Source organism: Eptatretus burgeri, chromosome 3, assembly GCF_056783735.1.
Source record: "Eptatretus burgeri isolate ZD-2024b chromosome 3, Ebu_testis_v1, whole genome shotgun sequence".
NCBI lineage: Eukaryota > Metazoa > Chordata > Myxini > Myxiniformes > Myxinidae > Eptatretus > Eptatretus burgeri.
The window spans coordinates 87,517,524-87,589,612 of NC_140963.1; the positions used below are offsets into that span (position 1 = coordinate 87,517,524).

At 47.2% G+C, this 72,089-nt stretch overlaps 1 protein-coding gene and 1 long non-coding RNA gene across 3 annotated transcripts in view; one reads left to right on the plus strand and one right to left on the minus strand.

The window, feature by feature from the left end:
* Positions 1–785: 785 nt before the first annotated feature.
* Positions 786–19,927, minus strand: LOC147030390 (uncharacterized). Its single transcript, XM_085874384.1, has 3 exons — positions 19,674–19,927; positions 15,864–16,024; positions 786–1,851 (listed from the first exon to the last, which is right to left on the minus strand). The coding sequence occupies exons 1-3, from the start codon at positions 19,682–19,684 to the stop codon at positions 1,373–1,375; spliced, it is 651 nt and encodes a 216-aa protein (XP_085730510.1). The 5' UTR covers positions 19,685–19,927; the 3' UTR covers positions 786–1,372.
* Positions 19,928–33,013: 13,086 nt separating this feature from the next.
* The window catches only part of LOC147030391 (uncharacterized), a 98,485-nt gene continuing 59,409 nt past the window's right edge, over positions 33,014–72,089 (plus strand). Inside the window, exons 1-2 of one of the 2 annotated variants that reach the window (XR_015056332.1) lie at positions 33,014–33,375; positions 50,387–50,491. This is a non-coding gene — a long non-coding RNA (uncharacterized LOC147030391). Of the gene's footprint in view, positions 33,376–50,386; positions 50,492–71,036; positions 71,151–72,089 lie in introns of those variants that run through there. The other variant, XR_015056335.1, reaches the window with a different exon arrangement.

Sequence of the window (72,089 nt, forward strand, 5' to 3'; positions counted from 1 at the left end):
GCTTTGGCTCTTCTGCATGAAGCTGTGAGCTTTCATGTGTATGGTTGGACATTTGGTAACAATCTCCATCTGGTGACACCTGTCGGTCTGCAATGGCATCTTCACGGTGGTATTTTGCCATCTTCCTGGATGGCGATTTTCTGGGCGTAGTTAACTCTGGGGGCTGGCAGGATAACCTAGAGGTATGCACGCTCCTCTCTGAGCTGTCTAACCTGGCTTCAAATCCTGACCCCGCTATAAACTGTCATCCTGGTGTTTCATATCAATGTGTTTTCCGTATCTCGGATGGACGTTAAACTGGGCATCCCATCTCCAAGCATTAGTCAGTGGATAAAGATCCAATGATGTCCTTTGTGAAGAGTATATGAACTATCACCGGCACCCTGAACAAATACCAAATTCCTGCCATGACTATCATTGGGAAGGCAACGACAAACCACCCAGTGTAATCCTTGTCGTGATGCTGCTTTGGCAGTACTGAGTTAACTCTGGAGGTCACAGGTCCTGTCATACAGTGAGTGCTCATTAATGTGCAATCAACCTCGCCAAAGCACTTGGCACCCATCATAACCACCGGTGCTGGGCTGGGGTGCATCAGCCTGTCAAGTGGAGGATTTATATAACTACAGGTGTAAAGTTGGCTATTACCCAACAACTTTATTTGTGATCTCCACTGCTAACTCTCCATACCAACCGACTGTGCTCTCTATTTTGGCAAGAGCTGGCAAATGCAGAGCTGTGCCTCAAGTCTTTCACCACCTCCAATGAACACTCCACTCATCATACCTGGATTTGCATTTTAATTGATTACTGGCTCCATCAGAGATTGAAAACAGGACCATATGTAGTGGCAAGCATGCTGCAGGCAGAATTATCCCGCGATGTTGACAAACCTCCCCGATCAATACTTACGGCAGCTATATCAGTTGAAGCTTTCCATTATAAACATGGCAAATAAACACACCAAGTACAAATGCTCAATATTTTCCTTGAAACAATTCTGACAGTTGATGGAACAATCAGATACAAGCGCTGCAAACCAAAATAAGTGGGAACCATACCATGAAAGCAACACATTGGGCTAAAGTATTATGTGATATACAAAATCATTAAATAATGTTTAATGATCTGAAAGCATTAAATAAATGTGTCATGGGAGGAAATCGTTATTCATATTTTTCCCCTCACACAGTATGGATCAAGAAGGTGAAAGGTTCCAACTAGAGACTCGTGACTAATAAACACAAACTGTAGCTTTCCTTTTCATCACAATTCATTTTGAAAACCTTCACACTGACTTCGCTCCCTCTCTATATAATAGAGCCCCCTTTTGTTCTATCAGCATCAATCAATGTAATTACTGCTATAAAGCTCAAGTGCCAACCAGAGCCTGCAGTAAACACTGTCTTGCACCTGCTAAATCTTTTTCAAGCTTTGATGCCTGCTCCCTCAGCTGAGCATTCTTTTTCTCCAACGCATCTGCTTCAGCTTGCATTGCCTGCTGCAGCTGTTTGTAACGTAGTTTGACTCGACTCTTCGCTCTTCTTGTCGTCAGAGCATCGGTTTGCAGGAATGCATTGCTGGGGTCACACTTGGGTGACACGGCAGGTATGAGCGTGGACTCCGATGAGGGATCTGGAGGTATTACCAATGAGTGTGGGCAGCACTGGCCATCATCTTGACGCTGCACCTTCTCAGGAGTGCTACAGTGGCAATAGGTAGAAACACTGTCTGAGTAAACGTCAGCGTTTTCCCCAAAAGAACACGACTTGACAATTTCAAAAACCTGCTCCATCATCCATTCCACGTCAGCAGAATCAAGCTTGGCTTCTTGTGCCATCGAGTACAACTCTGTGTGCACAAAAAAAAAAGATAATGCTGCATTTGGATTATGATCACTCGAGATCAGAATAATAATTTCAATCAACCTCGTAAAATAATCAAACAAATCAAGGCAAAAATGAGTTTTAAAAGATAGTCCAACAGTAAAATACATGTATTTGTGAAATGTGCTGCTGATTGAAGCAAGTATTTGTTATATTAGCAGGTATTAACTACAAATAATATTAATGTTGTTGTTTCATATGCAGGCTATGGCTGCTGGTTGCATCATTTCTGGAAGTGTGGCTGTGCTGCTGATACAGTGCCCCTATTACCAGTAAGCTGGTACTCATTTTGCTGACCGCAGAAGGATGACAGGGTGAGTGAACCCAACTGGTGTTATTTCAACGGCCCACCAGGGGCTCAAACTCAAGACCCTAAAATCTTAAGCCCACCATCATGACTGTTAAACCAACACCAGGCTTGATAACATCAATAATGAAGGCCCATACTCGCGATGTGTTGGCAGGATAACCTCGAGAAATGTACACTCGCCTCTGAGCTGTCCAGCCTGGGTTTGAATCTCGGCCCAGCGAGAAACTGTCATCCTGGTGTTTTGCAGGCAGGGCGAGGTGTCAATGTGCATGCCATTCCTCAGATATCCTGTCTAACAGCATTAGTCATTGGACGCTCAAGATCCCAGTGTCCTTCATAGAGAGTGAGCGAGCTGGCACCGACACCCGGGTCAAATTCCAAATTCTTGCACACACACACAGTCGAGTATCCTGCATCAGAGTGGTGTCCCGTTTAAGATTGTAACACTAAGCCAAGAAAATGCTTTGGCAGAAGCGATGCTCTGTATGAAACATGATGGACAGACAGACAGAGATGGCCGACAAAGGCTTTTGTCCATAACTCAAGGGAATATTGCTCTTCCCCAACAGGTAGTTCCTCTGCTTTACACTTCTCATTCCCAGATGCTGTGGAATCAAAAGTTCTCAGGATTAAGGGTATCACCCCAAAAGTGGGAGAGTCGCAGAGCCTGTTTGTCTCATCGCATACAAACCTATCGGCCTGTTTCTATTGCATTATTTGTGGTCTTACTTCATCTTCTCCTTGAACCCCGACAGGATGTATGCTTTCTTTATAAAAGCTGGCTTTTTCAGATATAAAGTAAAACTGTATCCTTGCTAACTTTCCATAATCCAGGAATACTGTTCACCTCCGTTATAGCTTGTGGAATTGCTTCCCAAATTCCACACAATTGCAATCTTCCCTCCAGGAATTCAAGATGACAGCTCATCACAATCTCATGTGATGTACCCTTCCATTCTGTACCCCTTTTGTTGCAGACATGATCGAAGCTTGTGGACGAATGAGAGCAGAATGGAAGGAAACATAATGGAAAGGGGGAAACATCAGCAACAGAGTAGAAGTGAGAGTGAGATCACGGGGAGGGAGAGAAGGACACATGGTGTGAACAAGCTGCATACAAACTCAATGAAACACAGTAATGACGAGAAGGGCACTCGGTAGAGTGCAAACCTCTGCCACGCAATGCCTGATCCACAAGAACATTTCAGGCCCAATACATTTTTGAAATATTGTGATATACAGTAGACTAGGCGTAAGTCGGCAGCGTGTAACTCGTCACTTCGCCGAAGTCGGCAGCGAAAAAAATTCCCGAATTTATCTCATGTTAAATCGAGTTACAAACTTTGAATAAAGTCTGTAAGTCGTCATCGCTAAGTCGTCACTTCGTCTAAGTCGTCAGATGTTGTCCGTTCCCGTGTAATGCAAACTCAAGTAAATTACCACGCCTAACTCATCACACGGAACTGCTGCCTCGTGAGAAGCCCGATTTCATGGAATCGTGATGCGCGGGTTATTTATAACTGCGCTGCGTTCAGCTCAGTCAGCGCGCCGTCCCACATGCATCTGAAGAGGTATACAGGCTGCGCAATGCAGTCTCTGGCGAAGGAGTAAAGGATCGATCGATCTTAGTGTTGAAGTCCGATCATGGTTTGATATTGGCTTGTTTTGTACATCACCCCACACACTTTCACATAGGTATTGAGTGGTAATCATCACAATGACTGTGTGTCATGTAATTTGTCGATAGTATACGAGTTTTCATTCCATAAGAAAACTCATTCTACATTCATTTCAATGAATGAATTCTAACAGCCATTCATTCCACATTTGTCGATGGTGATATACCATTACCGATGGTTTCCGAGTAGTCTTACAGTTGTTCATTATCTTTACTTTTGAGAAAGTGATTCATGAATTCCATCTTCGCTTGATCACTTTCCAACTCACCAATGAACCCCCACCTATGCCCCGAGGATTGTGTTTCCCTTTTGGTACAATAGCCGGCTTCGAGATTGTTGCGGCACGTACGTGTCATAATATGATAGGCCTCTCACATACGTGTCCAGGCCACGCGCGACTTCATCCTTTACCCCACAGTCATCATGAATGTTCGCATACGCGCAAGTCGTCACTTTTTTCTCGGTCCCGATGGTGACGACTTACGCCTAGTCTACTGTATATGTATATATGTATATATGTATATATGTATATATATATATATATATATATATATATATATATATATATATATATATATATATATATATATATATATATATATATATATATATATATTGTTGCGGTCTTCGCGCCCGCCGGCGTGCTGACGGCCACGTAACTCGAATCGCGGCACGTCGCCCACCGGACGGACAATCCAGTCGTGACCCTCTCGGACTAACGCCGGGAACCAGTCACGGGTGGACCTTTCGGTCTCACCGCGATCGAGCCAATCAGCCCCCGCGTGGGATAGGGTTGCTCGCCAAATTCGACCTACCTAAGTACCCACGCGGAGGGTAGACCGGGCGATCGCACCTCGCCGCAGGTCGACCTCGGACACGGGCCACTTAAGCGACCCGTTCCGTACTATCAGAGTAACCGAGCGGTGTTATCGTCGACCTCGACGGTTCGATTAATTATCGGGCGTATTCAGCCCACTACCAACCCTTTACGTGAAGCAAGATGAGGATTCAATGAAGGAAAAGACGAAGCGAAGCGGGAAACAGTTCAACACAAAGCACATTTATTCGCGACGAACGGAAAGCACACATTCAATTCCACCAAAAGCACACAGAAAAAACACAATTCCATTTACACAAAAAGCAAATATAAAAGCGAAAACACAATGCAGAGCTAATACCGACTACCGAGCACACGGCAACACATACAATTTTACTTCACAGACGGCGCCGACAACACATACCCAAAACCAAGGAAAAGAAATACCCTCAAGGATGAGGCGGGCCTGAGGCCGAGACCGGGTCGCGCCTACCCGTCTGGTAATGAGACGCGGAGCGGCGATGGCGCCGCAACCCGCGGGCCTCGTGGACGGTGTCTGGTAGGGGGTGGGAAAGGGGGCCCCCTTGGTCGCACTATCTCAGCGCGGGGGGAAACAGGAGGGGGTTGCTGATGCTCGGGGTATAGAGGATCTTTATTATCCCTGGTGTGCGTCTCCACGTCGCCCAGGTCGCGCGGCCGGCCTTCCTCGGGCGTGCACCTCGCGGCACCGCCGCGAGCACCCCCTCGTCTGCCTTCGCCGCTGCCGCCTCTCCGCCTCTGGACTCTCCACCCTGGACTCTTCTTTGGGCTCTCCTCGTTCGACTCTCTTCAGCTTCTCCAGCTACTGCAGGCTTCGGGCTCCAGACTTCCACACTCTTCCCCTCCGTTCCGACTCCTTCTCGTTCTGCTGACTGACGAACACCGTCCTTTTATCCCCCCGTAGCTTCGCCTTTGACCCCCTCCCTTTGACCTTTCATCTCGCTCCCCATTGGCCCGAGAAAAAGTGGGCGTGAAGGCTTTTTGATCCACAAATTTGCATATATCGATCGTTCTGGAGGCGGGGCCAAATCGCCCCTCGCTCACCGATTGGACGGCAAAAAGTGGGCGTGTGTCGTTTTTGATCCGTTTTTGAAGCACAAAATCCGTGATTTTGTACACGCTGTTCAACGTGCGCCCTGCACGAGTCCAACACCGGTACCCACAGCGGGGCAAGAACGGTGGCGATGCTACGGTTGCGAGGTGTGACGTGAAGGTCGTGGCGGTTGTGGTGAAGCGGCGTTGTGGTTGGTGGTTGATGTTGTGGTTGTGGTGGTAATCATGGCGGTTGGTCCAAAATAAAGATAGTAAAAGAAAAACGGCTATCCTGAAGAGTCGCAGCTCGCATAAATGACATGTATTCCCACTAGACAACGGGTTTGGACCTAACTACACATGTACTTACCGAGATACCTCACCTAAGGGACCTGAATGGTGGTTTGCGAATTTGGTAACCACAACAATATATATATATATATATATATATATATATATATATATATATATATATATATATATATATTGCTTTGGGCCCTATCTCTCAATGTTGAAGAATCACTTTTTTTGTCGAGGCATTGTCGAGGCTCGTATGAGAGCCAACACACAACGCACAACAAGGGGGGCAGAAGACAAAAGGGGCGGGAGAGGGAAGGACAAAACAGTGTGGAAGAGACATGAGGAGATAGGGAAGGGTACACAGGGTATACAAGATGGACACCACAGGGACTTTCAGGACCTTACACAGCAGGGAACTTTTGGGAGGGAAGGCAGGGAATTTGAAGGAGGGAGGTTTGGGGTGGATTAACGGGGGTAGAAAAGATCGAGGATTTGGATGGGGGATGATAAGAGGTGGTGGTGAACAGCTGTTTTGAAGGCCTGTAAGGAAGAATGGGATTGAACAGAGTGAGGGAGTTTATTCCAAACGCAGAAAAATAAAAGAGGAATGAAAGAGTGAAGGTGAGCAGTGGTTCATGATTTTGGTGGTTTTACCAGAAGGGAGTTGCTGAAGGGAGTTGCTGAACCGCACTAGAAATCGAAGTGTCAACATCAACGTCATACCGAAGAAAAAAAATAAAATAAAAAAAGCCAGGGAGTCTTTAACACTGATGCTAACCATTACTTTGACGTGTTTCGACTTATGAGTAACTTACAAGTAACGTGTGTCGACGTATGTCAACGATCGCGTAACGTGCCTACAACTTATGGCCAGCGTTATGCGGCATGTGTGTCATACGCTGGCATACGTCGGAAAATTTCAAGCATGGAAAATTTGTCTAACACCTCGGCGCACGACGTATGCCAGCATCCTCTTGACGTATACAAACTTACCCATAACGTATTCGACGTGTGCCAACGTTTTAGCCAAATTTTGCATACATCAGGCATATGCTGGCTAAATCGTCAAGGTGTGACAGGGCCTTTAACATGGGAGGGCAGCATGCAGTTCCTGCCAGTCAGCTTAAGTAAACTACCAGACTTTACAGTACTGAGGCAGCTCTCTCACAATAACCAGTGATGCTGAATCTCATAAGCACATGATTATATGAACCAATTTGGATGAAAATTCTTCATTACCAAGTCGAGAAGGGAGGACATGCCATTGGGAGAAACCAGGGTTGGAAAGTTCACTGATTGGGTGAGGCCTGTGGAAGTGTACTACACAGACAGTGGGAAATGGGGTTCTTGAAATGAAACTGCAACTCCGCCGCTGGATCAGGCATATTGAACCACAAAGCCAACACCCAGGGAGAGACACTGAAGAATAGGATTCTGTCCGGCAAAATGATGTCAGGTTTAAGAGTGGTCGCTTGGACTCGGACATCTGTTAAATTGGAGTGAAGACCTTGGATGTTCGAGGTTTTTTTTTTTTTTTTTTTTTTTTTTTTTTTTTTTTGTATACCTTGGTCGAGGCTCGTATGAGAGCTAACACACAACTCACAGCAAGGAGGCATGAGACAAGAGGGGTGGGAGTGGAAGGGACAAAACATTGGGGAACAGACACAGGTGAACTGTGGAAGGGAGAGGGATGGGGATGGGACGGGGAACATGGCGAGGAGAAGATGGACATTACAGGGACTTTCAGGAAGGAAAGCAGGAGAATTGGAAGGAAGTGGGCTTGGGTGGATTATCGGGGGTAGAAAAGATCGAGGATTTGGATGGGGGAAGATAAGAGGTGGTGGTGAACAGCTGTTTTGAAAGCCTGGAGGGAAGAATGGGAAAGAATAGAGTGAGGAAGTTTATTCCAAAGGCGGGAAAAAGAGGAAATGAAAGAGTGAAGATGAGCAGTGATTCGTGATTTTGGTAGTTTTACCAGAAGGGGGTTGTTGGCGGACCTTGAGCGCCCTGTGGAAATGTGGTTGGGACAAATCGCAGAGAGAGCAGGGGCAAGGCTGAGAGGAGTCGGTAGAAGACAGAAAGACCACCGACCAACCTGCGGTGATTGAGTGAGAGGCCCAAAGACTCAGCTTCATTGCGGGAGATGCCAATGATCTTAAAAGCCCTGGTTTCGACAGCGTGGAAGTCGAGAAAGGTGGGAGGCAGGAGCACCAGCCCAGAGGGAGAGCAGTACTCCATCAGGCTACGGACAAAAAGCTTTGTAAGTAGTCAGGAGCTCAAGAGGGCCGAGGAAGGACTTTGCACGACGGAGGATTCCCAGTCGGCGACTGGCTTTTGAGGCAAGGTTGGAAATGTGACTTTCCCAGGAAAGGTCATGGCAGATAGTGAGACCCAGAAGCTTGAAAGAAAAGACTTCTTCCAGAGGATTGTTGAGAAAGTGGATGGGGGGGTTTTGTAAACAGTCCTTTCGAAGAGACATAGTGAGAGTGTGAGATTTGTCTGGATTGAAAGACATGTTCCACGTGTTGGACCAGTTTGTGATTTTATCCAGATCTGCAGTGAGCCAAGAAGCTGCTGCTTGCCGGTCTGAGGGATGACAGATGGTACGGCAGAGGGTGGAGTCGTCGGCAAAGAGAAATAGAGGATTTTCCAGAGAGTCCGAGAGATCATTGATGAAAACCAGAAAAAGAACAGGGCCCAGAACGCTACCTTGAGGAACTCCAGCCTGCACAGGAAGAGGGGATGAAAGAACTCTGTTTAGGGCCACACGTTGACTGCGACAGGAGAGGAAGTCTGCGAGCCATGAGTGGAGATGGCCTTGAATACCATGGGAAGAGAGTTTGGTGAGTAGGGCAGGGTGCCAGACTTTGTCAAAAGCACGTGATATGTCCAGGGATACGGCTCGGATTTCCTGTCTGGCATTGAGGACCTCCATCCATTGATGGGAGAGCAGTAGCAGCATATCCAGGGTAGAGTGACCTGGTCTGAAACCAAATTGATGATTGGAAATCAAGCCATTGGAGAAGAGGAAGGATTTCATATCTGAAGCGATGATGGATTCCATAACCTTGCTGATGATTGGGAGAAGGCTGATTGGTCTGTAGTTACAGGGATCTGTTTTTGCACCTTTTTTATGCAGGGCAGTGATGTTAGCAGATTTCCAAGCAGATGGCAGATGACCTTGGGAAAATGAGAGGGTGAATAGAACAGAGAGAGGGTGAGCAAGAGCAGAAGAGCAGGCTTTGAGGACACGTGGGCTGATGCCTGCCTGGACCGGTTGCAGAATCTGACTCGAGGTTTGAAAGCAAGCTCTCCACCTTGTCAGGAGAAAAGGATACAGAGTCCAGGGACAGTTGGGTGCGACTGGGTAAAGTGGGTAGAGATAGTGATGGGTTTGGGACACAAGATTTAGCTGCAAACACCGAGTTTAGACATTCAGCTTTATCACGTGTGGAATCAGCAGTGCGGCCATTTGAGGTAAGGGAGGGGATGGAGGGGGAACATACACCAGAAACAGATTTGATTAAACGCCACCAGGATTTTGAGGAGGGAGAGAGGTTTGAGAGTTCAGACTTGAGATGAGAAAGATGTTGTTTTCTGGCTCTCCTGAGAGTAGATACACACTTGTTCCGAGCTTTGTGGAAAGAACTGAGATTGCCCTCAGTTGGGTTTGCTTTCCATGAGGCAAAGGCAAGTTGTTTCAGGACAACTGCCTCACCACAAGCTTCAGTAAACCAAGGGCGGGAGGAAGGGTAAGACAACTGAACACGAGAGGGGATAAATCTGTGCATGAGGGAGAGCAAGTTTCTTTGAAAGAATTCCCAGGATGAGTTGATGTTTGAGAAAGTAGTGATAGGAGACCAGTCTGTAAGTTTGATGGTTGCTCGGAGACCCTGCCAGTCGGCTTGAGTGAAATGCCAGACTCGACGGCGGTGAGGTGGTTCTCTGATAACAGCCAGAGAGATGTCCACTTTAACAAGGACGTGGTCAGAAGAACCAATTGGAGCGAAGGAAGAGCAGCAGATATTGTCAGGGAAATTTGTCAAAATCAGATCCAGAAGAGATGGAGTACCATTGGATGAGATCCGGGTCGGGAAGTTGACCGATTGAGTCAGTCCCAATGAGTCACAGAAAGCTTTTGCTGATGTCCCATGGCAGGTGAGAGAGGTACCCACACCTAGCCAACTGGCGTGATGACAATTGAAGTCGCCACATAAGAGGAAGAGAGAGTTTGGATGAGAAGATAGAAGATGGTCCATGTTTTCGGAGAGTGAGGTGTAGATGGAGTCATCACTGTTCGGTGGACGGTACAGTACACATATAAACATGAGGTGGGAGGAGGGGAAGCCGGCCAGAGGTATTCCTGGGGTGTGGGGGAGTGAGAGCAGTGCAGGGAGAGTGAGGAATAGAGTCTTTGATGAAGAGAGCAACACCTCCACCAAGACGAGGCTCAGGTCTGTCATACCGTAAAAGGGAGTAACCAGGGAGTGATACTTCGGAGTCAGACACGCCTTGGGAGCTGAAAGTTTCTGTTATGCAGATAATGTCTGGTTTGTCAGTGGCAACCTGCATGGAAAGATCTGAAAGGTTTGAGCGAAGGCCCCGGATATTTGAGGTCCACACTTTTAATGAAGAGGTAGGGGAGGAGGCTTTGGTGCAGGAGGTGGAGGGGGCGGGGGAGGGTAGGACGAAGGACGAGGGGGAGGTAAGGAGGGTTGCTGAAGGAGTGTGGGGTATTGCAGAATAGCGAGGGAGGGGGCCGAATGAGGAGGAGAAAAGGCTCTGTGGTGCTGGGAGAGAGGGGGACAAGAGACAAGGAAGATGGCAGTTGAGGATTTGAGGAGGTGGAGTGAAGAGATGGAGGTGAAAGGGCAGTGGAGGGAGGCAGGTTGGTGGATGAGAGGGGGGGCAACTTAGAGAAGGAAGAGTGAGGGGGATGAAAGGTGGGAGAAAGGTGAGGGGGAATTTTTGAAAGAGGTGTGAGGGAGGCTTGGAGGAGAAGAGTGGGATGGTTGCTTTGAGGAGTGAGGGGGTGAGGGGGGTGAGTTGGCACTGAAGTTGGAAAAAAAGAATGGTTGATGGAAAGCGAGCATCCATGGCAAACTGTGGTTTTTAAAAAAACAGTTTTTAAAAACTGTTTTTTTAAAAGGTTGATAGATTGAGGGATTGGGGAGGAGGTGCTGTTGTCAGGGAGAGGAAGGGGGGGGGGGCAGAGGAGTGTGGAGATGGGGGAGGTGGGATGATATGGAATGTGAAATTGGTGAGTATGGAGGGAGCAAGATGCTGGGGAAGCCGAGAGGGGGTGGGGCGCGAGGGAAGCACGAAGGTGGGCGCGACGCTGGAGAAGCGGAAAGGGGCTGGGAAGAAGAGAGGGAATCATGGGGAGAAGACAGGTGCCGGGACGCGGGGGAGAAGACAGGTGCCGGGACGCGGGGGAGAAGACAGGTGCCGGGACGCGGGGGAGAAGACAGGTGCTGCCGGGGAGAAGACAGGTGCCGGGACGCGGGGAGAAGACAGGTGCCGGGACGCGGGGGGAGAAGACAGGTGCCGGGACGCGGGGGGGGAGAAGACAGGTGCCGGGACGCGGGGGAGAAGACAGGTGCCGGGACGCGGGGGGAGAAGACAGGTGCCGGGACGCGGGGGAGAAGACAGGTGCCGGGACGCGGGGGGAGAAGACAGGTGCCGGGACGCGGGGGAGAAGACAGGTGCCGGGACGCGGGGGAGAAGACAGGTGCCGGGACGCGGGGGAGAAGACAGGTGCCGGGACGCGGGGGAGAAGACAGGTGCCGGGACGCGGGGGGAGAAGACAGGTGCCGGGACGCGGGGGAGAAGACAGGTGCCGGGACGCGGGGGAGAAGACAGGTGCCGGGACGCGGGGGGAGAAGACAGGTGCCGGGACGCGGGGGAGAAGACAGGTGCCGGGACGCGGGGGAGAAGACAGGTGCCGGGACGCGGGGGAGAAGACAGGTGCCGGGACGCGGGGGGAGAAGACAGGTGCCGGGACGCGGGGGGAGAAGACAGGTGCCGGGACGCGGGGGGGGAGAAGACAGGTGCCGGGACGCGGGGGGGAGAAGACAGGTGCCGGGACGCGGGGGGGGGGAGAAGACAGGTGCCGGGACGCGGGGGGAGAAGACAGGTGCCGGGACGCGGGGGGGAGAAGACAGGTGCCGGGACGCGGGGGGGAGAAGACAGGTGCCGGGACGCGGGGGGGGAGAAGACAGGTGCCGGGACGCGGGGGGGGAGAAGACAGGTGCCGGGACGCGGGGGGAGAAGACAGGTGCCGGGACGCGGGGGGGGAGAAGACAGGTGCCGGGACGCGGGGGGGAGAAGACAGGTGCCGGGACGCGGGGGGGAGAAGACAGGTGCCGGGACGCGGGGGGAGAAGACAGGTGCCGGGACGCGGGGGGGGAGAAGACAGGTGCCGGGACGCGGGGGGAGAAGACAGGTGCCGGGACGCGGGGGGGGAGAAGACAGGTGCCGGGACGCGGGGGGGGGAGAAGACAGGTGCCGGGACGCGGGGGGAGAAGACAGGTGCCGGGACGCGGGGGGGAGAAGACAGGTGCCGGGACGCGGGGGGAGAAGACAGGTGCCGGGACGCGGGGGGAGAAGACAGGTGCCGGGACGCGGGGGAGAAGACAGGTGCCGGGACGCGGGGGGGAGAAGACAGGTGCCGGGACGCGGGGGGGGAGAAGACAGGTGCCGGGACGCGGGGGGAGAAGACAGGTGCCGGGACGCGGGGGGGGGGGAGAAGACAGGTGCCGGGACGCGGGGGGGGAGAAGACAGGTGCCGGGACGCGGGGGGGAGAAGACAGGTGCCGGGACGCGGGGGAGAAGACAGGTGCCGGGACGCGGGGGGAGAAGACAGGTGCCGGGACGCGGGGGGGGAGAAGACAGGTGCCGGGACGCGGGGGGAGAAGACAGGTGCCGGGACGCGGGGGGAGAAGACAGGTGCCGGGACGCGGGGGGGAGAAGACAGGTGCCGGGACGCGGGGGGGAGAAGACAGGTGCCGGGACGCGGGGGAGAAGACAGGTGCCGGGACGCGGGGGGGAGAAGACAGGTGCCGGGACGCGGGGGGAGAAGACAGGTGCCGGGACGCGGGGGGAGAAGACAGGTGCCGGGACGCGGGGGGAGAAGACAGGTGCCGGGACGCGGGGGGAGAAGACAGGTGCCGGGACGCGGGGGGAGAAGACAGGTGCCGGGACGCGGGGGGAGAAGACAGGTGCCGGGACGCGGGGGGGAGAAGACAGGTGCCGGGACGCGGGGGGAGAAGACAGGTGCCGGGACGCGGGGGGAGAAGACAGGTGCCGGGACGCGGGGGGGAGAAGACAGGTGCCGGGACGCGGGGGGAGAAGACAGGTGCCGGGACGCGGGGGGAGAAGACAGGTGCCGGGACGCGGGGGGAGAAGACAGGTGCCGGGACGCGGGGGGAGAAGACAGGTGCCGGGACGCGGGGGGAGAAGACAGGTGCCGGGACGCGGGGGGAGAAGACAGGTGCCGGGACGCGGGGGGAGAAGACAGGTGCCGGGACGCGGGGGGAGAAGACAGGTGCCGGGACGCGGGGGGAGAAGACAGGTGCCGGGACGCGGGGGGAGAAGACAGGTGCCGGGACGCGGGGGGAGAAGACAGGTGCCGGGACGCGGGGGAGAAGACAGGTGCCGGGACGCGGGGGGAGAAGACAGGTGCCGGGACGCGCGGGGGAGAAGACAGGTGCCGGGACGCGGGGGGAGAAGACAGGTGCCGGGACGCGGGGGGAGAAGACAGGTGCCGGGACGCGGGGGGGAGAAGACAGGTGCCGGGACGCGGGGGGAGAAGACAGGTGCCGGGACGCGGGGGGAGAAGACAGGTGCCGGGACGCGGGGGGGAGAAGACAGGTGCCGGGACGCGGGGGAGAAGACAGGTGCCGGGACGCGGGGGGAGAAGACAGGTGCCGGGACGCGGGGGGAGAAGACAGGTGCCGGGACGCGGGGGGAGAAGACAGGTGCCGGGACGCGGGGGGAGAAGACAGGTGCCGGGACGCGGGGGGAGAAGACAGGTGCCGGGACGCGGGGGGAGAAGACAGGTGCCGGGACGCGGGGGGAGAAGACAGGTGCCGGGACGCGGGGGGAGAAGACAGGTGCCGGGACGCGGGGGAGAAGACAGGTGCCGGGACGCGGGGGGAGAAGACAGGTGCCGGGACGCGGGGGAGAAGACAGGTGCCGGGACGCGGGGGGAGAAGACAGGTGCCGGGACGCGGGGGGAGAAGACAGGTGCCGGGACGCGGGGGGAGAAGACAGGTGCCGGGACGCGGGGGGAGAAGACAGGTGCCGGGACGCGGGGGGAGAAGACAGGTGCCGGGACGCGGGGGGAGAAGACAGGTGCCGGGACGCGGGGGGAGAAGACAGGTGCCGGGACGCGGGGGGAGAAGACAGGTGCCGGGACGCGGGGGGAGAAGACAGGTGCCGGGACGCGGGGGGGAGAAGACAGGTGCCGGGACGCGGGGGAGAAGACAGGTGCCGGGACGCGGGGGGGAGAAGACAGGTGCCGGGACGCGGGGGAGAAGACAGGTGCCGGGACGCGGGGGGAGAAGACAGGTGCCGGGACGCGGGGGGAGAAGACAGGTGCCGGGACGCGGGGGGAGAAGACAGGTGCCGGGACGCGGGGGGAGAAGACAGGTGCCGGGACGCGGGGGGAGAAGACAGGTGCCGGGACGCGGGGGGAGAAGACAGGTGCCGGGACGCGGGGGAGAAGACAGGTGCCGGGACGCGGGGGAGAAGACAGGTGCCGGGACGCGGGGGGAGAAGACAGGTGCCGGGACGCGGGGGGAGAAGACAGGTGCCGGGACGCGGGGGGAGAAGACAGGTGCCGGGACGCGGGGGGAGAAGACAGGTGCCGGGACGCGGGGGGAGAAGACAGGTGCCGGGACGCAGGTGGAGAAGAGAGGTGCCAGAATGCAAGGGAAGAAGAGGGGCCAGGAAGCAGGGACGCATGTGGAGAAAAGAGGGGGCAGGGGGAGAGGAAAGCAGCCGGGATATTGTGGAAGGAAAGAGAGGGTGGGGTGCAGGGGAAGCAAGCAGGATGTGGGGCGTGAAGGAAGCAAAGAGGGGGTGGGGAGTGAAGGAAGCAAGGAGAGTGTCGCGCTTGGAGGAAGCAAGGAAAGCCAGGGGCATGGGGTGGTTGAACATGTATTCGGGGGTTGCCGAGCAGGGGTTGGGTGGAGGTACCTGGAGTGGGTGGAGGGAAACCCGGGTGTGAAGATGTTGTGGGGGAGGGTACTGATGTGAGAAAATGTGCCACCATTGTCCCACCACACAAAACAAAAAGGGCTGGATTTAAGAATTCCAAGGGCGGAGAGATGAAGACGGACATCAGGATCTTGATGGTAATGGTGATTCTATGCACAGAGAGAGATAGTGTGCTATATGACATAGTGGTGAATGACGCACGGGTTTACGAGTCACCCAGAGATTTAACTGTATCCAACACCCCCCCCCCCTTGCTACCTTCTTTTATGCCTCCCCCCCCTCCCAATTTTGTTCAACCACCTGTTTCCTTGAGTCCCTTTGCTTCCCCACCATCCCGTGTCAATATATTTGTGTTTCTTCTCTCATATCAACTTGATTTTTCACAGACTGGGACTATCATTACCAACATTTTAAAATCAACAAATCTTTTCTGGCAGAAATGAAAAAAGGAACAATGTGGAATGGTGTTTTGGAAAGCAAGATAAAATCCCATAAGGAGGAGCACCAAAACCTGTGAATAATTACCTGGAGAAACACTATTATACTGGATATAAGGGAGAGAAAGGTAGAAAATTTACCATTTGATGGTGAAGTTGCAGGCCGTAGCCATGGAGTCTCATGCTGAGGGGAAAGTAACTCAGTCATCTTCCACTCACTGTTGCCACCCAAACCATCTGCTCCATCAGCTGCCTCTCTGCTTGTGTCTTCCTCCACAATACCCATACATTCGATTTCTTCCCTGTTTGTGCAAACATATGAGAAGATAAGGGCCAAAGCCAGACACCTGTGGTATTCTATTCAATAAGGCATTGATTCCCCTCAGGTATAGCACAATGGTTAACACATGACTACATCTTTCAAAGAACACTTTTGTATACCTGCCATTATCATACTAAAATATGCAATTTGGTGTCCATCTATATGTCTGCCTTTTTTTTGATCGTGATACATTTGGTCGTTACTAATCCAATCTCAACCAAACTTGACAGGAGGAATAAGGGTCACATTCTGGAGGTTGTGGTGACTTCATTTGCCCCCTCACCAAGGGGGCTTTCTGCCTTGGGAAAAATCCGTGTTAAGGTGTATATTCCTGTTAAGATAGATAATCATGGTGTTCTTCCAAGGCTGCTTGCAACAACAAAAGTAACTTGAAAGCATCTGAAAATGCGAAGCATTGTATTCGTACTTCTTATTCCATATGCTAAACGGTACCTTTGACCTTTTGACAATAATCTGAATTTGTCTTCTCCATATTCTCATAATAAAACTTTGTTGAAAATTTGATAACAAAAGCTCAAATGATAATTAAAATTTCAGGTCAATTGGATGAAAACTGACGATTTTGTGACCCTGACCTTTGACCTTTTGACTAAATTATTGATTTTTTTTTCTTCTCAATATTCTCATGATAAAGCTTTGTTTAAAATTTGATGACAAAACCTCAAATGGTAAAAAAAAGTTATGGCCCAGAGAGACGCACAGACACAGACCTTCTACTCAGTGTGACCACTCCTTGGCTTTTTTCACAAGATCTTGGCTATTCGTTGTTCACCTTGGCGTCTTGGTTTTCGAGGTTTTAATTGGCGTATAGGTTTTCCATTATCAGCGCTTTTCCGAAACCTTGTGAATTCTTGGCTTTTTTCATTGGCTCACCTTGGCATCTATCTATAATTCCAGCAATCTGTGTCTGTCTGTCTGTGACCGCCGGTCCGATCTCATTGAAACTTTCCAGGAATATTGCTGGGGACCAGCGGATGTGCCTTTTCGAGGTTTGATATCGATCGGTTCCCAAGTTACGGCCATTTTACTGCTTTTTCCGTGTTGAAAAGGTGTATATATGGCAGCTGAAAGTGTCGTTCCACCTTCTCACGCCAATTTTTTTCCCAAATTATTAATAACCAGACGACCACCGGTCCGATCGGATTGAAACTTGCCAGGAATATTGCTGGGGACCCGCGGATGTGCCTTTTCAAGGTTTGATATCGATCGGACGAGCGGTTCCCAAGTTATGGCCACTTATCAGTCGACCAATGATAGGACACGTTGCTATGACAAAGAATTAATGTTTATTTATTTATTTAAAAAAATTTTCCACGATTGACAGACCGATCTGATTGAAACTTGCCAGGAATATTGCTGGGGACCCGTGGATGTGCCTTTTCAAGGTTTGATATTTATTAATTGGAAAAGCAGTTCCCAAGTTACAGCCATTTATCTGTCGACCAATGACAAGACACGGTGCTATGACGTCACAATTAATGTTTATTTATGTATTTATTAGTTGTTTTTCTTTTTTTTGCACGATTGACGGTCCGATCTGATTGAAACTTGCCAGGAATATTGCTGGGGATCCGCGGATGTGCCTTTTCGAGGTTTGATATTAATCGGACGAGCGGTTTTCAAGTTAAGGCCATTTATCTGTCGACCAATATCTGCGAGAGAGGGGGGACGGGAGAGGGGGGGTGAGAGTGGGGGCGAGAGAGAGGGGTGAGGGAGAAGGGTGAGAGAGAGGGGCGAGAGAGGGGGGCGAGAGAGAGGGGCATCACAATTCTTCATTTGATATGACATCACAATTGACGCTGGAGACCTGAATATGTTTCCCAGGTGTTTCCCAAGTTATGGCCATTTATGATACGGTTGGTCCGATCTAATTGAAATAATGCCCCAATCCAGTCATTGTTTACGCCACTACGGGCCCGTACTAGTTTATGAAAATGAAGAGTGGTCACACTGCTTCTATGTGGGGATGGGCTAATAGCAACACTAATGATACTAGCATAATATTAATACAGTACTAATAATACCTCCTCTCCCCACTCAATAAATTGTCTCCAGGGGAGCAAGATGAGAAGCATCTGCACCAGCCCAGAGTGAGGACCCATTCTACTCGATGATATGTATATATATATATATATATATATATATATATATATATATATATATACACACACACACACATCTTCTTCTTTCGGCTGCTCCCGTTAGGGGTCGCCACAGCGGATCATCCGTATGATCCGCATCGTGATTTGGCACACGTTTTACGCCGGATGCCCTTCCTGACGCAACCCTGGTCGCCTCTTACGACACAGGGATATGGTACACCTATTTTAACCGGGGTATACACCGGCCCAGTACACTGGTACTCATTTCGCCGACCTCGGAAGGATGACAGGCTGAGTCAACCCCCTGGTGTATTAATTCAGTGGCCCAACGGGGCTTGAACTCAGGACCTTTTGGATCCCAAGCCGCTGCCCGAACCACTGCGCCAACACCAGGCTTAAATATATATATATATATATATAGCAGATGCAAGCGTTATAAAGTCCAATGAGCTCTGATTGGCTCAGGATGGACTTAGCTGTGCAGAGAATACACAAATATCCGGGGCTGCACACACTGTGCAGAAGGCATATCGGTGACTCAAACTGTGCTGCACGTACAAGCAGGTCCACATTCGGATCTCTGACCTGGCAGGCGACCTTTGGATCACACGTGACTCGAGCTCCAATTCACGAGTTAACGTATTTAAGGATTCAAATTCACGGAGAGCAGGTTTCGTGGACGGGGAAATCCCCGGATGACGCAGGTCGATCACGAGAGCGCGCGTGGGGGCAGAAAGTCATTTGGCGGGAAAAAAAAAAAATCCAGGGAAACCGGGAAGGGTTGGGAATGCGAAAACACGCGATGCATGGATGGATATGTCCGGATGCTGTCGTCCCTCGATCGCCCTTCTCATGGAGGAATCCCGTTGAAGAAGGAAACCGGCCTCGGACGTATTCATTTCACTCGAGAGATTCAACAACAACAACATTGAAATGTATGATGACGACATTTAAAGGTATTTGGGTTATTTACTTGTATTTTGAACAGTTTAAGCTTTGTTTGCGTAAAAAGGTCCACAGCAGGATCTTCGGATCTTCATGACGTCACAACGGAGCATCACCGTCGGATCTTGATGACGTCACATAACGGAAATTAATTATAGATTATAATAATTCCTCACAACGACAACTCTTATAAACCTGAAGGGCGAGACGTGATGAAAAGACATTACAAGGTAATCTCGACACAAGAGGTCGATCGGCCCACCATGCCCGTTCAACATCCACACCAACCCAAGTTACCCAAGCAACCTTCAGCGAGTTCCCAAAGCACGTTTTCCGCGACGTCACGTCCCTGTCCCTGTCCCTGTCCCTGTCCCTGGTCCCTGGTCCCTGGTCCCTGTCCCTGTCCCTGGTCCCTGTGATTTGGTCAAACACGACAACTCATTTCGAGGGGTCACGTGTACCGGTTAAATAACCGATCGTACAAAACTCATCACGAGCTCAATCCGCGAGAACAACGTCAACGAGCAGTAGCTGTGTGACGACGACGACGACGAGGCTCACCGTGAAAACATGATGGTTCAACACCGACTTCACAACGACGGCAAATCCTCTCATCGTCTTCACGGACAGCCGGATCCGGGGTTCAGGACACGCACGTCCAAGGAGCCTGGATAAGTACCTGCGGCGCCTCGGGCTCGTGACTCCCGCGTCTGACCAATGAGACGAGCGTATTCGGCGGAAGGGGGTTTCCCGACGACTGGAGACGTGCAGGCGATTCATTTATTTAATTATTTTCCCGCCCTCCGCTCGAGGATCTGATGTAACAACGAGCCGATGTTGCGGAAGAGTCGTCGCTTTTCCTGCGAGTGACTGTGTTGTTGTTGTTGTTGTTGTTGGTGGTGGTGGCCGTATGGCAGCTAAGCTGCCGGGGCAGCTATCATTTCTTGAGGCGCGACTGTGTCGCTGATGCAGTGCCCCTCTACCGGTACACACACACACACTAGATCTGGTACTAATTTTACATTTTGCTTATTACGCGGTCTGCTTCGCCCTCTAGCGGTCTTCTTGGGTCGGTGATCGATTTGCTGATGTGTGCGTTTATATTTATGGTTTCACATGAATTATTATAGAATGAGAGACTGCACTGAGATTCGACACTCGGCGGTGTTGGATCGCAGCGGATGATCCGACTAGAGTAGTACTGCAGCTGCAGTGGAGTGTGAGCAAGGAGTGTGGGTGCGGGCACGGAGACACGGTCCACACGGTCCACACGGTCCACACGGTCCATATATATATATATATATATATATATATATATATATATATATATATATATATATATATATATATATATATATATATATATATATATATATATACTGTTTTATCTTCGACTGAAGTGATCTTAGTAAGATGTGGTAGGTGTCCTACCGATATCATTTCATGCTTCATTACCTCTGCCACCAAAGGTGAGCAGAAGTTATGTTTTTCACACCTGTCTGTTGGGTGGTCGCTAGATTACCGTTATTCTCAGGTTTTCCGTCTGTCTGTTTGTTTGTATGTAATGGACAGCTCTGGAGGCCAGGGGAGTCAACCAATTTTGATGAAACTTGACTGGTAGTTTCATACCAGGATCGAGTTGTATGCTTTTGAGCACCGTTGCTATGGACGCCACCGTTGCCTGGCAACGGGACTTTGAAATTTTTGAAAAAAATCCGAAAAATATCTGTTTGTTTGTCTGTCTGTGAGCATGATATCTCAAAACGTTGCGAATGGATTCGGACGAAACTTGGTGGACGGGTTGGGTGTGTGTGTGTGTGTGTGTGTGTGTGTGTGTGTGTGTGTGTGTGTGTGTGTGTGTGTGTGTGTGTGTGTGTGTGTGTGTGTGACAATGACGAACTGATTTGATTTTGGTGAAGATCCGGATTCGGATCTGAGAATTTTTTTAAAAGTTTAAAAAAAGAGAATCTAAAACATTTGAGAGATGGGGTCAAAACGATGTATATCTAGTTCGATATCTCAAAAAGTTATTGAAGGATTATGACAAAACTTGGCGGATCAGTTGGATAGGTGGCAAGAACAAGGTGATTCGATTTTGGTTCAGGTCCAGATCCAGATCCGGCCCGTCAGTGGGATACAAGACGTAAACTGTTCACCTGGCGGAGGTGTGTGTGCTCGACCGGGTGTCCTTTTTTTTAAAATTCTGGGACATATGGACCCGTTGATGTTCAGGTCATAGACTAGTGGGGCTTGTATAAACATCACGTGCAGGACAAAGATTAACCTGGATTACCGATTATATTAGCACGAGCCATTGGTTAAAATGGGAACTGTGAACAGGCCAAACGATTTGCACCCAATTGGTTCATAATCAAAATTTCAACACAAGATTTACTATTTCCCATATTGTATTGTGGTCAGGGCACCCACTGTATACTATGGAAAGTGTTCCCAATCGATACTGTGCTCTGAAGCCTTCATAGTCATTCAATATACAATCTCGGGTGGATGCATCGCACACTCATATTAAGCTGGCTGTCACATCTGCATGAGTACGCTTTGAAAAACTTCTCTCTGACAGTGTTGCCATATTTAAATAATAAGCCTTCCTGGTCTATATCCGTCGTGGTGGATTCATTAGGATTCCTGAATAATAATAAACCTCTTACAAGGCGCGGTCTCGCAAACTCAGCATGACTTTGCAATTTGTAACGTCAGTCGGGGATGAACACGATGGAAGTTGGAGGGAAGAGGAGTGGTGGAGGGAGGTGCCAGGTGGGGTGTAGAGGATGGAGAGTAGATGGGATGGAGAGGATGGAGGGTAGATGGGGTGGAGAGGATGGAGCATAGGTGGGGTGGAGAGGATGGAGCATAGGTGGGGTGGAGAGGATGGAGGGTAGCTGCGGTGGAGAGGATGGAGGGTAGCTGTGGTGGAAAGGATGGAGGATAGATGGGGTGGAGAGGATAGAGGGTAGCTGAGGTGGAGACGATGGGGTGGAGAGGATGGAGGGTAGGTGGGGTGGGGAGGATGGAGGGTAGGTGGGGTGGGGAGGATGGAGGGTAGGTGGGGTGGGGAGGATGGAGGGTAGATGGGGGGATGGAGGGTAGGTGGGGTGGGGGGATGGAGGGTAGGTGGGGTGGAGAGGATGGAGGGTAGGTGGGGTGGAGAAGATGGAGGGTAGCTGGGGTGGAGAGGATGGAGGGTAGCTGAGGTGGAGAGGATGGAGCGTAGGTGGGGTGGAGAGGATGGAGTGTAGGTGGGCTGGAGAGGATGGAGTGTAGCTGGGCTGGAGAGGATGGAGGGTAGATTGGGTAGAGAGGATGGAGGTCAGTGAAGTGGAGAGTTTCCTAACTATGCATGCAAAGTTTGGGGCCGTGAGGTTTCATCGTGTTGGAGCTTTGGAGGACACTCACTGACATTTATTTGTCTAGACGAGCTGAAGTTCGCGGCGTTGCCCAGGGAAATTCAATGAAATATGTATTTAAATATTTCCTGCATGACAAATTGGGGAATGTTGGCCTTAAGGTTTTGTATGACTTACCAATCTTGGGCATTTGAAAATGTGCTTGGACTTGTATTGAAATGCTTTACATTCCAAGTATGTTCAACATGTTTCCCAGGAAGCTGCTTGTCTTACACATTGATCCTCAATCCAAGCCTGTCTGCTCTGTAGTTTCAGCTGACCTGGAGGCTGCTTGTCTTGCACGTTGATCCTCAAACTGAGCCTGTGTCTGCTCTGTAGTCAAGGCTGACCAAGAGGCTGCTTATCTTGCACGTTGATCCTCAATCTGTGCCTGTGTCTGCTTTGTAGTCTCAGATGACTTGGAGGCTGCTTGTCTTGCATGTTGATCCTCAAACCGAGCCTGCGTCTGCTCTTGAGTCTCAAATGACCTGTAGACCGCAATTCTCTTTGCATCTGATTTGTTTCTGCCCATCAGGGGTCTTTTTGTTGGTCACATTTGGCAGTATTTTTACGCAAGTAAGGTAATTCATATATTTCTTAACAGAAGTGTTCCTTGGGAGTTCCATTGAAAATTGACGAAGTCAGAATCAAAAATATCTTGGTAGTCCAGAGGCAGATCACTTACATGCAAAATTCGTTTTCATGACCTGGGAATGCAAAAATATAACTAGAAGGGCACTTGGTGGAGCGCATACCTCCACCGCATACCTCTACCGCATACCTCCACCGCATAATACCTGATCCAAGAGAACATATCTGGTCTCATACATTTTTGAAATACCATACCATATATCGTTTTTGGCCCTATCTCTCAATGGTGAAGAATCACTTAAAAAATTCTAGTAGTCAGATCAGGATCCAAATCTTCACCAAAATCTAATCAGTTCATCCTTGTCACTCACCAAACCTGCCCACCAAATTTAATTTGGATCCAACCACAACTTTTTGATACATCCTGCACACAAACACAGACAGACAGAGAGGGGTGAAAACATAACCTCCTTCACCTTCCGTGGCAGAGGTAATAAATAAAAATCGATGAATTAACATCAGTCATTGACGCCATGTAACTTCCGTGCAACATATGGGGAGGATTACAGAAGGGGCAGCATGAACACGGTGGTGTTGTAATAAATCTGGATGGGAAATACACTCTAAATGGTCCTTTCCAGAGTTATCTCTCTTAGTGCGAGTGAAGCCACCAAAAGTGCTCTGGTGGCCATCTTAGCATGCTGATCTTCTGGGGTAGATTAAAGTTAAAACAGCAACAGATGGATCATACTGAGATGGGGAGGATTAGAGGTAGGGGAGAAACGTACCAACCACCAAGGGAATACGTACACAGTTTCTATTATTAGAAATTTCTACAGATGACCTCAACATATGATATTCACAATATATATATATATATATATATATATATATATATATATATATATATATATATATATATATATATATATATATATATATATATATATATATATATATATATATATACACACACATGTCACTCGATCCCTCCCAGGAAAACCCCACACAGTGTGTAAGCAATATACTCACTTGAGGCCCGAGCGCAGAAGTGTGAAAGCAACCCTAAAAGCGCTGTCACACCTTGACGTTTAAGCCAGCAATGGCAACGTATAAAAATGTATGTAAAACGTTGGCGTACGCTAAAGTTTTGAGGTTTTCTTTTAAGTTTTGGTCGTATTCATAACGTGTTGGTCGTATGCAGAACATATTAGTAACGGGCACAGAACGTTTCGTTGTGTTATAGATAACTTATACCAACGAATGCTTAGCCCGTTGTCAGCGTTCACAACCTATGCCCAACGATAGTTAAACTTAGGCAGAGCGCGCTGCACGTATTTCCGACGATATCGTGGCGTAGCCTGTTAAAAACCTGCCGCACGCCGATTTAAATCATAACCGCCTGAAAATTGGAAGTGTCAACATCGCAGCCACACCTTGACGATTTAGCCAGCGTATGCCGACCTATGAAAAATGTGTGTAAAACGCTGACACACATCGAATACGGTATGGGTAAGTTGTGTATACGTTAGGAGCACGATGAAAAATGAGGAAGTATGCTGTCATATTCCGTGGTACGTCGAGTACGTCGTGAAATTTCAAGCATGCTGAAAATTTTACGACGTACGCGACGTATGGCTCACAAGTTCCGCATACACTGGCATAAGTTCTCTGCACGCTCCGCGATCGTTGACACACGTTGGACACACGTTACTTGTAAGTTACTCATAAGTCGAAACGCGTCGAGGGAATGTTTAGCATACCCGAAACTTAATTTTTAACCTGTGAGTAACGTGCTTTGAACCTATGAGTAGCGTGCTTTGAACCTATGTGTAACGTATCTCAAACGCACATTGTCGTCTGTAGACGAATTTGATTGACGTCTTCTGGACGACCATAGAACTGACTGAACGTGTTTCTTACTTACATCTACCATATAATGGCGTATGGCAGCGTTTATGGGAATTGGTATATACAAATGGGCTTCACAAGAGGAACCCGTCAGTGTTCCAGACTCCATGTTGAGTAGATATCAATATCAGTAATAGTAGTAGTAGTAGTAGTAGTATTGGTAGTAGTAGTAGGTGAGTGTGTCAGTAGTAGTCGTAATAGGTGAGTGTAGTAGTAGTCGTAGTAGTATTGGTAGTAGTAGGTGAGCGTGATGGGGAGGGTGTGGGTGATGATGGATCCTCATTGCGTCCATGAATAGGAGACGACTTTGAACCATTGTTCGATGTTCTTTTCGGCGAATTTTTTTTTTCTCATTCCCACGATGAACTATTTTTTTGTTTCAGTTTTAAAAGTATTCAAAACGACTTGGACAAATGCATAATGTACGAGTAATGAACACAGAACGCTTCGATAACTTATACATTAGTTATACCAAAGATTGATTCGCATGTTTTAGGCGTCCACAACCTATGCCCAACGATAGTCTAACGTATGCATAGCGTGGCAGCGTATCGTCGACGATTACGTGAGGTTTTCTATTCATAGGCTGCAACTTCACTTTAAATAAATGGCTGTCACTCGCCTATTGTTTTTGGACGCTGGTGCTCGGCAATTGAAATCGTTTCCATTGAACGAGTTAAATCGCTTCCACTCAACCATTGAAATGATTTAATAATAATGCTTGGTTATCCTTGGACCCACTCTGGCTAGCAGCTCGTCGAACATCGCTGGGGGCATTCGCAGGAAGTTGATGAAGGATGCATGGTCCTTGTTCCGGAGTTCCACCATGAGCTGGTCATATATGCCGTAATGGCGTCGCCTCCCGATCCATGGTCTCCTCCGTTCACGTCTTCTTCTCCCGGCTCTATTTGCACGAAACTGGTGCAGTGTCAACTCGATGAGGTCATGTTGATGTTCGAGGCCAGGTAGGCATTGTCGTCTCAGCGTTGCCGTATCCTCCATCTCTCAGAATGACATGGACATGTACTCACCACGAAGTCTAAAAAAAAAAGGACGGGTTCCTCCTGCGAAGCCCCTTTTTATAGGGGGCTTATATATCAAATATATCAATTCCCCTAATCGCTGCCAATACGCCATTATACGGTATCTGTAAGTTAGAAACGCATTCATGAAGTTCTGTTGTCGTCCTGAAGATGTCAAATATGTCTACATCTTTTTCAAGTAACGTGTTGCGAAGTGTGAACAACGTTCGTGTAGCGTGCTTACAAAACGTTACTCGTAGGTTATAAATAAGTTTCGGGTCCGATAAACATTACCTCGACGTGTTTCGACTTATGAGTAACTTACAACTAACGTGTGTCGACGTGTGTCAACGATAGCATAACGTGCCTACAACTTATGGCCAGCGTAGCAGAACGTGTGAGTCATATGCTGACATACGTCGTAAAATTTCAAGCATGGAAAAATTTGAGGACAACCCAAAAGTACAACGTTTAAAGCCAGCGTACTACTACGTATGGCAGTGTTTTTCAGCGTGGTCTTAACGTGTACAAAACGTACCCATAACGTATTCGACGTGTGCCAGTGTTTTAGACAAATTTTTCATAAATCGGCATATGCTGGCTAAATCGTCAAGGTGTGACAGCGGCTTAAGCAAAGCAATATTTTTAATAACAGGCACACGTATAATGACTATTATAATTGAGTTTGTGTTGTTGACAATAAATCATGACAACCTCAACATACGTTCTTCACAATACATATGACTCGATTGCCTCTAGTAAAAAAAAAACCCAAAAAGTGTATTTGCACAAGACCTAATTGAGGCCTCAAGGCCATTTATCTGGTTTTATCTGGGGTCAATTTTATTTTTTGTACAAACATGGCCCTCGACCTTCATCTGGATGAAAGAGGACACCATGCAAAGTTTGGTTGCACTGGTTGCTGCAGGGTACGAATGCATAAACGAACAAACACACAAACTTTCTTCTTTATATATTAAATTATTATTATAAATGTTTTTATTTTTATTGTTTTCATCTTGTTTTTCTTTTTTTTTGGTTTGGGGGAGGGGGGGTGCACGAAGGCAGACCCTCCAGAAGACACCAGTGATTAGACCTTTCCACATATCCAGGTTCCTCCTGATGATTCAATCTTTGCCCTTCACTTCTTCGGGTTCCTTCTTGGTCTTCCGTTTCATACATTAGAATCACTACACAAGGAAACTATCACCCATCCACATGCAAGATACAGTCCCTCCAAGTAAGTCCTTCTACCTTCACTGCTTCCAGAAACCTATCTCATTCAAATTGAATCCCCATCCACTATTTCTGTTGCCACCACCTTTCTAGGGAGACCATTCCATGCATGAACTACTCTCGGAGTGAAAGACCATTGCCTTACTATTGTTTAATCCGAACGATCAACTTCTTTACTCTCGGGCTATGGCCCTGGGACCAGACTTGGTGTCATAATGGTGAGAGTTTATGCCTGGTGTTGGCTAAATGGCTAGGGTGATAAGTTTGGGATCCTTGCGTCCTGAGTTCAAATCCCGCTTGGCTGTTGAATTAATACCAGGTGGGGTTGACTCAGCATGTCATCCTTCTGAGATCGGCAAAATGAGCTCCAGCTTGCTGTTATCCTGCGTCGGAGTGGCAACCCATCCAGGATTGTGCCAAATAACCCAGGAGACTGCTTAGGCAGCACCAACGCTCTGCACAGAGTACGGTCTCAAAGGATGGATGGATGGTGAGAGTTTCCACTCTGAGATTGGGAGGTCGCTGGTTCAAACCCTGTCTGGATCATACCAAAGACTTAAAAAATGTTAAGTGCTGCTTCTTTGCCTGATGCTCAGCATCTAAATGGATAGAGACAGACAAACAACACTGGGAAGGTGATGCCAAACCACCCAAAAAACTCTTGCGAAGAAACTTCTGCAGCAGCACCAATGCTCTGCAAGGAGTCTGGTACATCAAGAAAGGCTTCTGGTCCTATCATATGGTCCTGCTGAATATTTCTTCTGCATTTATTTTGTCGATACCCTTCGTTATCTTAAACATCTGTATCATATCTCCTCGTCACCTCTTCATTTTTTAATGTATAGAGTCCTGTCTCCTTCAACCGTCCCTCATAGATAATTCACCGATCCTTCATCGAAGAACACCAACTCTCATTCTAGTCGACAGGTCACCCGGCTTAATGTCCATCTGAGGGATGTTGCACTTTGTGATACAACACCCTGTCTAAGAAGCACCAATCCAACCATATACAGTTGTCCACTGCAATTCACCACTGTACAAATTGGCTTTTATAAACTCACATTGAAGGGTGTTTGGCATACTCATGAGCATGCTTGCCAAGTGTGGGATCTTTGCCTATCTTGTTATAAATGTAAGAACTCTTCCATAAGGTTTAGACATTGCATACTAATCATTGTCATTACAGTACAACAACCTCTGAACAATGAATGTGCAGACGACATTAAAATTAAATTTAGCAAACGTTCATGGTGAAGTGACATTTGTGTGCAACTGAGTTTCGTTCCATATTTACATCGTCAGCTCGTCATGCAATACTTCAACATCCCACAAGATGGCGCTGGAGATGCTGAAACGAATATAAATCATTCCACCTCCGTGAAGTGAGGAGACTCAACAAAGTTCTCATATTCATAAGGAGAAACAATTTAGTCCCAGAGACACCAACGTTTTGTTATTCCATTAAATATATGCAAGGGTTTACTCCTTTCAAAAAGTTCCACACCATTTACGATGTAGCAAAAAAACGAACCTGAGATATACATTTTAGGACAACTATGAGTCCACAAAGTGATGCGAAAGTGACCAATGTAGCAATTTTTGGCAAACAGGATGACTAATTGGTCCGTCAGCGAAGCGAGCGAGTTATAAGGAAGGAATATAACTTCTCTTACCATGGCTTTATTAAGGTTCAAAGGTAAATTATGAAGCGTGCGTGGAAAGTTTCAACTTTGAAATAAAGAGTCAGCAACATTGAGCATTTAACAAGGCACAGTGTTTGTCTCGGGGACCCCTTTCACACAACTAGATCTAGGCTTGGACAGAAACACCCGAAGGAACGGGTGTGGTGGCGTACTTGCCCTTCATTCACTTTCAAGGTAGAAAATCAATTTATGGTTGAACTCCAGAGTTCATAGAACACCTTACCCCATGCATGCAGTCTTCAGAAAAAAATGGACATGGGAAAGGTCTTTTAAACTCTTCCTCATTGCATGATATGATATATGATATGATATAATATAAATTTCCTCCGAGCTGCTATTTTGTCTGAATCTCAATATTCCCCTATGCTGAGAGCGCAAGCGGAAAATTTGATTGGTCGTGATGACGTAAAATGCCGTAATACAAGGTGGGGCATCTATATCTGACACATTTGCAATCTTTCTGTCTTGGAATAACTAATTATTGTTTTCTTTGTTTTACAGAAAGTTACAGATAAATCTTTGTTTTACAGAAAGTTTTTCATGAAGGAGCACTTTAAATGCAATGAGCATTTTTTTAACATTGTTTTTAATTATTTTTAAATCCAATGAGCATTTTTTTTAAATATTATTTTTAATTGTTTTTTTTTATGCAATGAGCATGCCAATTTCACAAACAAGGTCATCATGACAGATGAGGCACACGTTGATTTGGCAGATTTAACTCCACCAGATTTCTTCCTATGGGGATTTCTGAAGGGCAAAGTTTATAAGGAACATCCAACATCATCGATGAATTGAAGGCAAACATCACTGTGTGTATGTGTATCACTGTGTCAACCATCAGCTCTATTGATCAAGAGACATTGCTTGCGGTAATGAACAATATGATGATCCGCTGTCGTGAACGCACGAATTCGAAAGGGGCCCATTTGTCTGATGCAATTTTTAAGAAATAAAGAATCAAAATTGATTTAAACAATTCAACGTATGTGCCTATATTGTGTAGAAATTTTATTTTATTTGGTTTAGAAACAAAAAAGTTATAAGGATAATAAAACCCTCAGATATAAATGCCCCACCCTGTATTATTTACAAGTGCAGTACTGTTAAACAGAAGGGTTTTGAAAGTGCCAAAAGGCGACTTGTGTTCTACATTGTTCAAGTATATAATTATTTTGAAATAAAATAAAGATTTAAAAAGTTGTGGAAACTTAAAAGAAAACTTTTTTTGGAAATTTATCACCGTTGATGCACCGTCTTTTACACCACATTATTTAACATGTAACAAGGAAACACAAGAACACAAAAGGATCTTCTTTATTGACGGCCACCATCATCTGATGCTCTTGTGGGGTCACCCGGAAGAAGCTTGGCCCAAGTCTTCATGAACCGGCTGGCCAGGCCTGATGTTCGACTAGTTTGGGGAAGGAATTTGGAATTTGATCATGGTACCAGCAATAGCTTGCCGACTCTTCACGAAGGACACCATGGGATGTTTAACATGTACCAACGAATGCTGGCAGATGGGAATCCCGTTTAACGTCCATCCAATTGAAGGCACACACATTGATGAATCACCCTCCCTGTGAAACACTGGAATGACAGTTTATAGCTTGGTCAGGATTCAAACCCAGGCTCGACGGCCTTGAAGCGAGTGGGCAAACCTCAAGGGCATCCTACCAGCCCAAATTAATGTCAGGATAACACAAGGAAACTTAATACAGGAGGAGGCCATTTTGGCCCATTATGCCTGCGCCACATCGACACCAGACTAAATGCATCCGTCTCACCAAATGCACCGACCATTGGGGGAATGAGGGGAGGAGCGGAGACGAGACAATGTGACACACCCAATGACATCCAAAGGGTCACAAAAATAAAAATGGGAATACATATTAATTTTAGCTTAATGTTGGCTTAATGGTGAAGGTGGCTGGCTGAACATCTTAGGGCCTTGAGTTTAAGCTCCTGTCATCCTGTTGAAATATCACCATGTGGGTTGACTTAGCCTGTCGTCCTTCCGAGGTCGGCAAAATGAGTACCAGCTTACTGCAGTAATAACCACTCGCGTATCCTGCGTCATAGTGGCGACCCATCCAGGACTGTACTCCTTAAGCCAAATGAAACTGCCTTGGCAGCCCTGTACGCCTCACGGTGAGAAAGGAATGGTATGTATTAATTTTAATTACTGAATAAATAAATTTTGGTGTATATATATATATATATATATATATATATATATATATATATATATATATATATTGTTGTAGATTTCCCGTCGGCGTGCGAACGACCGCGTTAACCAATAGCAGCTGGTTCGCCCACCGAACGAGAAATCTAGTCGTGACTTTCTGGAACCACGCCAGAACCCTGTCATGGGTGGGTTCTCAACCCCACCACGGCCCAGTCTGTATTCTACCCGCGCGAAATAGGGTCAATCGCCGAATCTCGATATACCTAAGTACTCGCGCAGGTAACCTACCGAGGGACCGTACCTCGACACAGGTCGGCTTGGACATGAACCGCTCAAGCGGTCCGTTCCGTTCTGAGATAACCGAGCGGGCATTATCGCCCGACCTTGCCGGATCCGATTCTATTTAACAGGTATTTAAAACCCAACTAACATTCCGCAATGCAAGATGGCATTCCAATAAGGGAAAGAGGACACGACGAATGGGTTTACATTTAAACCAGCACATTTATTTACTCTACGTATGCAGGAACAATCATGCAGTCATTCAAAAATACCAACATGCACGTCTACAGAACAAGCAATAAATGCGGTACGGCACGCGGGCAAGACAAAGCGCTACAACCGTCTATAAGTAATTATTAATGTGCAGTCACTTACACAGTTTTACTTACGGGACTCGGCGCCACAACATTCATTCGAAAGAAAAGCAGGAAAAAGACCCCATCAAAGGCAATGGGGTCAGACTGGACCTCTAGGGTCTTTATGGCGTGAGACTTGGCAGACCGAACAAGTCCCACGAGACCGTTCCAGGTTACCTGCACCCTCGTGGTGTCTGGCTTGGGCGACCCGCGACGTCCCGTCCCCACAGCAGCTAGCGTAGCCGCGGTCGAGCTCGGGCCTTCCGTGTGGCAGGCGAGCTCTCTCCGGCTCTCTCCACACGAATGCGCTTGGGCGACCTGCGATGCTCCTTCCCCACGGCAGCTAGAGTAGCCGCGGTCGAGCTCGGGCCTTGCCAAGTGGCCGGGTGATTCGGGCCTCAGTCGGCAACTCGTTGGAGAGGAACGAACAGGTCTTTGCTCTCTTAGAGTTGATGCTCTGTAAGAACCCGTCCATCCCTCAGTGATGCTCGAACTGCGCCGAAGCCCGATTACCTCAGACCGCCTGTCGCTGGCTAGCGAGCTCTCTCCGGCTCTCTCCACAAGAACGCGCGGTTTGCGCGACACAGCAGGCAAGGCTGTGCCTCCAGCTCGCGTATCCTTCGCGACGCCCAGACTCTCCACCGACTGCAAGCTCCAAGCTCCCGACTCCGACACGAGCCCAGACTTCCATGCAGCTCCTTGGCTTCTGGCTTCCTCCTGACTCCCCGACCTCTCCAGACTGACTCGGACTGACCGATCAACTCGACTCGACGCGACCCAACTCGAACACTAGCTTGGCGCTCTGCTCGTCCTTTTATAGGGCTGTTGAGACGCAGTTTGGCCTCCGATCCTTGACCTCTGACCTCTGCGCGGAAAGCGGACGTGCGCGAGATTACCAAGCTTCTCGATCCGATCGCCTCTGACCTCTGACCTCTGCGCGGAAAGCGGATGTGTGCGAGATCACCAAACTTGATCCGACGAGCAAACGTCCCACGTCGGCCTGCAGCAACGCTGCTCGATGCGGACTCGCCGCGGCTGGCGCAAATATGGCGTCGTTTCGGAGATGAAGGTGAGGCGATGTTTGTGGTGTGGAGATGTTGATGGTTGCTGGCGAAGTGGTGAGGATGGCGTGATTTGGTGAGAGGCAGGTGTGGTTGTGGTGGTGGAAAGCGGTTGTTGTGAAGCGGTTGATCCAAAATAACGATAGTGAAAGAAAAACGGCTAACTCAAAGATCACAGCCCGGTTAACATGAATAGTTCCCTTTAAACAACGGTGGGGAAATCTATCTGAACACGGACTTATCGGCCTAACTGATCTAGGGACCTTTATGGTGTGCTGTCAATTTCCACAGCCGTAACAATTTTACGTTGTTTTTTCCCGCAGTTGATGAAGGTGATTCTTGTGTGAGAAACACACAATACCAACCACACACCACCTCTTGACGAAGCCATCACAGACACGACACTCTGCACAGATGTACACAATTACCCATCCATACTCAAGCTACCTAAAGGTCCTGCCAACATAGTCATCCCTACACCCCTCTATCTCCATAACTTCCAGGTACCTATCTAATTTTGATTGAAACTTATCTTCTGTTTCTGCTGCCACTACCCTTCCAGGGAGACAATTCCATGCATTAATTACACTTTGAGTGAAAGTCCCCTGCCTCACTGCTGTCTTAACTCTCCTCTTCACTCTCAAGCTGTGGCCCCTGCTTCTCTCACTGTCAACTCTGTTGAATAATTCATCTGCACTTATTTTATCTCAACCTTTCATTTTCTTAAACATCTCCATCATATCTCCGCGTAACCACCTCCTTTCTAGTGTATAAAGCCCTGTCTCCTTCAGCCACTCCTCATCGCTGTCTGGCTAGGCCCGAAATCAGTCTAGTAGCCCTGCGTTGAACCCTCTCTATGTCAGAAATGTCCTTCCTGAGCTGTGGCAACCGAAACTGCATACAATATTCTACAGGTTGTCATAAGTCCCAGGACATGGTTTTAGCTGCTTATAATTTTTGACGAATTCTAATTTTAGAACAACGAATTTTTGGTCGTCTGCTGCACTTGCTGTCGAGTACGCTTCCAGTCTGAAATGCCTTTTTTGACCCCAAAGATTTGATTTTGACGGTGCTGGCTTTCCAAGACGCTCCTCAAAGTCTTTTTGACCTAGTTTCATCATCTTGTTAGCTCACCGGGAACATAGTTCAAGGGGAGCTTCTGGGAAGGCTCGTCCGTCCGTCCATCCGTCCGTCCTTCCATCCAAAAATACTTGCCACTGTTTCTCTGAAACTACACATACGATTTTGATGAAACTTCACCACAACGTTCATCACCATGTATATACCAAAGTTTGTTCACGCCATTAAAAAACATCAAGGTCTAATGGGATCTACGTTGGGGTGGGGTTGCCCCCCCAAAATAGGTATTTGCTTTCTTCTCATAGGCTGCACATACAATCGCAATGAAATTTGACTCCAACTTTCACCACCCATGATGTACCAAAGATTATTCATGGCTTTAAAAAAAATTGGGGTCTAATAGGGTCTAACAGCTTGGTTGTCCCCCAAAAGAGGTTTTTGCTTCTCAGAAACTACATGCACAATTCCAATGAAACTAGACCATCACCTTCATCTCCCATGATGTACCAAAGATTGTTCAGACCATTAAAAAAAAATCGAGGTCTAAGGAGGTCTACGGGAGGGGTGGGGGTGGTTTGCCCCCAAAATATGCATTTGCTTTCTTCTCAGAAACTACACACACAATTTCCATGAAACTTGACTCCTACCTTCATCACCCATGATGTACTAAAGTTTGTTCACGACATTAAAAATAAACAAAAGCCATTGGTATTTACTTTCTTCTCCGTTACATATTTGGTGGGTCATCCATGCCTAACAGTGGTTCCTTGGTAAATCTTATCCAGCCGCTTCCAGATGAGTGCCTAGGGGTATTGCCCCTATGTTTTTTGTTTCTCCTCTCATGTTGCCACACCACTGCTGCCAGCCTCTCTTCCACTGTCAATGGACTGGTGTCTGCCATCTTGGTTTGATTTTTAAAAATAAAAAACCCTTTGAGACCATGCTCTATACAGTATCAGTGCTGCTGAAGCAGGCTCCTGAGTTATTGGGCATAATCCTGGACAGGTTGCTACTCTGATGCAGGATACTCAAATGGCTCAACCATTCCCACAAGCTGGTACTAAGAAGGATGACAGGCTGAGTCAACCCCTACTTGTATTCATTTAATGAAAAGCAGGATTTTAATTCAGGAACCTCGGATTCCAAGCCCACCACCCTAGCAATTAACCCATTACCAGGCATATGTTGGTTGAATGTATTACTTGTATTATCTGAAGAAAAAAGAAAACAGTATAAATTGATGGTATAAACAAATATTGTATAAGCAGTGAAAACCGTGTCCTGGGACTTATGATTCATCCTGTCGATGTGGCTTCACTCAATTCCTGTACAATGTTAACACCACCTCTCTTGATTTATAACTGATCCCCCTCCAAATACAACCTAAAACCATATTTGCTTTACCCAGAGCTACCTGGCACTGTGCTGTCTGCTTAGCTTCCGCATCTATCACCACCCCCAGATCCTTCTCCTGTGAGACACGCTCCAAAATTACCCCTCGCATCATGTAATCTATTTTCATTGTTCTGCCCCATCCCCAACACCTTACACTTGCTCAGGTTAAATTACATCTGCAAATCTTTTGCCCAATCGATACAAGTATCAATACTCTACTGAAACTGATCACCACCCCCTCTGCTATCCACCTTACCTCCAAGCTTTGTGTCATCTGCAAATTTGGAAAGGTTACTCTTCACCCCATTATCCAAATTGTTGATGTAAATTAATTATAATTTACATCAATGCAGTCCTGAAATGTTACATTTGTTTTTCATGCATGTTGTTTGTGTCCTTTATGACATCCCTAAAAAACAGTAAGTTTCCTGTTTGGAATCATGTTTGACTGCTTGGCAGAATAAAAAAAATTACCTTACTCCTCTGTGCATGCGTGCAGGATTCCGTACAATTTGCCAAATTTATAGGCAAAGTAATGGTAAGCTGCAGGTTCGTTTTCCGATTCGTGTTCTCGTGTTCAAAATATATAATTCAATTAAATTTAGTTCCTCGATCATAGACCGATATCTGGAGACAGACATACAGACAGACAAAGTGAACCAACCGCTGAAGCCCACTTTTTGCTTCATGTTTGCAGGGTAATTAGACAAGTTTGTTTGACTGCGACTAAGGCCGGCTGGGCACAACACACGAATCAGGCCCATTGGTCTTGCACCAAACCTCAAACCACACAACTTTCCTCTGAGCGATCTGGTTCCAAAATGTGAACTAATCGTTCTGGATTTGTCTGTACTGCCGTAGATTTTGAGTTCTCTGTTTGTGTAGATTGTTCTTCGTATTGTGTGCTAACTCCCATGTAGTTTTCGTGTTCATTCAATTAATTTCAATCCTGCATTTCGGGCTCGAATAGTTTTGGGCCTAACCGTTTGTTTGTTTTTCCAACGAGTCCTTCCCATTTGTCATGTCTCCATCCCGTCTGTTACATTATTCACCACCCTCATTTTAATTCCTTCATTATACCTTCTGTTTAATCTATCTATAATTCCAGCAATGTGTGTGTGTGTGTGTGTGTGTGTGTGTGTGTGTGTGTGTGTGTGTGTGTGTGTGTGTGTGTGTGTGACCGCTGTTTCTCGACAACCACTGGTCCGATTTGCCAGGTATATTGCTGGGAACCTGAGGATGTGCCTTTTCAAGGTTTGATATTAATCGGACGAGTGCTTCCCAAGTTATAGCCATTTATTTACCAACCAATGACAGGAACCATTGCTGCGGCCATTTTTTATCAGCCAATGACAGGAAGCGTTGCTGCGTAGGCATGGTCGATGGGGAAGAGAAACTCAGCCGCGTTCGCCATTACGGGTTTTTACTCTTCTCTTCTCTTTGTGTTTTTCCTTGCGAAAAGGGAAAATACGTTGTCGCTAATTGAATAATTGGCCATTAAAACTAATAATTTATCAAAACGTTGGCAGATCCAGCAACCTCCGCATTCTTGCCCTGGACGAGGAAACAAAGAAGCGCCGTTTCCTCAGCGATGTTGTTTATGAAGAGGTGCTAATGAGATAAAGGTGTGTACAATGTACATGGAGACAATTTTTATTATTATTTATTTATTGAAGAAAAATTGTTCTGAAAATAATTTATCAAAAAAAGTGCACAACTTCTTTTTGTTTCCAATTGTCAAAACGGTGTGGCCTTTGGAAGTGTTAAGGAATTCCCCTCTACTCGACGTGCTTGCCAACGAAATACATCTTATTTTGGTGGTTAAAAACGATTCACAACAACGGGTTTCCTTACTCATTGCTCTGCAGTCTGCATTCAACCCCTTCATTTATCATCTCATTGACCTTATTTCATCTATCTATAATCCCAGCAATGTGTGTGTGTGTGTGTGTGTGTGTGTCTCTCTGTGTCTGTGTCTCTGTGTCTGTGTGTCTGTCTGTGTGTCTGTCTGTGTGTCTGTCTGTGTGTCTGTCTGTGTGTCTGTGACCGCTGTTTCCCGACAACCACTGGTCCGATCTAATTGAAACTTGCCAGCTATATTGCAGGGGACCTGAGTATGTGCCTTTTCAAGATTTGATATTAATCGGACGAGTGATTCCCAAGTTATGGCCATTTATTTACCAACCAATGACAGGACACGTGCTGCGTAGGCGTGGCCGATGCGCCATTTAGTTACCAATCACAGGACACCTTGCTGCGTAGGCTGGTGCACGGCCAGCCGACGATGACGTCACGTGCCGTGCTGGTTACGATGGGGATCGATCGGTGCCTTAGTTACCGTGGTGTAGGAGTGCCAATGGTAAATGGCAGCGAATGTCATGGCAAGCAAAGACAGGGAGGTAAACTTGATCTTAATGTGGATTTTAATTAACTCTTGTGTGTGTAAGTATCACAGCAGCTGTTACTTCAAAGCAAGTGATAATTCCTGGAATGCAAGTGAACATTCCGTACGGGCACGCACTACTTCCGGATGATGACTTGATGTATTATAATAATTTCTCGATTTCTTATGCGCATTTATAGATCAACACAATGCCCCAATCCAGTCGTCGTTTACGAGAGCGAAGGAACGGCCTGTGTGGTTGTTGTTTCTGGCATGCGGTTTGAAAGTTTTTTTTTGTTTGTTTGCACGTACGGCCACGCACCTACGGGCACGCACCTACGGGCATGCACTAGTAATTTTTAAAAAAGATAAAATATTTTCTGTATGGTACCTTACTGGCGGCTTGGGATCCCAGGGTCCTGAGTTCAAGCCCCGTTGGCTGCTGAATTAACACCAGGGGGTTGACTCAGCCTGTCATCCTTCCGAGGTCGTCGAAATGAGTACCAGTGTACTGGTCCAGGTGTATGCCCCAGTTAGAATAGGTGTACCATATCCCTGTGTGTCGCAGAGGCGACCAGGGTTGGTATCAGGAAGGGCATCCGGCCATAAAACATTGCCTCAAGAAAAAGCTCAACCGCTGCACAGCAGGGAAAAATGGCTGTAAAAACGGTCATTTATGGTACCTTACATTTTGTTTGTCAATCTCCCTTTCTGTTGACCGCGTGTTTGACAGGTACCGTCTCCTTACCCGTGCCACCAAACCTGTCCCTTTCTAACCTACCTCAAAACCTTTCCTTTTTTAGGTCATCTCTTCGAGCATGACCTAATAATATGGGTGTCGATGTCCTTCGATCCGTCGGTCCGTCTGTCCGTCCGTTCACAATGAAGTTGAAGCGGCAGATCTGGTCATTAGTGATCCTGATAGAGGTCGATGAGACGTGCACGATTGTATGACTTTCAAGGTCACCGAAGATCAAGGTCAAGGTCACGAGGCCTTTGAAGTTGCGAAAATGACGATTTTCAAATTCTATCTCCTCCGCCATTTCTCAAGCGATCTTGAATTTGATTGTAGCAAATGAATCTATGGGACAATATCTAAATTTGGTCAGGCCGGATTTTCGATATTCGCTTTCGTTTTCGTGTCACGTGACTTCAAAGTTGGCAAAAAATGCGAAAATGACGATTTTCAAAATCTATCTCCTCCTACATTTCTCAAGCAATCTTGAATTTGATTGTGGCATATGATTCTATGGGACAATATTTAAATTTGGTCAGGCCAGATTTTCGATATTCGCTTTCGTTTTCGTGTCACGTGACTTCAAATTTGGCAAAAAATGCGAAAATGACGATTTTCTAATTCTGTCTCCTCCGCCATTTCTCAAGCGATCTTGAATTTGATTGAAGCATATGAATCTATGGGACAATATCTAAATTTGGTCAGGCCGGATTTTCGATATTCGCTTTTGTTTTCGTGTCACGTGACTTCAAATTTGGCAAAAAAATGCGAAAATGACGATTTTCAAAAACTATCTCCTCCTACATTTCTCAGGCAATCTTGAATTTGATTGTGGCATATGAATCTATGGGACAACATCTAAATTTGGTCAGGACGGATTTTCGAATTTCGCTTTCGTTTTCGCGTCACGTGACTTCAAAGTTTGCAAAAACTGCCCTACCTTCAGGAGGCTATATATTCTCTACTGGGCATGGTAAAAGTTAGTGAATGGTGTCATTGCATAGCAGCTGACCTTGTATATTATATTTATACATTTTCCGCCTAAAGTGCAAAAGTTTCAAAACCCGAAATGTAAACGTCGGCATTTATTTTCAAAATATAATTTCGTGCACGCGCGCCAAAATGCCGAGTCATCTTTAACCAAACTGCGCAGTAGAACTGCGCAGTAGTCTTCGGTCATAACTGAACATTGAGAACTTGTGGTATTATTTCTCGCAGAGATGACCGTCACTCCCGCACGGGGGTAATTTTTTCCTTTCTTCTTTCTCAAAAATTCCCCCAATTCCTAATAATTAAATGTCATTCATCATCGTTAATGTCCAACTCATTTATTAATTCATGCAGTAACAAAATGTCCTTCCTCATATCCACTCTTCTCTCTTCTCCTCACTCACTCCATCAATATTAAAAAAAAAATTAAGCAACAATTTGAAAATGTTCAATCTTCCGACATACTAACTTCCAAACACTTTCTCCCATTCTGCGTTACATTCTGCTGACGATCTCAAAGTTAAGTTTCTGGTCATTATCTGTCCCGTTTTAACTGTTTATTTTCTCACCTACATGTTACTGTGTGTTCCTAGTTTGGTTTTGTTTCAAAAATCATGCTATTTTGTGAGATTTCATCGAACTTGTTCTTACTGGGTGCTTGAGGCCTATCCTTGAGGCTTGAGGCCTACCCTTTGTTCCCCTCTGTACGATCATGTTTATTTGTTTTTTCTCCCCATTATCTTCAATTTCTATCTTTCCAACTTTCTTAACGTCCCCCATCCCAACTAATCACTCTATTTCTTATCTTAAAAAAAAAAAAACGCGACCTTTAACCGATTCTTCTTCTTCTTCATCTACTCTTCTTCCTCGATCTTTTTTTTCTACAACACTTCCATGACCTAATCTGTTGAAAACTCTCTCAAACATTAATAATAATAACAAAAACGATCTCTGCTTCATCTTCCTCTTTCACACGTGTGGTACTCTTTACTGTATCAGAATGCACTACTCCTCTGCTATTTAAACAGACTGCTCTCAATTCGACCTTTCCTTCATACCTTGCCTAAAAAATCCAACTGTTACAGCGTTTCTTCTCTCCATTCTCTGAATTCGCCTTTATTGCATCCAGTAAGAATTGTGTTAAATCGCATCTCTGACATAAATCTTTTAAAAACCCCAGTTTGCTATGAATGTTCGCTTTCCATCAACCATTCTTTTTTTTTCCAACTTCAGAGTGCCAACTCACTCCTCTCACCCCTCACTCTCAAAGCAACCATCCCACTCTTCTCACTCCAAGCCTCCCTCTCACCTCTCTCAAAACCTCCCCCCTCACCTTTCTCCCACCATTCATTCCCCTCACTCATCCTTCCCAAAGTTTCCCCCTCCCATCCACAAAGCTGCCTCCTTCCACTGCCCTCTCACCTCCATCTCTTCACTCCACCTCCTCAAATCCTCAACTGCCTTCTTCCCCCTTTCTTGTCCCCCCTCTCCCCCAGCACCACAGAGCCTTTTCTCCTCCTCATTCGGCCCCCCTAGCTATTCTGCAATCCCCCACACTCTTTCAACAACACTCCTTACCTCCCCCCTCATCCCTTTTTACTACCCTCCGCCTCCCCCCCACCCCCTGCACCCAAAGCCTCCTCCCCTACCTCTTCATTAAAAGTATGGACCTCAAATATCCGGGGCCTTCGCTCAAACCTTTCAGATCTTTCCATACAGATTGGAACTGACAAACCAGACATAATCTGCCAAACAGAAACTTTCCTCCCCAAGATGTGTCTGACTCCCAAGTATCTCTCCCTGGTTACTCCCTCCTCCGGTTTGACAGACCTGAGCCTCGCCCTGGTGGAGGAGTTGCTCTCTTCATCAAAGACTCTATTCCTCACTGTCCATGCACTGCACTCACTCCCCCACACCCCCAGGAATACCACTCGCTACTGCTTCCCCTCCACTCCCACCTCATGTTTATATGTGTACTGTACCGTCCACCGAACAGTGATGACTCCATCTACACCTCACTATCTGAAAACATGGACCAACTTCTATCTTCTTATCCAAACTCTCTCTTCCTTATATGTGGTGACTTCAATTGTCATCATGCCAGTCGGCTAGGTGTGGGTACCTTTCTCACCTGTCATGGCACCTCAGCAAAAGCTTTCTGCGAATCATTGGGACTGACTCAATCGGTCAACTTCCCTACCCGGATCTCAACCAATAGTACTCTATCTCTTCTGGATCTGATTTTGATAAATTTCCCTGACAATATCTGCTGCTCTTCCTCCGCTACAATCGGTTCTTCTGACCACGTCCTTGTCAAAGTGGACATCTCTCTGGCTGTTATCAGAGAACCACCTCACCGCCGTCGAGTCTGGCATTTCACTCAAGCCGACTGGCAGGGTCTCCAAGCAGCCCTCAAACTTATAGACTGGTCTCCTATCTCTACTTTCTCCAACAACAACTCATCCTGGGAATTCTTTCAAAGAAACTTTCTCTCCCTCAAGCACAGATTTATCCCCTCTCGTCTTCAGTTGTCTTACCCTTCCTCCCGCCCTTGGTTCACTGAAGCTTGTGGTGAGGCAGTTGTCCTGAAACAACTTGCCTTTGCCTCATGGAAAGCAAACCCAACTGAGGGAAATCTCAGGTCCTTCCATAAAGCTCGGAACAAGTGTGTATCTACCCTCAGGAGAGCCAGAAACAACAACTTTCTCATCTCAAGTCTGAACTCTCAAACCTCTCTCCCTCCTCAAAATCCTGGTGGCGTCTAATCAAATCTGTTTCTGGTGTATGTTCCCCCTCCATCCTCTCCCTTACCTCAAATGGCAGCACTGCTGATACCGCACGTGAAAAAGCTGAATGCCTAAACTCGGTGTTTGCAGCTAAATATTGTGTCCTAAACCCATCACTTTCTCTACCCACCTTACCCAGTCACACCCAACTGTCCGTGGACTCTGTGTCCTTTTCTCCTGACAAGGTGGAGAGCTTGCTGTCAAATCTCGAGTCAGATTCTGCAAATGGTCCAGACGGCATCAACCCACATGTCCTCAAAGCCTGCTCTTCTGCTCTTGCTCACCCTCTCTCTGTTCTATTCACCCTCTCATTTACTCAAGGCCATCTGCCATCTGCTTGGAAATCAGCAAACATCACTGCCCTGCACAAAAAAGGTGCAAAAACAGATCCCTGCAACTACAGACCAATCAGCCTTCTCCCAATCATCAGTGAGGTTATGGAATCCATTATCGCTTCAGACATCAAATCCTTCCTCTTCTCCAATGGCTTGATTTCTGATCATCAATTTGGTTTCAGACCAGGTCACTCCACCCTGGATATGCTGCTTCTGCTCTCCCAACAATGGATGGAAGCCCTCAATGCCAGACAGGAAATCCGAGCCTTATCCCTGGACATATCACGTGCTTTTGACACGGTCTGGCACCCTGCCCTGCTCACCAAACTCTCTTCCCATGGTATCCAAGGCCATCTCCACTCATGGCTCGCAGACTTCCTCTCCTGTCGCAGTCAACGTGTGGCCCTAAATGGAGTTCTTTCATCCCCCCCCCCCTTCCTGTCCAGGCTGGAGTTCCTCAAGGTAGCGTTCTTGGCCCTGTTCTTTTTCTGGTTTTCATCAATGATCTCTCTGACTCTCTGGAAAATCCTCTATATCTCTTTGCTGATGACTCCACCCTCTGCCATACCATTGGTCATCCCTCAGACCGGAAAGCAGCAGCTTCTTCGCTCACTGCTGATCTGGATAAAATCACAAACTGGTCCAACATGTGGAACTTGTCTTTCAATCCGGCCAAATCTCACACTCTCACTATGTCTCTTCGAAAGGACCGTTTCGAAACCCCCCGCCCCCCACCCTTATATTTTCTCAACAATCCTCTGGAAGAAGTCCTTTCTTTCAAGCTTCTGGGTCTCACTATCTGCCATGACCTTTCCTGGGAAAGCCACATTTCAAACCTCGCCTCCAAAGCCAGTCGCCGACTGGGAATCCTCCGTCGTGCAAGGTCCTTCCTCGGCCCACCTGAGCTCCTGACCACTTACAAGGCTTTTGTCCACAGCCTGATGGAATACTGCTCTCCCCTCTGGGCTGGTGCTCCTGCCTCCCACCTTTCTCGGCTTCACGCTGCAGAAACCAGGGCATTTCGGATCATTGGCATCTCCCACAATGAGGCTGAGTCTTTGGGCCTCTCACTCAATCACCACAGGTTGGTCGGTGGTCTTTCTGTCTTCTACCATTTCCTCTCCAGCCTCGCCCCCCCCTTGCTTTCTCTGTGATTTGTCCCCACCACATATCCGCAGGGCGCTCAAGGTCTGCCAACAACCCCCTTCTGGTAAAACTACCAAAATCACGAATCACTGCTCACTTTCACTCTTTCATTCCTCTTTTTTCCCACCTTTGGAATAATATCCCTCACTCTATTCATTCCCATTCTTCTGTCCAGGCCTTCAAAACAGCTGTTCACCACCAACTCTTATCATCCCCCATCCAAATCCTCGATCTTTTCTACCCCCGATTATCCACCCAAGCCCACCTCCTTCAAATTCCCTGCTTTCCTTCCTGAAAGTCCCTGTAACGTCCATCTTCTATTCCTCATGTTCCCCACCCCATCCCTCTCCCTTCAACAGATCTCCTAATGTCTCTGTTCCCCCACTGTTTTGCCCTTCCCACTCCCTCCCCTCCTGTCTCTTGCCCCCCCTTGATGTGCGTTGTGTGTTCGCTCTCATACGAGCCTCGACAAGGTATACAACAAAAAAAAAGAAAGGAAGAGAGTGGTGTTTTCAATGAGCACACTTCATGAGGACCAGCATTGCGGGCATCAGAACCAACGAACAGTTCAAAGGCTGGGCAATGAGAAATGAGAATGACAGCATTTGCTCACACCGAATATATGAAGTGAGAATTTGTTCATCAATGAGCAAAGACCATGGTGGAAGGTCATCACAAAGCTTTTCTTGTGGCATTCTTGGTGTCGACCTTCGATCGCATTCCGGCCAGGAATGCTTGTTGGTGTAACCGTAGTTTAAGAGTTTGATATTTGAGAGAAATGAATGCTTTATAAGCCTCGGATCGCTGGACAGGCTTTATGCATCGCGACATTAGTGTAATTTATTCTCTCTGCTCTCGCTAGAGTCCCGGGACCCGCCGCGATGGACCCTTTTATGACAGCAGTAGAGACGTATCCGAATGTTGATCAGGACACGCTCCGCCGCGTTCCATTTGCGAGGTCTCAGATGCCTCATCGGAGGGGGGCGCATCTCAGGCGGACCCCGCGTCTTCACATTCTAACCTCCTCGAGAGAGAGCAAACAGCGGCGGGTCGGAGAGCGACTCGATATCCCTCTGCGCCCCCTCTGGGACCAGGAATGTCACTGTCAAGCACTCGACACCCGCCCGGCACACCCCGGAGCGAAGGGCTTTAAACTCTCAAGCCCAAAGCCAAACAAGTTATGAGCACCAGGTTCAGATCCTTGTATTGTTTTTTCCTTTCTCTCTCTCTCTCTCTTTTTCTTTTTTTTTTTCTGCGACAAAAGCCATTTTCTCCCCAATTTCATGCTTGTCTTCCTGAATGAAGATTGATAGCTGCTGCCAGGGTGAAAGGTCCGGGGCCGCAACCCGCTACACTTTTCCAGCGACGGCAAATAAAGTCAACATCCCTTTTGCCCAGATCTTTGTAGACAATTAATCATCCGCGGGTTCACAGGTTGCGTGCCTGTCAACAGTCAGCTCATGCCCCTTGCACGGCGCTCGTCCGTGCTGCGCATCTCGCAAGCTCAAGGGCGAGAGTACTCGAGGGTCTGTGTGTGGTGTGTGCAACCAGGGTACGTTCGAGCGTACTCGATGTCTGAGCGTGGGCCTCCAGGTCCATTCAATTGGTAAACCTTGATCAAGCAGCAGAGATCAGCGCAGGTGTCAAAGGAGGGTTGGGGGCATCCTTTTCACAGCCAAAGGTCAACTTGCAACCACTTTAAGCTTCCACGACCCCAGCTTCTCCGTAATCGAATTGTCGCTCTTCTCGCATTGTTCAGTCATTATATGCAACATCAAATGGAAACATCACAGGAAACGTGTGAGTAACCTACCGGAATGTTCAGTTTGCAATGATGTTCTTTGGTGGCCAATGAGGCGTGCGATCTGAACCCTTATATATGGAGTTCCGTAAGTCGTGTGTTCAGTGATTACGCAATCTCATTGCTGCCAAAGCTCAATTGCATAATTTTATTATTTGATGTTGCTTCTTCCTATTATTGTGAAGCAGATTTCGCATTGGGAACGTGAGCTTGATTTAGACCGTCGTTAGTTTCGTGTTACCCTTCTGATACTTGCAGTACTGGCAGCAATTCATGCCGTGAGAATATAGGAGAGGAATCTGTGAATCAGAAACTTGGCAATGCGCTTGGTTGAGCAGCCAGGGAGCAACACGACCATCTGGGGCATGAAGGCTGACTGCCTCCGAGCCTGCAGAATTCCTTCTGAAAAAGCATGCCTTAGGCACACCTGACAGACCACTGAGACACTTAACTTTCTTTAAGAATGGCCCAAGTTTCATGGAGGAGCTCGTATATAAATCATATGCACAACAAGACACACCAATCATTTGCTTTAAAGTGAATTGCAAGATCATTAGTAAATGATGAACAAATAAATGGCATGTGGGATTTGAACATGGATTTACCTCCATCAAGACACAGGCGTTTTGGAGGGAACTTTAACAGGCCAACCTTTTGACAAAAGACCAAAGACCTGTGAAGTCTGCAGTTATCCACAGGACTATTGAAATGCATTTTGTTGCTGACTAAACAGAGCACTCTGAAACAAAGTACATACCTCTTTGCGGTGGAGTTAGCATGCAATAACCAATATATACATGTATATATACGTTGTTGCGGTTCGAGAGACCGCATGGCTCGAAGGCAATGGCATCCATCATACAGTGGTCCTCAGACAGTTATTTCATTAATATACGTGCAGTCAGACCTTTCCCTCATGTGTAATGGGTCAAATGGGATGAAGTGCGTTGTGTGGGTCTCAGAGTTAGGTCGGATTATATCTCTATCTTCATTCCAACTCTTTTCCTCTTCTTCCTGAAATAAATCCAAGAAGTACCACACCCAGACAGCCGCTTCTGAAAACCACAACAACATCCTCCACGATAAGAATGCGTCCTCGCGGAGACCAAAGGAAGCATATCCTACACGCAGAGCAGAAGAATTATATCGGGAGAAGTCTGCTCTGTGTCTGCTTTAGTAAGTTGCTTGTTTTGTTGTTGCACCACGCATTTCTTTCTATCCCTGCTTACACACAACAATAAATCTATTCACTCTGCCACATATTTTTCCTCGCCTGCCTGTAATAAATGCTTATGTAGAAATGTTCCCAGCTCGTTTTTGTCTTTTCTTTCATTGATCCAGCATGCTCTGTATCCAAACCTAGTCGGGACTTTATGCCCAACGATCCGTTATTTTAGCCAGTACGTTCCTTGGCAGTGTCACTCAGCTGCATCTGATCTGGAAAGGTAATCCGGTTCAGACATGGTGTACCGAGGGCGTGTCCCCCGGTAATTAGGTCACATGATTATTTTTAGGTAAACGATATTAAACGGAGGACCCTAAGTCATGAGGTTTAGTTATTGGCGATCACGGTCGGTTAGCGACCCACCGCGTCACGCAGTTATCCGTGTGCGACGGCCTGCGATTCCGGGGAATCTGGTGGAAACCCGAGATAGCTTCCACCCCCCCCCCCAGTGGTCTTCTCACCCAACCCCTGTCCGCAACAATATATATATATATATATATATATATATATATATATATATATATATATATATATATATATATATATATATATATATATATATATATATATATATATATATATATATATATATATATATATATATATATATATATATATATATATATATATATATACATATATATTCATATATATATTTATATATATGTATATATATATATATATATATATATATATATATATATATATATATATATATATACATATATATATATATATATACATATATATATATATATATATATATATATATATATATATATATATATATATATATATATATATATATATATATATACATATATATATATATATATATATATATATATATATACATATACATATATATATATATATATATATACATATACATATATATATACATATATATATATACATATATATATATATATATATATATATATATATATATATATATATATATATATATATATATATATATATATATATATATATATATATATATATATATATATATATATATATATATATATATATATATATATATATATATATATATATATATATATATATATATATATATATATATATATATATATATACATATATATATATATATATATATATATATATATATATATATATATATATATATATATATATATATGTATATTGTTACGGATCTGGAAACCATATGCATTCAACATACAGATGTCGCAAAAGTCAGTTATGTCGTTAAGTATGTGTGTAGTCAGATCCCCTTCCTTTTGTCTCGTGGGAGAATCAAAGGTGTGCGTTGTGATTTCTGTTAGTTAGGTTATTACATCTAACAACCATCCCATCCCCTGTCACTATCAACTGCCAACCGGCTGTCTTCTCGCACCCTGACGTGCCGAGGCGGGATCTCGCGGTTCCAGTTTCTCAGCTTCCATAAATGTTGTAACTCTTTCACGACGACCTTTGCAACATTGATACTGTTGCTCGACAAGTTTGAACCCACGTGGAACAGTGGGTGGGGTTTCCCGTCAGGGGCCGAAACCGCACCCAAAAAGGGCAAACCCATAGGAGCCTGTCCAATCAGGGCGGGGAGTGATGGCTGTTCGAGCGAGCCCCGCCCCGTTGAGGGAGGTCCATAAATTCCTGAGCACTCTCTGAGGCAGGCGGTTGTTACGAAGGTTGTTCTGAGGTTTTTGACAAAGTTGTGGTGGTTGAGAGTCGAGTGAGGAAGAAGGGTCTTGGAGGAAGTTCTCCACGGGTTTCTGGCAAGGTTTTGGATAGGGCTCCGAGGGTTGTTGTTGTTGAGCGTGCAGTTCTTTTGAAGCGGAGGGTTGAGCAGAAGATCGTGAAGGCGGCGAACGTGTCCCTGCTGGCCTGCTACAAGAAAAGGAAAGAGCGACCCTGACCGTCCTCCGTGGACCCCGCTATTCACCACCCGAGCTCCGCCACGAACCACGAGTCCCACACGTGCAACTGAAGACCAAACCAACGACCATTGTCAGGTGCCGCACCACGGAGTACCCCTTCCTCCGATGGTCAGGTATCCAGCTGGACTCTGGCCCCCAGCTCATCTCTCTCCTCGGCTGCGAGGGTCCAATAAAGAACTCTGGCTTTATTTTCATTTGTGTGTGTGTCTGCGTGTGGGCCCATCTTATAAGTAGAAACTGTTTTCAGTGTTTGTTTTTGATCATTGTAAATATTACTTCGTGCTCTATCACCCTGAGCAAGTGGTTTGTGCTCCGTTCCCCTGAGCGAGTGCTTTGTGCTCCATTGTCTTGAGCGAGTGGTTTGTGCTCCATCACCTTGAGCTGGTGGTTTGTGCTCTATCGCCCTGAGTGAGTTGTGAAATAATACCCGATTTCCGAGCCGTTTGCCATATTAACGTATTTTCTAAATTACCGAGCCAAATTTTTTTCACCCGTCAAATGCAGTTGTTTATAAAGAATAACGTTTGTGAACATCTCCCTGAAACGTCTCCATAAATGCAACATTGTTTTTCGGTGAAAGCTACTCAAGGTTTCTGGGTTGCATACAGTTAGTACTGTAGTTGGAAATCAGACTGACTCCAGTGGTGTTTATCTCCAGACGCATCCTGGCGGTGTTTGTCTCAAGACATATCCGCGGGTGGTGTTTGTCTCCGTACATGTCTGGGCAGTGTTTGTCTCTGGACGCGTTCAGGCTGTTTGTCTCCGGATGTGTCTGGGTGGTGTTTCTTTTCCGACGCATCTGGGCAGGTGTTTGCCTCTGGACGCGTCCGGGCGGTATTTATGTCCGGATGGTAGTTTGTCTCCAGACTTGTCCGGTCTGGAGTTTGTTTCCAGGCAGTGTTTATAATCTGTGCTGTAGAAAATGGATTTCAGACATTATTTTGTTTTCATCTTTACTGTTATTCTATGCAGAATCATTTTTATGAGACGGTATGAATCTTAATTAATGATCCACCACACGTCTGCGTTCCTTTCCTCTCACCTCACACTGTCTTCCCTTCCCCCACCTCTAATCTCCTCTCTCCTTTTCCGTCCACCTCTTCACTCTCACAGCTCTGTCTCCCACACCCCTCTCTCCCTCTTCCCCCTCTTTTTCTCACTCCTGCCTTTAGTATTACCATCAGCGAAGCGACGGGTGGTATTTGCTAGTAAGAAATATCCTATCTCAGGAACCGCTCGAGGTTGGTTGCCATTACTGGGAAATGACAGTTCGCAGAACCATAACTACACCAATAAGTGTGTGTGTGTGTGTGTGTGTGTGTGTGTGTGTGTGTGTGTGTGTGTGTGTGTGTGTGTGTGTGTGTGTGTGTGTGTGTGTGTGTGTGTGTGTGTGTGTGTGTGTGTGTGTGTGTCGGTCAGTCTCCTTCATAACTCTAAAACCATGAAACATATGGCAGCCTGAAACTTTGTATGCATATTAAGGGAGCTCCAAAGGAGTGCATGAGTGAAAATTGGGTGTTTGGCTTCATTGAAACACCCCTTTTGAAGATAATTAATTAATGGCCTTATTTAATTATTTCCTAAATCAGACAAATCCTCGACTACCTCAATGCAACCTCAGACACCACTCTGACTCTCTCCCTCAAAGGGGACTTAATTCGCCATTTTTGAAGCAGAATTCGCCAATAATTGTATTGTTCATCCACTAACAGAACGTGAGCTGGGTTTCTACCATTGTGAGACAACTGTCAAGGGCTCCTGCAGTTGTTACGAGTGAATGTTTGGAGAGACAAGGGTGTCCTGAGAAGAAGAAGAAGGTAAGTTGTGTGTTTTTATCATTTACAATTATCAAGTTGTTAATATTTTAAGATCGGGCCCAGCTGATGGCATCACGAGTGAGGCATCGGTTAGATACTAGGATGTGCCGGTTTTTTGGTGATAAAGGTGGCAAAATGATTTGTTTCATGCAAGTTATGTATTTCATCGTATGCCTGATGTTATAAGCTGTTCAATAATATAAGAATTGTACATGGATGCTTCAAACATTGTGTTTTACGACGACGTTGGAAGGGATATCATTTGAAAATGGAGATTTTTTTTTCTTCGAACGGCCTCATGCGTTTATTTGAACTTTAATTCATTTTCTGTTTTCACTTTACACAGTCCCTAAGATAGTTCAACACTCGATTGATGCAAGATTGGTGAAAATCGGGTGTTTTTTTTGGCGTTTTCAGCAACACGAGGAGCTTCCATATGCTTCCAAACAGCCTCCTGACTATATCCTAAGTTTTTTTTTTTATTAGATTTCTGTTTTCACTATTGGTATTTGCTAATGTAGGTTCAGACGCAATAAAAACAATTTCCATGAAAATCCGTTGAAATTTGATGAATTTAGGTCGTACAGAAATTTTGTATGGGGAATGTGAGGCTTCTCAAATGTTCTAAGCAGCCTCATGACATTACTTAACGCCAGTTTGATTTGTGTTTCCAATTTTTACAGTAGCTGACACTTATTCAAACTCGACTGCAACAAATTGTGTGAAAATCCGACCAAAAACGCCTTTTTCATAAAACAAATGCATTAAATTTCAAGTAACCGAGAAGGACCTTAAAGGGACACGATGATATTGTTGCGAATTCGTGCCCGCAGGCGTGCGAACGGCCGCGTAACTCGAATCACGGCACGTCGCCCACCGGACGGACAATTCTGTCGTGACCCTCTCGGACCAACGCCGGAGCTAGTCACGGGTGGGCCTTTCGACCTCACCACAATCGTGCCAATCGGCCACCCGCGTAGGATAGGGTTGTTCGCCAAACTCGACCTACCTAAGTACCCACGCGGATGGTAAACCGGGCGATCGTACCTCGCCGCAGGTCGACTCCGGACACGAGCCGCTTGGGCGGCCTGTTCCGTACTATCGGGATAACCGAGCGGTGTTATCGTCGACCTGGACGGTTCACATTAATTACCGGGATGTTGCACCCACTACGAACCCCTTACGTGAAGCAAGATGAAGCGAAATGGGCACAGTTCAACAAGCAAGCATTTTATTTCCCGGCACACGGAAAGCACGTATATACAGCCATACAGAATCAAAATGCACATAAAGCAAATGTAAGAGCTAAAACCGACTACGTGCACACACAGCAACACTTATACAGTTTTACTTCACAGACGGCGCCAACAAACATTTACACAAAAGCAAAGGAAAGAAGCCACCCTCACAGACAAGGAGGCCCGTAGGCCAAATGTGCGCGTGACCTCGAGGAGCGGCCAGGTCCGCGAGACCGGGGAGGTCTTACCCGCATCCTCGTGACGCGTTGGCGGGCAAGCCGCAAATGTGGCCGCGCCGCTGTGCCCCGACTCCGTGCTCCTTGGCGGGTTTCGTTGGCATCACGTTTGGAGTGGGGTGGGAACGGGGCCCCCTTTTGCACTTTCTCAGCGTGGGGGAAAGGGGGAATTGTTGATGCCCTGGGGGAGGGGAGTGGCTGGCTGGCTTGGGTCCCGCGACGAGACGAGCGATCCCCCACACCGCAACCTCGTCGCCGACCGCCGTCCTTCTTGCCTCGGACCTGAGCTCCCTTGCTTGCAGTTCCACCGCGCGCACTCGACTCCACTCTGCCAACGCAACGCTCCTTGCCCCCCAAGAGCAACCTCTCGACGACACTCTCCAAGCAACTCCAAAACCCAACTCTTTTCAATTCGCCTTGCGCTCGCCTTTTTATAGGCGGCAGGAGCAGCCAATATGCAAATTTTAGGATCAGAACGCGATTGGAGGCGGTGCCACGCCACCCCCCCCCCGGTCAGCCATTGGTCGGGCAAAAATGGGCGTGAACCTCTCCTGATCCTAAAATTTGCATATACGGACTTCACATACACACGCTTGGAGGCGGGGCCAAGCCACCCCGCGCTCGCCAATTCGACGGAGGAGAAGTGGGCGTGAAGCGTTCCTGATCCGAATTTTCCCCTCGGAAAGGCCGCCATTCACGCTTGCGGCTCGGTGCGTTTGGCACCAATCGCCGAACGGGCCCAAGACAGCCCGACGTTCAGTGTTCACAGGTGGTACGGGAATGGCCGTAGAAGCGATGATGTGGGATGAATTCGTGAAGGTAAAGGTGAAGGTGGTGGTGTGGCGTTGTTGTAGTGTGGTTGGCGCTGTGGTGGGGATGGCGTGGTTGTTGAAATAAAAGATAGAGAAAGAAAAACGACTAACTCAAAGCGTCGCAGCCCGGATGGATCACATAAATTCCCTCTATACAACGGGTTTGGGCTAACTACACATGTACCTATGGAGATATCTCACCTGCGGGCCCTTTATGGTGTAAGGCGAATTTCCACAGCCGTAACAATATGTATTCACAACTTTACCTCATGCCCTGTCCCCCAGATGGACTGCTTATCCATAGTGTCTGTCAGATCTGTGTTTATATTTTTGGAGGTTTGGCGAGGTGCTCTGCAGGGAATCAAAGACAACTGGTGAAAAAAGGAATGTTTTAAAATAAAGTTATAACGTTTGCAGGGACCGTGAGCTGATGTTGTGCTTGACCACGTGTCCAGATCTGCCGGCACAGTGGCGGCTTATCTGGAATGTTTATTTCGTGGGTGATTAAACTTTTTGATGTCTCGAGGGTTGTTCTACATTCAACAGCAACTGTCTTGTGAACAGTCATTACTGTCTTCTTCTTCTTCTTCTTCTTCTTTCGGCTGCTCCCGTTAGGGGTCGCCACAGCGGATCATCCATTATGATCCGCATAGTGATTTGGCACATGTTTTACGCCGGATGCCCTTCCTGATACAACCCTGGTCGCGTCTTACGACACAGGGATATGGTACACCTCTTTTAACCGGGGTATACACTGGCCCAGTATACTGGTACTCATTTCGCCGACCTCGAAAGGATGACAGGCTGAGTCAACCCCCTGGTGTATTAATTCAGTGGCTCAACGGGGCTTGAACTCAGGACCTCTTGGATCCCAAGCCGCTGCCCTAACCACTGCGCCAACACCAGGCTCTGAACAGTCATTACTGTATTCAAGTAAATTCATCTAATTTATATAACTGCTGTGGGCGCGGGCCAAGATCACCTTTAAAGACATCCTACATGGTATATGCCCATGGCCTGGCTAAGTGTGAGGTTCATGCGGGGGATTGCTTGCTCGCAGGAGCTATTCAACTTTTGTTTATATTTTTGGGGGTATCACGAGGTACTCAATTGGTATTGAAAACAAATCTGGTGAAAAACATGTTTTAAAATAAAGTTATAACGTCTACATGGACCCTGAGCCAATGTACCATCTGCACAGATGAGCAGGCAATGTGGCGGATGATCTCCAATGTTTATTTCAAGGGCGATTAAACTTTTCAATGTCTGGGGGGGTTGTTCTACATTAAACAGCAACGCTTTTGTGGATAAAGTCATTATTTGAACAAATTCATTTAATTTCTTGAACTGCTGTGGGTGCAGGTGAAGACTGCTTTAAAATTTAAAGGATCCTATGTAGTGTAGTATACATCCAGATCTTGGCTACGTTGGAACAAGCCGCAACAACGGTAAAGCACTCAAAAATGTTTCTTCACTTTCCTCACTCATTTTCATTCCTTCAAATTGCTTACAAACGACTGGAGACACCAGTGTCCATTGCTTTATTTCATTTCCTCACATACGATAAACTCGAAAATCTCTTAACTTTAACCTTCATTTTTGGATGACATCCCTTTTTTTAATCTTTGTGTGCTTATTTGCTTTCATTATCCACCCGTCACTTCGACATAGATACATGCAAAACTAGAAGGGCATTCGGTAGAGCGCATACCTTCGCCACACAATGCCTGATTCACGAGAACATATCGGGCCCAATACATTTTTGAAATACGTGCGATATATCGTTTTTGGCCTATCTCTCAATGATGAAGAATCACTTTAAAAATAAAATAATTCTGGTATTCGGATTCGGATCTTCACCGAAATTGAATCATGTGGCCTTGTCACACACTCAACCTGTCCAACAAGTTTCAACTGAAGCTGTACACTACTTTTTGAGATATCATGCACACAAACAGACAGACAAACAGACAGAGAACAGTGAAAACACAACCTCTTTCCACTTCAGTGGTGGAGGTAAAAATAATGTACACATCTCACATCGGCAGACTGTGTTGGACCCGCGTGGTGTGCAGTCCCTCAATTGGTGCCTTTCCAGCTGAAAATGTTGTGCAATTTCATTTTTAGCCAACATCACTTTGTTTAACCTTTTATGTGTGATCTGCTTTCATTATCTACCCATCACTGACAATGATACATATTTTAAAAATACCCCAAAAAACCTCCATCGACCTCGTGTTCGGAGTTCCTGTATGTTGGTTTGAGCTGTGAAAAGCATAGACCAACATTTTGTGTTCTCGCTGGATTGATATATTTTTTAATTTAACTTTGTTAATTTTTCACTTGAATTCCATATTTAAAGGTGAGTCTTTGTGGTTCTCCTTTTCGTGTACTTTATACGGAACTTGGAACAAGCCGCATTTGCCATGCAGGAGTGGAGGCTACTCACCCTGTGATTTAACAAGGGGAGTGGGCAACCAACCAACCTTTTAAATGTGAAAAAAAAACAAATTTAACTGATGCTTTAATTGAGTCAGCTACGTCTGGAACATATGACATCAATAACACTGAACAACAAATTTCAAAATTTTTTTTTTACTGGAGATGTGTAAAGTGATTAAGACTAATTTGGGTACGCTGATTTCAAAAATCATAACCGTTTTGCTGTATCACGTCAGGATTTTCAGGAACAGAAATATTCCCATTGCCTAGAAGTCAGGATTTCAATGAAATTTACATATGTCTTTAACATGTCTATTTCATACAATTGTTGTTAACTTGTGTTATATTTCTTTCTTTCAGATAAAGATGAGTAGGCGTTCCTGTACCAATCATCCTGACAACTTCTGTTATGTCTGTGGTCGGTATACCAAAAAAGATCAACAGTGAAGTATATCTACAGCAGTGAAAATGAAGGCCGCCTACTTTCACTACTTCGGGTGTAAGGTGGGGGACCAAGAACAGAGCTGGGCACCACACATCTGCTGCACAAGCTGTCACACAACCTTGACTCAGTGGTTGGTGGGCAAGCGCGCGAGCATGCCATTTGCGGTGCCCATGATATGGCGTGAGCCGCAGAATCATCATGATGATTGTTATTTCTGCTGCACAAGCATCGCCGGCTTCAACAAGAAGAATAAAGGTCACATCAAGTACGCTGACTGCGTCTCTGCTCGTAAACCTGTGCCTCATGATGACGAGAACCCCGTTCCAACACCTCCAGCTGATCAGAACATAGCTGTAAGCAGTGGTGAAGAGGATGGTGATGATGAACCTTTTGAACCCGACACTCAAGAATCACACCTTCTGAACCAGGGAGACTTAAATGATCATGTAAGAGATCTCTCGCTGTCAAAGGCGAAGGCAGAGCTGCTTGGATCAAGGCTGCAGCAGTGGAATCTACTTGAACCTAACACCAAGATATCCTTGTTCAGAGCACGTCACAGAGACATGGCTGAGTTCTTTGAGATGGAAGACACGATGACATTCTGCAGTGACATCAACGGTCTGTTGAAAGAACTTGGGTGTGATCACGATCCTGCAGACTGGCGCCTCTTCATCGACTCGGGGAAGAACAGCTTGAAGGCTGTTTTGCTCCACAATGGCAACGAGAAACCATCAGTCCCACTGGCTCACGCGTTCGGCATGACAGAGACCTATGAGACTATGCGGCAGCTGCTTGATTCCATCAAGTACAATGACTTCAACTGGCACATCTGCGGAGACTTGAAAGTGGTGGCGCTGTTGTTAGGGCTGCAGTCAGGCTACACAAAATACATGTGCTTCCTTTGTCTCTGGGATAGCAGAGACGACAAGAATCACTGGACGAAGAAAGATTGGGAAGAGCGAAAAGAGCATGTACCTGGTCGACACAACGTGAAGCATGTCGCCCTTGTCGACCCAGCCAAGGTTTTCCTTCCACCACTCCACATAAAGCTCGGCTTGATGAAAAGTTTTGTATGGGCAATGGATCTGAATGGGCGTGGGTTTTTATACCTCAAGGAAAAGTTTGGCAACACCCTGTCGGAGGCCAAGATCAAGGCTGGTGTCTTTGTTGGACCGCAAATCCGACAGATTATGAAGGACGAAACTTTTCCGACAACTCTAAACCCCAAAGAGCTGGCAGCGTGGAGGAGCTTCAAAGCTGTGACGGACAACTTCTTGGGGAACGAGCGCGCGGACAACTATGAAGAAATAGTGCAGCAGCTGCTGGAGTCCTTCAGGAAACTTGGCTCCAGGATGTCCCTGAAAATCCATTTCCTACACCAGCACCTGAACTTCTTCCCTGACAACTTGGGAGCAGTCTCGGACGAGCACGGCGAGCGATTCCACCAAGAGATTTCACTCATGGAGACGCGTTACCAAGGGCGGCACAACCCGAACATGATGGGCGATTTCTGCTGGTTCCTGCATCGTGAAACTGACACAGAGCAGCACAAACGCAAAGCCAAATGCCTAAAGCATTTATAATTACATTCTAGTGGAGTTTTTCTGTAATTCCTATAATTTTGAAGCATTCATGATGAAATAAATGAATAAATGAATTTTTGTAAATTTCATTGAAATCCTGACTTCTAGGCAATGGGAATATTTCTGTTACTGAAAATCCTGACGTGATACAGCAAAACGGTTATGATTTTTGAAATCAGCATACCCAAATTAGTCTAAATCACTTTACACATCTCCAGTAAAATTTTTTTGTTGTTCAGTGTAATTGATGCTCGGATAACACATTAACTTGGTGCGTCAAGGATGGAAGTACTAACATACAGGTACAGTAGGTTTTAACTTTTAACCTCATCAGCGTACGAGCGATCGCGTTTTCCTTTGTCCTCGCGGCTGTTTCTAAAGCAATTGGTTATCTTAATATGAACCGGGTTTGGTTTAGAAACGTTTTGTGGGTTTCTCTTTGTGAATTTCAAAGCTGATGACACCTGATTTCTGAGCTGTTTGCCATATCAACATGTTTTCTAAATTACAGAGCCAAATTTTTTTTTTTTTAATTTTACGTGTCACACAACGATTGGAAGCTATTTATAAAGAATCATGTTTGTACACATCTCCTTGAAACGTCTAGAATGCAACATTGTTTTTTTTTAATTTGTTTATTGAAATTCCCCCAAAACAAGGGTTAAAGCCACTCAATGGTTTTGGGTTGTATACAGAACATACTGCAGTCAGTAATCATACCGACTACAATCAGCTGATGCCGATAAACAAAAAATTGCCGTGTGTGTGTGTGTGTGTGTGTGTGTGTGTGTGTGTGTGTGTGTGTGTGTGTGTGTGTGTGTGTGTGTGTGTGTGTGTGTGTTCATAAAGCATAATATATTCTCTCTGCTAACTCTCCTTCTCCCACCCCTCTCTTTTCTGTCCCATCCTCATTCCACCCACTCCAAATATAGTGCAGCACGATCCTAAGTTCAAATCCTGCTTTGCTGTTGAATTAATACCAGGTGGGGTTGACTCAGCCTGTCATCCTTCTGTGGTTGGCACAATGAGTACCAGCTAGCTGGGATGATTGAACCATTCAAGTATCCTGTTTCAGAGTGGTGACCTGTCCAGGATTATGCCTAATATCCCAAGAGACTGCTTCGGCAGCACCAACGCTCTGCACAGAGTATGGTCCCGATGGATGATTTTAAAGGCTTTGATGCACTCAGTGTCTCGGCTAAACATGGAACGGGAACAGTGAAACGTATGATGTCAAGACATACCAGTAACTTTTAAACCTCAGCATCCGAGCTCATCAGCTCTGTACAAACAATTGCGCTTTTCTTTGCCCTCATGGCAGGTTTTAAAGGTAATTGCTAATTGGTTATTTATATGAATCGGGTGTGCTTTTGAAATCCTGTGCCCGGTCAGTGATCTGTGATAGCGGTGTGAAAGTGAGACGGGTAGCGCGTTCCGCTATAGTCATTCCAGTACATCGATGGCAATGGACCTATGTCGATTACCAGTACTGATCTGGCTTCAAAACAAAATCATTTTAATACAAGTTGAAGTTGGAAGTAAAATAACCATTCTCATTATGGGGGGGGGGGGGAAGCCCCGTGTGGGAATACGTTGAAAAATTACCGTGTGTCAATGATGTGTACTTCATATATGAAAACGTAATGAACCACTGGACCATCTTGTATTATTTTAGTAACATTATTATTATTTGTTTTTTTTTAATAACATACTACTGAATTATTATGATTAGTATTTTTAATAACATCGACGCATCGGAATGTCGATACCGATGGAGCCGAGAATGGAGGGAATAACCAATCAGTTCTCACCTAATCAATTAAACCCAGGTAGCTAGGATCCACTCATTCTTTTATAAGTCCCCATTCACCATGTGGTCATCTGCACCTCACCTTTCGAGGCCATTAATCCTTCATGCTGATCCTGTTACCCTCCTCCATTTTTCCTTCCCCACACTTCCAAATTTGTCATGCAGGACAATGCATCTCAAGTTCAAAATAAAGTACCAGTAGAACGCTTTTCCCATACACAGTGACGTCAAACTGATCTCACGTACGCACTGTACAATGGAACGTTTGCGCATGAGTGATGGAGTGGGGGCTCTCGTTGCTGCCTTGGCCATGTGAAAGGAGAGGAGGGGACATCAGTGACCTTCACCACAGAATGACGTGGCATTTTCCACTGCTCGCTCACTGCACCGACCCGCTGAACGCACACCAATGAGCAAGATGCTTGCATGACGTTGACTCCCTCAAAACTATGCCCAGCTGAAGCCACTTAATGAAATGCAAACACATCTGAAGCTGCCACTGCTGCTGCTGTTGACACCCTGGGAGCTGCTGTGATTGTTGATGCCCTCGGGGCTGTTGTCAATGCACCAGGGACTGCTTTCATCGATACTCCAGAGACAGAACGCGTAGAGCTTTCCAGTCTGTTGTTGACGCCCTTAGGCCTGTTGTTGATGCACGAAAGGCACCACAAGTGTCCCAGACTCCCTGTTTGAGTGCGGATTGCGCGTCGTGCTGCACCAAGATACGCTGGGACACGAGGCACAGGAATGAGACGTGTGAGGGCCGGAGTTAAGTGGCTCATAACCAAGGAGCACGGTGTAGTTCCCAGGGTGTCACACAGCTCCACACGCAGCTCCACACGCAGCTCCACACGCAGCTCCACACGCTGCTCCACACGCTGCTCCACACGCTGCTCCACACGCTGCTCCACACGCAGCTCCACACGCTGCTCCACACGCAGCTCCACACGCAGCTCCACACGCTGCTCCACACGCTGCTCCACACGCTGCTCCACACGCTGCTCCACACACAGCTCCACACGCTGCTCCACACACAGCTCCACACGCTGCTCCACACACAGCTCCACACACAGCTCCACACACAGCTCCACACGCTGCTCCACATGCTGCTCCACACGCTGCTCCACACGCTGCTCCACACGCTGCTCCACACACAGCTCCACACGCTGCTCCACACACAGCTCCACACACAGCTCCACACACAGCTCCACACGCTGCTCCACACGCTGCTCCACACGCTGCTCCACACGCAGCTCCACACACAGCTCCACACACAGCTCCACACGCTGCTCCACACGCTGCTCCACACACAGCTCCACACACAGCTCCACACACAGCTCCACACACAGCTCCACACGCTGCTCCACACACAGCTCCACACACAGCTCCACACGCAGCTCCACACGCTGCTCCACACGCTGCTCCACACGCTGCTCCACACGCTGCTCCACACGCTGCTCCACACGCTGCTCCACACGCTGCTCCACACGCTGCTCCACACACTGCTCCACACACTGCTCCACACACTGCTCCACACACTGCTCCACACACAGCTCCACACACTGCTCCACACACTGCTCCCCACACTGCTCCACACACTGCTCCCCTACACTGCTCCACACACTGCTCCACACACTGCTCCGCACACTGCTCCCCTACACTGCTCCACACACTGCTCCCCTACACTGCTCCACACACTGCTCCACACACAACAATTGCGGGTTTGGGAAGGGGGTTGGCCTGAGAGTGGCGAACCTGGAGAGGATGGTTCGGGATATGGTAGACGGGCAATTAAGAACATCAGGACCATTGCAGGTGGCTCCAGTAATTCCATTGGGAAAGTCACCAGGGAATTCCCTAACTCAAAACTACAAGGGGAGGAATTTGTAATTTATGAGAAATACGCCTTACCTGGTGAGGTGTTATAAATTGCAACCGGTTTGGTCAAATGGCATGAGACTGGAGGTGTCCCCTGAGGGAGAGACCCCGATCTACCAGGCCACCAACTCCTACCATTGCGCTGTGGACTAGCCTGCTCCCCACACCCCCGCCAAGAATTGTCCTCACTGACCGATTAGGATCTCACAAGGGCGACAAGGCACTCTCATGGATCGCTCCGGATTTAGAGGCGGAGGCAAGGCTGAGCACTTCTGCAGACGTAGGGGGAGGGGGGGCTCACTCATGAGAACAGAGTAGAGTAGAGAATTTATGAATCCATGTGGGAGCATATGGGAAAGGGTGCTCCACATGGAGGCACAGGAGCACTGGTTTCGAAGTGGAGAATAGCACTAGCCATCGGAAATAGCATTAGGTTAGGGGGAATCGCATTCGGTTGGAGGAGGGAAAGCAATAGGATAGTTATACCCACGTGGGTATAACTTTCCGTAATATTTTTTCCGTAATATTTTTTTCTTGAATAAATGGTTAGATAAACATGTCATTCATTTATTTCATTTATTTCTACCTTCTTGTACACTGTAATACAAATGGCAAACAATCAACTGACAGAAATTGGGCGCTACTTCTGACTCACTCTGTATATATATATATATATATATATATATATATATATATATATATATATATATATATATATATATATATATATATATATATATATATATATACATACATAAATACAACGAAACAAGGAAATCCAACACAGGTGGATGCCATTCAGCCCATCATGCCTGCGTGAATACCACACTACAATATGTATGTATGTATGTATGTATGTATGTGTATATATATATATATATATATATATATATATATATATATATATATATAGACATATATAGACATATATAGACATATATAGACATATATAGACATATATAGACATATATATATATATATATATATATATATATATATATATATATATATATATATATATATATATATATACAGGGGTGGCCTGAAAGTCACTTTACTCTTCCCAGTGAAGCATTGTTCTTGAACCCTTTTAATATACAGGTTTTATTGTACAGAACTTACAATAATTAATTTGTCATTGTATCTGTTTGTGCTCCATCATTCTTCTGAGTCAGTGTTTCCACATACCAGAGTGGGCGAGGGGGCGAGGGCAGAGGGGAAGGGACGGGGGAAGTGCGAGAAATTTATCAGGGGTAAAGTAACTTTCGGGCTACCCTGTATATATTGTTGCGAATTCGCGCCCGCCGGCGTGCGATCGGCCGCTCGACTCGAATGGCGGCCGCCTCGCCCACCGGAACGGACAATTCTGTCGTGACCCTCTGGGAACTATCGCCCGGAGCCAGTCACGGGTGGGCCTTTCGACCTCACCACGATCGTGCCAATCGGCCACCCACGTAGGATAGGGTTGTTCGCCAAACTCGACCTACCTAAGTACCCACGTGGATGGTAAACCGGGCGATCATACCTCGCCGCAGGTTGACTCTGGACACGAACCGCTTAAGTGGTCCATTCCGTGCTATCAGGATAACCGAGCGGTGTTATCGTCGGCCTCGACGGTTCCGATTAACTATCGGACGTATTAAGCCCACTACGAACCCTTTACGTGAAGCAAGATGGAGATTCAAACGAAGGAAAGGACGCAGTGAAACGGGGAACAATTCAACATAATGTACATTTATTACCCAGCCCACGAAGAGCACACATATACAGTCAAACAGTCAGAATGCACATAAATCAATTTAAAACAAAAACAACAATGCAGAGCTACGACCGAATACGCGAACATACGGCAACACTTATACAGTTTTACTTCACAGACGGCGCCGACACACATTTACTCAAAAGCAAAGGAAAGAAACCACCCTCATAGGCAAGGGGGCAGACGGGGCTGTAGGCCAATATTTGCGCGGGACCTGAAGGAGCGGTCAGGTCCGCGAGACCGGGTGGGTCCTACCCGCGTCCTTGTGACGAGCCGCAAATGTCGCTGCCCGGCGGTGCCCCGACTTCGTGCTCCTTCGCGGGTTTCGTTGGCACCGCTTGCAGTGGGGTGGAAACGGGGCCCCCTCTTGCACTCTCTCAGCGCGGGGGAAAGGGGGAAATTGTTGATGCCCTGGGGGAGGAGAATGGCTGGCTGGCTTGGGTCCCGCGACGAGTGATCCCACCACGACCTCGTCGCCGACCGCCGTCTTCCCTGCCTCGGACCCGAGCTCCTTGGCCTCCTCCCACAATTCTCCTCAGCCGACTGCAGAAACCACCTTGACGCCTTCGCCTCCCAACTTCACTCCGCTCTCCAACCCGACTTGACTGCCAAAACTCTCTGCCACACTCCGCCGCTCTTCCAAACTGACTCTCTACGATTCGCCTTGCGCTCGGCGCTTTATAGGCCGGCAGGAGAACCCATATGAAAATTTCCGGATCAGGATGAGCTCGGGGGCGGAGCCACGCTCACCCATTGGACGGAGGAAAAGGGGCGTGAACCTCCCCTGATCCTAGAATTTGCATATTTCGATTTCACATGGTCGTGCCTGGAGGCGGGGCTAAGCCGCTCTGCGCTTGCTGATTGGACGGATCAGAAGTGGGCGTGTAGCATTCTTGATCTGAATTTTCCCTCGGAAAGGCCGCTATTTGCACTCGCGACTCGGTGCGTATCGCTTGAACGAGCCCAAGACAGCCCGGCGCTCAGTGTTCACAGGCGATGTGAGAATGGCCGTAGAAGGAGAGAGGTGAGGTTGGTGGAGGATTTTTGGTAGTGGTTTGATGGTTATGGCGGTTGATTCAAAATAAAGATAGAACAGAAAAACGCCTAACTCAAAGCGTCGCAGCCCGAATGAATCACAAAATTTCCCTCTAAACAATGGGTTTGAGGCTAACTACACATGTACTTAAGAGTTATCTCACCTACGGGATCTGAATGGTGGTTTGCGAATTTCCACAGCCATAACAATATTGTTGTAGTGCTGGGTTCGGGGGCGAGGAACGACCGCCAGATGGAGCAGTTGGGCCGTCTCCCACCAAACACCCGGAATTGAAGGTCGTCACCCTGGATAACTCCGCTTAATGGACCGTGGACGCCAATATTTCATCCGCGTAGCGTGGGGTTATTCGTCTTTAGCCAAAATACCTAAGTCGCTACGCGATTTAAATGAACGGGGAAGCCACACCCTCAGCCGGCTTTGTCCGAACCGAGTCGCTGTTACCAACTCGGATCCGGCGTAACCGAGCGGGAATTACCAAAGCCGTGCCGGCCCAAATAACAATTTACGGCACAATTGGCCTCACTATATCTCAAACCCGAACCATACTAGGCCAATGAGAGAAAGCACAGAAAACGAGCTGGTACATTTTACAAGATGGTTTATTTTGCAAATAATAATCAGGGAGGGAGACAGAGAGCATCGTTAAACGACTAAAATGCAATGTACAATAAGCAAGGCACTTATGCATTTCTACTTATAAGACTGGCCACAGACAGACACAGACACCCAAAAAGAAATGGCACCAACTGGCCTTTATTCGGACCCTCCAGCCGCAGAGGATAGGCAAGCTGGGGGTTAGAGTTTGGTCGGGTACCTGGCTGCCTCGTGCGGTTTTACCGACCCGCACTTGTGGAGCTCGGAGTCCATGGAAGGGAACGGGGATCCCCAGCTCGAGCGCTCACAACCCACCACGGTGGGACTCGAACCCACAAACCAGAATCCAACGAGCGCTGCCAGGATCCTATGAACGACCCAGCCAGCCACGAACGATGACCGATGACCAGGAGAGCCCAGCAGACCAGAAGCAAGGAACGACCTCTCAGGAACCAAGGTACCCCCCGATACAGCTTACGATCCTTCGTATCCCTCCCCTGTGCGGTGGAGGGATCCGCTCTCGGGTAACTCACCTCCGGATTGAACAGGACGTTTTCAGGTGTCATGGTGGCCAGCCGCGATTGGAGGAGGGCGTGTCGGCGTCTCGGTGCTCCTCCCCCGAGAGAGGCTCTTTTGCCTTCCCCAGTGTCGACATTCTTTTTTGATGGGGCGGAGTCAGAGCTGAAGCGATCTCACCCCTGATTGGACGAGAGGAACATTCCATCTTGCTGGGGCGGAGTCGGCTCTGAAGCGATGGAAACTCCGTCGATGTTCGTGGCCTTGAACACGTTCGAATGGAGCTGATGGAGTAGAGGGGATTGATGTAGAAAACTAATTAGAAAGAAACTCGCAGTGCACACATGAAATTCCCATTAGATATAAGGGAGGGATTCTAACTATCCACATATACTGAAACTAAATAACTAAACTTTGGGTCAACTGTATGTGTGAATGCGAATGGTTTCCAGATTCGTAACAATATATATAATTATAGATCTTTATTTATACATATATTTATAGATATTTATTTATACGAGTACGTGCGTGGCCGTATGTGCGTGGCTGTACATGGGGGGGGAAAAAAACTTTCAAAACACATGCCAGAAACAACAACTACACAGGCCGTTCCTTCGCTCTCACGTGCCCAAACGTGCGTGGCCATACGTGCGTGCCCGTACGTGCGTGGTCGTACGTGCAAACCAAATTTTTTTTTAAAAGCCTTCAAACTGTGTGCCAGAAGCAACAACCACACAGGCCGTTCCTTCGCTGTCGTGTGCCCGTACGTGTGTGGCCATACGTGCATGCCCGGCCGTACGTGCGTGGCCGTACGTGCAAACCAAAAAAAAAACCTTCAAACTGGGTGCCAGAAACAACCACACAGGCCGTTACTTTGCTCTCACGTGCCCGTATGTACGTGGCTGTACGTGCATGCTCATACGTGCATGGCCCTACGTGCAAACCAAAAAAAAAAAACCTTCAAACTGGGTGCCAGAAACAACCACACAGGCCGTTACTTTGCTCTCACGTGCCCGTATGTACGTGGCCGTACGTGCGTGCTCATACGCGCGTGGCCGTACGTGCATGGCCCTACGTGCAAACCAAAAAAAAGAAGAAACTTTCAGACAACCACACAGGCCGTTCCTTCGCTCTCGTAAACGATGTCTGGATTGGCGCATTGTGTTTATCTATAAATGCGCATAAGAAATCGAGAAATTATTAGAATACATTAAGTCATCACTATCCGGAAGTCCGTACGTTGTAACCCGTAATGGGGAACGCGGTTGAGGATCTCTTCCCCAACGGGCACGCCTACGCAGCAACGTGTCCTGTTGTCTTCTATCTATAATTCCGGCAATCTCTGTGTGTCTGTGTGTCTGTGACTGCTGTTTCTCGACAACCACTGGTCCGATCGAATTGAAACTTGCCAGGAATATTGCTGGGGGCTCTGTGGATGTGCGTTTTCAAGGTTTGATATTAATCAGACAAGCGGTTCCCAAGTTACGGCCATTTATTTACCAACCAATGACAAGACACGTTGCTGCGTAGGCGTGGCCGATGGGGAAGAGAACCTCAGCCGCGTTCCCCATTACAGGTTACAACGTACGGACTTCCGGATAGTGATGACTTAATGTATTCTAATAATTTCTCGATTTCTTCTACACATTTATAGATAAATGTGCATTTTTTTGTTGTTCTTTTCTCTTCTCTTTGTGTTTTTCCTTGCGATGACATTGCGAAAAGGCAAAATACGTTGGCGCTAATTGAATAATTGGCCATTAAATCTAAATTGCGAATAATTGTAACTGCGATATGCGAACTTCTGGACAGTGAAGACTTAACGTTGCGTAGGCCGATGCGCGGCCGGCCGACGATGACGTCACTTGCCGTGCCGGTTACGATGGGGATCGGTGCCTTAGTTACCATGGCGTAGGAGTGGCAATGGTCAATGGCAGCGAATGTCATGGCTCGCAAAGACAGGGAGGTAAACTTGATTTTAATTTGGATTTAAATTAACTCTTGTGTGTGTAAGTATCACAGCAGTTGTTACTTCAATGCAAGCGATAATTCATGGAATGCAAGTGAACATTCTGTACGGGCACGCACCACTTCTGGATGGTGATGACTTAATGTATTCTAATAATTTCTCGATTTCTTATGCGCATTTATAGATAAACACAATGCACCAATCCAGTCGTCGTTTACGAGAGCGAAGGAACGGCCTGTGTGGTTGTGTGAAAGTTTCTTCTTTTTTTTTTTTTTTCTTTTCTTTGGTTTGCACGTACGGCCATGCACGTACAGCCAGGCACGCACTACTTCCGGATAGTGATGACTTAATGTATTCTAATCATTTCTCGATTTCTTATGCACATTTATAGATAAACACAATGCCCCAATCCAGTCGTCGTTTACGAGAGCGAAGGAATGGCCTGTGTATTTGTTTCTGGCTCGAGGTTTGAAAGTTTTTTTGGGGAGGGGGGGGTGCACGTACGGCCACGCACATATGGGCACTCAAGAGCGAAGGAATCACTCGGTCCAGACGGCATCAGCCCACGTGTCCTCATAGCCTGCTCTTCTGCTCTTGCTCACCCTCTCTCTGTTCTATTCACCCTCTCATTTGCCCAAGGTCATCTGCCATCTGCTTGGAAATCTGCTAACATCACTGCCCTGCATAAAAAAGGTGCAAAAACAGATCCCTGTAACTACAAACCAATCAGCCCTCTCCCAATCATCAGCAAGGTTATGGAATCCATCATCGCTTCAGACATGAAATCCTTCCTCTTCTCCAATGGCTTGATTTCTGATCATCAATTTGGTTTCAGACCAGGTCACTCTACCCTGGCTATGCTGCTTCTGCTCTCCCATCAATGGATGGAGGTCCTCAATGCCAGACAGGAAATCCGAGCCGTATCCCTGGACATATCACGTGCTTTTGACACAGTCTGGCACCCTGCACTACTCACCAAACTCTCTTCCCATGGTATTCAAGGCCATCTCCACTCATGGCTCGCAGACTTCCTCTCCTGTCGCAGTCAACGTGTGGCCCTAAATGGAGTTCTTTCATCCCCTCTTCCTGTGCAGGCTGGAGTTCCTCGAGGTAGCGTTCTGGGCCCTGTTCTTTTTCTGGTTTTCATCAATGATCTCTCGGACTCTCTGGAAAATCCTCTATTTCTCTTTGCTGACGACTCCACCCTCTGCCGTACCATCTGTCATCCCTCAGACCGGCAAGCAGCAGCTTCTTCGCTCACTGCAGATCTGGATAAAATCACAAACTGGTCCAACACGTGGAACATGTCTTTCAATCCAGACAAATCTCACACTCTCACTATGTCTCTTCGAAAGGACCGTTTAGAACCCCCCCCCCCCATCCACTTTCTCAACAATCCTCTGGAAGAAGTCTTTTCTTTCAAGCTTCTGGGTCTCACTATCTGCCATGACCTTTCCTGGGAAAGTCACATTTCCAACCTCGCCTCAAAAGCCAGTCGCCGACTGGGAATCCTCCGTCGTGCAAAGTCCTTCCTCGGCCCTCTTGAGCTCCTGACCACTTACAAAGCTTTTGTCCGTAGCCTGATGGAGTACCGCTCTCCCCTCTGGGCTGGTGCTCCTGCCTCCCACCTTTCTCGGCTTCACGCTGTCGAAACCAAGGCATTTAGGATCATCGGCATCTCACGCAATGAAGCTGAGTCTTTGGGCCTCTCACTCAATCACCGCAGGTTGGTCGGTGGTCTTTCTGTCTTTTACCGACTCCTCTCCAGCTTTGCCCCCCCTGCTCTCTGTGTGATTTGTCCCCACCACATTTCCACAGGGTGCTCAAGGTCCGCCAACAATCCCCTTCTTGGAAAACTACCAAAATCACGAATCACTACTCATCTTCACTCTTTCATTCCTCTTTTTTCCCGCCTTTGGAATAAACTTCCTCACTCTATTCTTTCCCATTCTTCCCTCCAGGCTTTCAAAACAGCTGTTCACCACCACCTCTTATCTTCCCCCATCCAAATCCACGATCTTTTCTACCCCCGATAATCCACCCAAGCCCACTTCCTTCAATTCCCCTGCTTTCCTTCCTGAAAGTCCCTGTAATGTCCATCTTCTCTTCGCCATGTTCCCCGCCCCATCCCCATCCCTCTCCCTTACACAGTTCACCTAATGTGTCTGTTCCCCACTGTTTTGTCCCTTCCACTCCCGCCCCTCTTGTCTCATGCCTCCTTGCTGTGAGTTGTGTGTTTGCTCTCATACGAGCCTCGACCAAGGTATACAAAAAAAAAAAAAGGAACGGCCTGTGTGGTTGTTGTTTCTGGCTCGAGGGTTGAAAGTTTTTTATTTTTTCCACGTACGGCCACGCATGTACTAGTATTTACAAATCGCTGAAATAAGAGTGAATATGAAAATGGGATTGAGTGTTTGCGGGAGGGAAAGGGTTGGGAGTGGAAACAAGTCGAGGTTTATTGTGGGGGATACTATTCTGCAGACATTGTTGCTAAATCAGTGGAATCAATTATTACGGGCAAGCTCAAACAATTAGGGTCTGCGGATCACATATTTACACCATATAGTGTAAAAACACACATCTGTGTCAATCACTGCTCCAAAGACAATTTCACAATATTGCCGTCACATCCTTCAATTCCAGGTGTTTTTTTGGGGGGGGGACCATAGCTCGTCCGTTGCTCACTGTTCTGGATCCCGAACTCGTTTCATTACAGAAGGTGAAAGTTTACGAACAGTTTAGCTCGTTGGAGAACGGCCGTACGAGGCTCCGCACAGCGTCACCAATCAGTTACATGTCGCTGGGCTCGTTTCATGGAGGAAATCAGCCTTGTAAATTAAATAACTCGCAGCCGAGCAGTCAGCCAAACTGACGGCTTCTCTTCACCTTACTTTGAGGACGTCATATTGATTGGTGCTGAGATCAGTTGTGACAAAAGCGCCGTTAATGGCTTTTGCTCATTTTCACGGCGAGCTTGACGGAGTGCTTGCGTCAGGCCTTGCTGCCCCCAGCCTGCCTTTTCTGTGTTTTCTAATTTCTTGCGACATTTTGCCGTATACCAAGGCTCATTAGCACGGCAGTAGGCCGACCCACAATGTAAATAGGGTTTCTTATCGCCGGGCAAATGGTATTCATGCTTGGTTGGCCCTCTAATATTTTACAAGCAGTGCAGAAGTTTGCGCTGAGATGGGCAAAATATTAATGTACTTTTTCATCGCCAACAACGTCAAGGCCGGAAATTCTGGCACTTTCACCCCCGATGGCTGGGATCAAATGAATTGATAAATGTTTACATTGCAAATAATATGCATGTCGGCACTTGTAGAGGGACTGTACCTGCTGGCACCTGGAGAGGTATGGAGAGTACATGCTGGTACCTGGAGAGGGACTGAGTGTACATTCTGACACCTGGAGAGGGACTGAGTGTACATGCTGGTACCTGGAGAGGGACTGAGTGTACATTCTGACACCTGGAGAGGGACTGAGTGTACATTCTGGCACCTGGAGAGGAACTGAGTGTACACGCTGGCACCTGGAGAGGGACTGAGTGTACACGCTGGCACCTGGAGAGGGACTGAGTGTATATGCTGGTACCTGGAGAGGGACTGAGTGTACATGCTGGCACCTGGGGAGGGACTGAGTGTACATTCTGGCACCTGGAGAGGGACTGAGTGTACATGCTGGCACCTGGAGAGGGACTGAGTGTACATTCTGGCACCTGGAGAGGGACTGAGTGTACATGCTGGCACCTGGAGAGGGACTGAGTGTACATGCTGGCACCTGAGGAGGGACTGAGTGTACATTCTGGCACCTGGAGAGGGACTGAGTGTACATGCTGGCACCTGGAGAGGGACTGAGTGTACATTCTGGCACCTGGAGAGGGACTGAGTGTACATGCTGGCACCTGGAGAGGGACTGAGTGTACATTCTGGCACCTGGAGAGGGACTGAGTGTACGTGCTGATACCTGGAGAGGTATGGAGTGTACATGCTGGCATCTGTAGAGAGACTGAGTGTACATGTTTGTATCTGTGGAGGGATTGTGTAGCTTAGCATCTGCAGAGGGACTGTACATGTTAGGATCTGTAGAGGGACTGCACATATTATAAGTTATCAACTGTAGAGAGACAAGTACATGTTAGCACCTGCAGGGAGACTGTATGTGTGAGCACAGTCGAGGAACGGTACATGTTAGCACTTGTGGAATGACGATACATGTTAACCGAGTCGCATGTGAGGAAGCTCGTATTCCGCTCATATAACTTGTGGTGGCGTGCATATAATCTGGAGCCCTGCACATGCAAGATAAAGTTCCATACGTGTAAGTTGAAGTTCCGTTCATGTAAGCTCGAGTGATGCTCGTGTAAACTCCACCCTTGCTTAATTGTGGAAGCTTCACTTAGAGGTGTACGTTCTTGTTCAGCTCGTGAAGCTCCTCTTACTTGAGTGTAAGCTCGAGTTCTCATCGTGTAAGCTTATTTTGAGCTTGTGATGCGCGTCTTGCATGTATGCTTGAGTTCCATTCGTGTATGCTTGAGTTCCGTTTGTGTAAGCTTGAGTTCCATTCCTGTGAGCTCGAGTTCCATTCGTGTATGCTCGAGTTCCATTCGTGTATGCTCGAGTTCCATTCGTGTATGCTTGAGTTCCATTCGTGTATGCTTGAGTTCCGTTTGTGTAAGCTTGAGTTCCATTCGTGTATGCTTGAGTTCCGTTCGTATATGCTCGAGTTCCATTCGTGTATGCTCGAGTTCCATTCGTGTATGCTCGAGTTCCATTCGTGTATGCTCGAGTTCCATTCGTGTATGCTCGAGTTCCATTCGTGTATGCTCGAGTTCCATTCGTGTATGCTTGAGTTCCATTCGTGTATGCTTGAGTTCCATTCGTGTATGCTCGAGTTCCATTCGTGTATGCTCGAGTTCCATTCGTGTATGCTCGAGTTCCATTCGTGTATGCTCGAGTTCCATTCGTGTATGCTCGAGTTCCATTCGTGTATGCTAGAGTTCCATTCGTGTATGCTCGAGTTCCATTCGTGTATGCTCGAGTTCCATTCGTGTATGCTCGAGTTCCATTCGTGTATGCTCGAGTTCCATTCGTGTATGCTCGAGTTCCATTCGTGTATGCTCGAGTTCCATTCGTGTATGCTCGAGTTCCATTCCTGTGAGCTCGAGTTCCATTCGTGTATGCTCGAGTTCCATTCGTGTATGCTCGAGTTCCATTCGTGTATGCTCGAGTTCCATTCGTGTATGCTCGAGTTCCATTC

What these genes read in the sequence shown, in the direction of transcription:
- LOC147030390 (XM_085874384.1), bottom strand. An exon ending in TGCAACTTCACCATCAAATG is followed by an intron (nt 1,852 to 15,863) that starts GTAAATTTTCTA and finishes TTGTGCACACAG; the next exon opens with AGTTGTACTCGATGGCACAA.